General features: G+C 31.9%; 1 long non-coding RNA gene across 1 annotated transcript; it reads left to right on the forward strand.

Annotated features, from left to right (window-relative positions):
- The first annotated feature begins 25,782 nt into the window (after positions 1-25,782).
- On the forward strand, positions 25,783-36,525 carry LOC128200498 (uncharacterized). The gene is made up of 3 exons (XR_008252741.1): positions 25,783-26,089; positions 27,487-27,544; positions 33,039-36,525. It is a non-coding gene; the product is annotated as an uncharacterized LOC128200498 (long non-coding RNA).
- The last annotated feature ends 25,582 nt before the right edge of the window (positions 36,526-62,107 follow it).

The following is a 62,107-nucleotide window of genomic DNA, read 5'->3' on the forward strand; positions in this document are numbered from 1 at the left end:
GGTTTCAAAGATGTTTTCTCCCACGAACACTCAAGTTATGGAATGAGCTTCCTGCCGAGGTTTTCCAAGAGACTACAGCATGGGGTTCTTCAGAAGGGGGGTAAAGAGGTTTCTTCAGGGTCGGCAATGTGCGCGTAATACCTCTGGTATTGCAGGCGTTCACAGGCTACGATTACCGCTTACTATCAGGTGGGCCGTATGCTTGTTTGCCACCTCAGTGGTATAAAAAAAAGTGGGGCACGCGTCTCTCTGATAGTAACGAGTGTTAGATATTAATTACTAGCTTTTAGCGCGACTTTGTCCGCGTGACCGGGATATGTCACCGGTCAGTAAGACCAGAATAAAATGTAACCTATACTTATAATAATAATAAGTAAGTATAATAATGAAACTTATTTATAAATAATAAATAAGTTTCATAGTAATTGATTTAGCTGTGAAAGCGTTATAAGATAACAAACAAACTCACTTTCACATTTATAATATTAAAAAGATTACCTACATCTAACATAAGTGATTATTTACTAAGTACACGTATTTTCTACTGCTCTGTATAATAATTACCATTTTTTACCCGCGACTTCGTTCGCGTAACTAGGATATATTGATTAACCGTGATAAAAAATATCCTATGTCCTAAATAGTAGGCGTATGCCAAATTTCGTGACAATTAGTAGAACAATGAAAGCGCCAAGAAATCACAAACAAACATTTTGCTTACATTTTTACGTTTCAAATGTTAGCAAAATATACATATATTTTCCCCCTTTCCATAATAGTGACTATACAACGGGCGCATAGAAACATGTTTCACGTAATGCCCGCGACAGAAGTGAAGTTATGAAAATTGCTCTAAAAACCTTTATGCAACTCCAAATGGCAAGCAGTATGATCTAGATGTTTATAACAGAGTTGAAATAGTGAGAATGCACATAATAGCAGTAAATATGTCGTCCATAAAACACAGAACTGGCAGTTCACCTAATGGAAAGTGCCAATCGTCGCCCATAGATAAGAATTGCAACATGGGTTTGACAGAATATATACACTATGATGCCCATGTTACCCCCATGCATTACCATTCTCAGTAGTTCTGAGAAAGTATAGTTATGCCTCTTTAATTTTACTGCTATATTCAGCTTTTCAGTTCGAAATATGGCATGACAGACGAATTTTTTACTTACAATATTAACTATATATACTCTGCTGCATATAATCTATGAAAAAAAAAACAAATTTAAAAAAAGTAGTTATTGTTACTACTGGAAAAAAGCAAATCTATTAGTTACATGTAACTTTTCTTTTGCAAACTTGGTTTCTTTAAACAAAGATGCCTAGTAAATTTAATAAAGATTCGCTACAAGTTTGAGAGTCCCAGGCCTAACCAATCTAGTTTTAAAAGGTGAAACGAGAAGATCAAGGAAATAAATTCATGGAATACTTTTTAATAAAAGGTTTTATGAAATTTCCGCGTCCTTAGAATTGACAAATTACAATTGGTCACCTATAGATGTAATGTAATGTACTATATATTTTATAATATTTAAATTTCTAATTTTTTTCGTCATGTAAAATATCATAATGGCAACTGGTGATAAACTACCAATTCATTACCAAGGAGAAAGGTCTAGTAATCTAAGAGACAGGCAGCTCACTTCCCAGTTTAGATGCCAGTCTCCACATCTCGGCATGGGAAATACGAATACCGATCCGATATCTGTGTATTGGGTTCCTCTGGACACTGATAGCAGGAAAAAGGTCATCATCTGTTTCGATATCACCCATATCGGATATTAAAATATGTTAAAAGTTTGTTATTCAATATTATTATTTTGTAATAACAGATTTTTAACATATTTGTTATTGAACCACTATATATAGATATTGTAGCTAAAATATATAGATATTGCCACCCACAACACTGTTTTGTTTCATGTTATTGCTGTCAACTGAATATAGTTGCTGTGGAAAAATAAATATTATTCTGTTCTTAAAATCCAATCAAAATTCAAAATTCAAAATTCAAAAATCATTTATTCATGTAGGACATTTTAGCCGCTTATGAACGTCAAATTTTTACATTATATTTTTATTTTTTTTCCCTACCGTCCAGTTCGGTATATAGATCCAATTGAGAAGAACTGGCAAGAAACTCAATTGAATTACTTTTGGATCGAATTTTGGATAGAAATAATTCTTTTTTTTTACTATCAATTACAATAAGAAAATCAAAATCGATTAAAAATTGTCAAAATCATCGCCATACAAAACAAACATTGGCAAAAGAAGAACCTCTATTTTAGACAAAAATCTAATTTTTTGATTGAAACTCAATATTTAGCATATTTAACAATTTTAATATAAATTTTATATTGAGTTACAAAAAGATATAAAAATAGCCGTGAGAAGAGTTGATATTTTTAAAATATAGAAGAGTAAACAAATGATTTCAGATACTGTCTACACGCGCCAACGATTTCCTTTATTCATATTTATTTAAAATATTATATAATAATATTTTTTTACTTTATTTTAACTATTATCGTTCTACTATGTTCAAACTGTATCCCTTATGGAGTACACATAAATTATCGAATACCTAAATCGTCTAACCGTGCATACATCTGTTTGTTCATCCACTATCATAATACCTTTACTGAATTCAAACCAGTTTTGTAAACTCTTAACTCGTACCTCAGACGGCACACGGTCTACCTGTTGATCATATAGAATGCCGAACTTTGTTACAATGGAATTGGGATCAAATCGATATCTCGTCAAATAAACGTCAAATATCAATATTACCATTAGGCTATTTTGATGTCTATTCGATATTATTCCGATTTAACTCTAATTAGATTGCTTCAAAAGTCAGATTGCTGCGGGGTAATTCCCTATTTATATTACGCGTAGTGTTTGCGCGATAAACACTGTGCTAACATTTACTAATTGTCAAAAAAAAAATTAAACGATTGTCTCATAATCATTGGCTGTTAAATGCACTTTTCTTCGACAAATAGCACCATCTGTGATCAAATAGCATACAATACAGAAGTAGTTTATTCATCCCTCACTGGTGCCCCGCCAGTGTATACCGTTAACGAGGGTGATATAAACATTCCATTATCATCCATTAAAAAAAACTCCACCCAGTCATCACGCAATATTCTCATCAACAGTTATCATTTCACGTCTCCGAAGCATCAACATAACATGACCGTTCTAGAAATACACAATACATTTTCTAGGAAAGGTGTCCATTTTCAGCAAAACGTACGAAATGAATCAGACACCGGGGAGAAATCGAGAAACTAAACCCAGCAATCTATCATTGTTTGCAACTCAAATTAGTTTGAGTGCAAAGTTGAAATGGACTCGTCGTATTGCAAAATTGAACTAAATTCAGTAGCATTCATTTCATTTGCATTTGTTCCTTCAAATCTTGTTTTGTGTAAAACATTTCGTCTGTATTTTTTATAGATAATGTGAAACATGGGTAGTAATTATATAGATATTATTATTTATCTTATTTTATTAAACTTTACCCCAAATATATACATATTGAAATTTTCATGCTATATTCTGTACTAGTGAGCTCCCTGCCGAGGTTTTCCCAAGAGACTACAGCATGGGGTTCTTCAAAAGGGGAGTAAAGAGGTTTCTTCAGGGTCGGCAACGTGCGCGTAATACCTCTGGTATTGCAGACGTTCATAGGCTACGGTAACCGCTTACCATCAGGTGGGCCGTATGCTTGTTTGCCACCACAGTGGTATAAAAAAAAAATAGTAAATCATTGATTTTAAATGAATAAAAAAAGTTATTATAGGTAAATTGACATTCATTTCAATCATAACTGGTTTGCTGTCTCACTCAAATTGCTATCCTATCTTCGCAATCAACAATATTACTAATGGTAATTTCACATGTACCTACTCGTATCGTTACCGTCTCACCCATACACATACACAATTAAAATATCCTTCTCTCTGCCACGCGGCCGCGGCATACATGTACAATGGGCCCCTTCCTTTCTCATGGGTGTCATAAGAGGCAGCTAAGAGAACTTAATGATCGAGGGATGGGCAACAGCGCACCTCTTAAAACATAACCAAAGACTAACTGCGGTTGCTAATCTGCCTAACAAGCGTAGCAACTACTGGCAAAGCCCCCCAATAGAGGAAAACTTATGAAAGATCTAGAAACAAATGAAGTGCGTCCAAAACCCGCCAACGCGAGCAAAATATCACTAACAAAATACTAATAATAAAAACTATATAATCCATGTTAAGCTTTCAATTAGTAATTGTTTGTGAATCGTAAGTGAAGTACATATAAAAATATTTAAACCAACTTGGAGAACAATTTAAAACAGCACCTCATAGGAGTTCCTCGAGGTATGACCTACAGAATGTTCGTCGAGTTTTCTTTAAAGCCCTCCACTAATAGAGTGAAACTATGTTTCATTAGCAGCGTGTGTTTTATGGCTATATTTTCTCCTATGTTCATTTTATGTTAAATATAACATAGGGTGAACACGGGAGAAAATAGGGCCACATATACAATAAATTTAATTGAAGAAAAAGAAAATTCACCATATTGCATTGTCTCTGGAAAAATTAAAAATATACAACACCTATTGATACAATATGATAAGACCCGAAGTTAAAAAAAATACCATTGATTTTATGTGGGTATTGTTTAGAGCATAACGCATGCCTCTACTGCCGAAGTTACATTGTGTTAAGTCGAATTAGTAAGTTGAAATGTTTAGTTTTAATTGAAATATTATGTTTTATATATTATGTTAGATATTATGGGATTGGCATGTTAAAAAACAAAAATCTCAAATTAAATGTAGACAAAATAAACTTTATTGAGTCTACCATTTTTATAAAGCATTTACTTATTTAGTAACAAAATTCACATGTAAATAACGACTCTGCGTTATAAATTCTAGTATTTTCAATCCAATGTGTCTACAAAACATCTTCTCATTTATCATCAAAATATACTCATTTATAATTCATACCTGATTCTTGTTTTTTTTACACCCTTTAAATGGCAATAAAGAAACACTAGGTGTCATGTTGTATAGGGAGGTCAAGGATATGGCCTGGGATAGAAGTGGCTGGAAGAAGATGCATGAATTAGTTGCACCGACAAGAGAAAACACTTAAATGAAAAGAGAGAGAAATGGCAAACAAGCTGACGGTCCAATAGCAGATCATATATTTATACATTATATAAATAAATTACTCTGTGTACGCTATTAAATAGAAAATCATTATAATTATTGTAACGTTGAATTCAAGCCATCTTTAATGAATCATCTCTATGAAGAAAAATCTTTATTTTTCAAACATAGCAACCAAATAATTGTCGAAAGGACGTAGCATTCTCATTTCCTTTGTTGGATTCCTTTTCATCTATAAGTACCGCGCAAACGAAGTTTACAATAAAAGATAAATGGATCATAAGCCAAAAATATAACGTTTCATGTCGCAATCACGTTATGTGAAAGATTTCCGAAGTTGTAAATAACTTGTAACTTAATTCAGATAGTAAGCGGCATCTCAGCAAGGTCAAAGTTATCGATTGTCGTATGGCTTCCAATAATATTAGTTTAGCAAGGTTTTCTATTAAGATTTATAGTGAAACAAAATTATGATATAGACAGCAGTACATCTATAATTATATCGTGTGGTTCCGTATTCGGCATAGAATGGGCTACCCCTTTTTCCTCTGTGTGTGTCGTAAGAGGCGAATAAGGTAACTTAATGTTTAAAAGATAGGCAGCAGCATCCCTCTTAAAACAGCAAAGCCTAACTGCGGTTGCCAACCCGTCTACCAAGCGTGACAACTACAGGTAAAACCCGCCTTATGTAAGAGATTTATGTTCGGTAGTAGACTGTAAACGTTTGACTATCCTTTAGACGCCACTTTCAACACCCACTGTAAAGAAAGGGGTAGCCTATTTTATGCTGGGACCATAGGGCAAACTCTTACTCTCTCTTACTATTACTACTAGATCGAATTAATTAAAAAAAGTCTTTTAAAGTTACTATTTTATTTCTTAACCTATTCAATTCCGATATAAAGCTTAATTAAAACGTTTTAGTTTACTTTTTACTTTACTTTCCATCGCGTAACAATGTTTGACACTTGAACAGGCTATTTCCATCTAACTTTAAAAGGAAGAAGGATAGTGATAAACTGAACTTTATTTTTTTATTCGAAATCTTTGTCGAATGAACCAAGACATGAACCGATTGACGATTCGAAATATAAAAATGTATAAACAATAATAATAATAATAAAATATGCCAAATTTTTCATCATCGTTATATCAGCATTTAACTGTTCACTATTGAACATAAGCTTTCCCTGGGGGTTTTGCTAGTAGTTGCCACGCTTGGCAAGCGAGTTGGCAACCGTAGTTAAGCTTTGGAGATGGTTTAAGAAAGACTCTGCTATCCATCCCTCGCCCTTCCTTGGTCATCTCTTATGATACCGACGGAAAAGGAAGTGTGGCCTAGTCTACGCCGGGACCACACGGCGAAATATGCCTGATTAAATTATTATAATTATAGAACATCAACCTAGTTGCATTAGTTCTTGTCAACTACGCCTCTTCTTTTTCAGCCCGCTGATTCTCTATGCCCATAATTTAGTGTTTCAATCGATTTCAAAAAATGTTTCTCAATTCTGCTGTATTTTTTTATATTTGTTACCCCGTAACTCCATCTTTTATATACTAATTTGGAAAAATCCTTTTTTATCTGAAATATACTTTTAGATTAGTCTCATAGAAATTTTATCAAAGTTAATTCAGAAGTTTAGTTTTTAAATAAAAATAAACTGGTTTAAGTCAGTTTATTTGTAAAACACAATCTTAAATTATTGATGAATATCTTTCACCGATTTTGTACTTTAAAGAGACATAACTCTTTGCATCTCGCTACGCTGAATTATTACTACTTACGCTAGGCATGTTTAACATTTTTTTTTCTTTTTTTTTATGTAACTTAGAATGAGAAACAAGCTGACGGCCCACCCGATGAAAAGTGATTACCGTCGCCTATAGACATGTGCAGTACCATGAACATAACAGAGTATACTGTTTCGCCCGTGATACCACTCATGCGTTCCCATTCCTGAGGACTCAGGTGTCATTCCTCTGTACCCTGTAAATTCACTGCCATATCCCACCTTTCAAACCGAAACACAACCATACAAACAGAACTCCTTCACAGTAGAAACACAAATGGGACAGAGATGGTAAAGCAATCGATTTTTGTACAAAGTCTCCCTCTGGTAAATATTTGATGGCGTTACAATGTTACTTTAGGAAAGAGAATGTGCAACAAAGACGTCAACATTACAATAGTTGGCGAACAGACAAAAAAGAAACGTGGGCAGAATGATATAAAAAAAACGTACAATATAATGTTGATTTACCTCTGAAAAGGATTTCTTCTCTTTTTTTATCAAAAGGTGTGTAGGCTTTGTCAATGTTAGAGATATCATTAAAATCGTTTCGCAATAAGTGAAATAATAAAGACTTTATTTTAATATTTTTATCCACATTATAAAATGTTTTGTATTTTAAAATAATCCTTAATAATATTGTATTATAAAGGTTTCTTTTTTTTATAACACAGGTAGCAAACGAGTATGCGGCTCACCTGATGGTAAGTGACTACCACCACCTGTGATCACTCGTAACACCAGAGGTATTGCAAATGTGCTGCAGGCCTTTTAAATGCTCTTTCCTATGCTCTTTTCTTGAAGGTTATGATGCAGTATTGGTTCGGAAATACTGCTGCTGGAAGTTGACTCCGAAGTATTGGTGTGCGTGGAATAAAGTGCCTTGAAAAACTCACGATGGAGAATCACCACTCATCCAGATGGTTGGGATGTCAAAATATTTATTTGTTACCTGTTAGCGTCTTAACGGCTCAATCATGAAATTTTGTATACACATATTACATGGCATATATCACAGTCAGTCGACAAATTTCGGTCACGCAATCGGAGGTAAAGGCAAGCAAAAGCTAGTATTTTAATATTACCTATTTAATATTTATCACAGAATATTTTAAAATACATTTAAATTTAATCAATAATTTTTAAAATAAGTTTAAACTCAATTAGTAATTGTTATTAAGCGTCTAATCATAATAAAGAAAAAGTTAATTTTCGATTAAAAAGTTCATCATCATCATATCAGCCACAAACTATCCACTGTTGAACATAGACCTCCCCTCATAAGGAGGGTTTTGCCAGTGGTTGCCACATAAAAAAAATATTATATCACGTATTTAAAATGTTCATAGATCAATTTAAAATCAGCATAATTAATGTGGTCCCAGCATAGAATAGGCCACTCCTTTCTTTTCCGTGGGTGCCGTAAGAGGCGACTAAGGGAGGGCGAGGGATGGACAATGTCCCTCTTAAAACATTTCTTAACTTCGGTTGCCAACCCGCCGGCCAAGCGTGGCAACTACCGGCAAAATCCCCCTAGAGGATACAGGGGGAGGCTACGTTCAGCAGTGGATAGTTAAAAACTGATATAATAATGATGATTAATAATTATTAAATATTTACTCAAAGAGATATCAGGTTTTAAAACTAAAAACCAGGTCACATTAAGCTGTAGGTATTTCCTACAGTTAGTGGCTCGACTGAGATCTACTCTAGCGTGTGTAAAGACCCGATGGGCTATGAAGCTAATGCAGTTGCTCGCTCGGAAACAAACTGAATTTGTCTAAGAACTCATGACGAATTTAATCAAAAAGAATAATAGAAGTTGAAAGTTAGCAAAGTGACTTCTTTGTGTATTAAAGTAGAACGTTGCTATCGGAATTTCCCGTCGTCCCTTCGCCCGCCATAGCAACCGGTCGCGACTCTCGATTTTTACAAACCGAATGAAACAAAACAGAAAAAAAATATAGATATTTAATACAAAGTATGAGAATAGTTTTAATTCTTATTACTTAACTAGCTCTTACGCGTGACTTTGTACATTTGTATTTTGAAAGCAAGAAAAAATATATTTCGATTCTTTATTAATTTTATTTTGAGCATTTCAAAATTTAAATAAAACTTAGTTAAAGTAAATAAGATAAAAATATTTTAATTCAAGCAAACTTAATTATAAGCATTTCTGAATAGTATTTTTTTTTTATTAATCTACCACCAATGTTCGGAATACTGTTTCAGCTAAGAAGAACAATCAAGAAACTCAGCTGTTGCTTTAATTCAAATTAATTAATAAAAAGCATTTAGTTCCATTAAAATCGATTATAATATAATAAAAAAATATATTGATCTTCATTACTTTTTTTATTATAATCATTTTATATATTTTAACAAAGTACAAATATTTAATAAAATAATCAAATATCTTTGATCGAATATTGTATGACTAAATTGAAGTCGCTGATACTTTTTTTCTGGATAAAAATGTACCTACGATTATATTTAAGATTTTATAAACATACTATCGTCAGTTAACACTTCCGAGCTCATAGAAAACAATGGTCATATTTAGGTATTAACCAATGAGACAATAAAATGCAAGCACAGCTACTGGTGATCACTTTATCGTTGTCTTGTCATTTTCACATTCAATTGTGAAATAATTTGCATATTAATTACCTTTTTTGTACATGTACTTGCAGGAAACCGAAATATTTAGTGATATTTTAAAGTAATTGTCTACCTAGCAGAATTTAAGGAATTTCTATTCTAGCACAGAAAATATTAGAAAAGAAATTTAGTAAGGCTAAAATTCAAAAATGTCAAATCAATCTCGTGTCTATAACAGTTGACCGCGTCGTATTTGGGAGGCAATATTTTTTTGGGGAAAATGTTCAATTCAGTGTGATGTTAACAATTTTGATTTTCCTTGTAGATCAAGGAAATACAACACAAATTATATAAATATTATAATAGTAAATTGTATTGTAATTAACTTTAAATAAAACAATAATAATAATCAATTATTTAATTTTCATTCTATTCTATATTAAATATAAGCTACGTTATACGTATGTCTGTATTAAATATAAAGGTAGCTGCTGTATATTTTCATTAAATCATTTATGACATTAAAAATATAATGTATTTACTGACAAAAATATCTATAAAATATTTTAAAAAGCATCTAACTGATAATATAAACCCATAATATAAAATATACAAAGATACAGGTTATCTTAAATATTTATATATATATATATATTATTTTATTGAAAAATAGTATTTTGATCAAGCTACATTATAGCTTCCCCAACACATAATATTTAAAATATTGATCATCACAGTATTAATAAGAAAAAAGGCCTCGCCTTTATGAAAATTAACCCCATCGTCTACAAAAAGAATTATTGAAACCAATTCGATATTAACGAACATATCTCGTCAAATATACACAAAGAAAAAACTCGAAAAGACGAATTTAGAACCTACTTTGAGAAGTCGCCTTTTTATTCATTTGAACTCAAGAGAAAGCTTTGAAACCTTTACATTACATAAACCAAATGACGATACATAAAACGCAGGAATCCGCTATCTAAATTGGCTGAGAAATGTTCTAGACGAGCGTACATTACCGGTTCGTGTGAATACCATTTGCTGAGTGCATTCAGGGCCTGTCAGACAACCTCGCAATATGTGAGGCTAAATTACAGTTTTCCACCGAGGTTTTTAGGAATCTGAAAATTTTTGTGTTCATATGCTATTTCATTATTTACTTTATTTTTTATAGCATTTGGAATGGTTAGCAAGCAGCAAGTTGGTTAGCATTCATCTAATGAAAAATGATAATGGTCGCCTATAGGCTAATAATAAGGTCCAATAAGGGCAGTGTAACAACCCCCCCCCCCCCCTACTAGATGATAAGACGACCTCAAATGCATTGTAGGGAGTCAGTGGATGCAAATAGCTCTGAATTGTCCCCTATGGCAATCTATGGGGGAAGGCTTATGTTCAGCCGTGGACAGATAATGGTTGAGATGATAACGATAGGCTAAACATAGGTAATATGTATACCAATCTTTTTTGTTACAACACGGGGCAAACGAGCATGCAGCTCACCTGATGGTAAGTGATTACCACTGCCCGTCAGCACCCGCAATACCAAAGGCATTGCAGGAGACTGCCGGCTGCAATAAAAAGTAATATGCTCTCTGATCCCTATGTACTGAGTTCCTTTGGACATTGACGGTGAAAAAAAGGTCCGCCCCGTTTTGATACCGTCCATACCGTTTGGATATAGTAATTTCCATCTGGTTTTTTATTTCTATGTTATGTATTGGATAACCAATATTTAATAAATGTATTATTGATCCAATATATAAATATTGTAACTAGAATATATGGATATATTACTCACAGAGGTGACTATAGACACCAATAGCATCATGGACATCACAAAATACAACGTGTCTCATATAAATAATTTGTCTTTTTTCACACAGTTTTACAATACACAGTTTTACAGTTTTTTCAATAGTTTTACTTCGCAAATATTTACCACTCCTTCGTTTCTGTTTATAACGCGAATCTCTATTTATATCGTTACTAATATTGGACACAATTAACTAAACCTCTGCAACACCCGGCTTACAGTAATGAATGTTTAAGGGTTAAAAGGTAGGTAACCAAGTTTGTATTAAGGTAAACTAAATATATGTGGATGAACCCAGAAAGTCAACCTTTCGGAGAGAAGTCCTCTAATCCAAGAGTTCTCAAACTTTTTAGGATTTTTTTATGCAACTTAGAATGGCAAACAAGCTGACGGCCCACTTGATGGAAAGTGATAACCATTACCTGTAGACATGAGCAGTACCATGGACATAACAGAGTATGCTGTTTCGCCCATGCGTTGCCATTCCTGGGGACTAAAGTGTTATTCCTCTGTACCCTTGTAAATTCACTGTCATATCCCACCCTTCAAACCGAAATACAGTCATGCAAGTATTTGCATGACTGTATTTCGGTTTGCTTCACGGTAGAAACACGAATGGGACAGAGGTGCCCAAGCAAATGACTTTTGTACAAAATCTCCCTCTGGTAAATATATATACAGGATATCAGTACACTTAAAGATTTAATATTTCGTCACAAAAATCTAATGTACAATTATATATAATAACTCAAAAGATAATAAATACTCTAAGTGACTGTAATATTTGTATTTGTGCTTAATTTAATTTATATTTTCATGTACTGTATGAATTTTTTGTACCTACTGTGACGTTTAAATACAAATTATTGTTTATGAATAAATAAAATATTTTTTTCTTCTTTAAACTTTCATGACATTGGAAAGTTTCTGTAGAAGATAATATAAGAATGCATCACAATGCCCACTTTGAAATCTCCTGCTATAATAATGCAAGAGTTCTCAAACTTTTACAGGATACCAACATACTTGAAGATTTAGTACTTCATCACGAAAATCTATTCTACATGTGTATATAATAACTAAATAGATTATAAATATTTTGTTACAGTTTTTATGACATTTGAATGTTTGTAGAGAAGAAAATATAACAGCGCATCGCAGCGCCCACTTTGGAAACTACTGCTCTAATTTATATCTGCAGTAAAGTACAAAGAAAAAACAAGGCGAATGGTGAAAGAAAACATACACGTTAGCAAATTTTAGTTAATTACACCGCAAAGTGGTGCAATCTACGTCGAAATGTTGGCAATGAAAAATAGATATGTATCACTTTGGGTTCGCTGGAAGAGAACTCTTTTCGAATTAAGCTCGCCTTTATACATTTACTTACCTCTATTATATTTTTATGTATTATCAACGTGTACAATAAAGTATAAAATAAATAAAATAGGTAGTATTTACTTGTAATCGTACATTGCGTTAGGACAGCAAATTTTACTAAAAAAAAAACATATTAATTTCTAAGTCCTACGAGAGACAACCCTGAGTGTAAATTTTAGTTTGAGTTATAATAAAATATATACAAGTATGTATTGCTGCGTAAATAGCCGTGACATCAATCGTGAATACATTCTGATAAACGCCGAGACATTTTGTAGGTTACACCTAAAAATTTAAATTTAGAACGTGACAACGCGTGTTTACATATAAATCATATTAACTGTTAACTGTCTATTACTAAACATAGGCCTCCCCCATAAATGGGTGGCCCTTTCTACGCCGGGACCACACGGATTGATTGAGATTGATGGGATTGATGAGAATAGATTGAGATTAAGAATTCATTGAGTCAAGAAGACTGCTCACGTCTATAGGCGACGGTTACCACTTCCCATCAGGTGGGCCGTCAGCTTGTTTGCCATTCTAAGTTGTATAAAAAAAAAGATTCTTGAATTCTCATTCTTTAATTCTATTCCCTTAAAAAGGCACAATATGTGCTTTCATAAACACATAATGGACCTTTTTAAGGGATTAGACAGCCCCCTCCCCCACTGAAAAATAATCTAAAATACGCCAATGCTTAAAGTGGCAAACAAGCTGATGGCCCACCTGGTGGAAAGTAGTAAACGTCGCCTATAGACGTGAAAAGTACAATAGACATTACAGAATACTAGGCCCATAATACCCCTCATGCGTTGCCAGTCTTGAGAACTATGGTGTTATGCCTCCATACCCTGTAATTTCACTGCCATATCCCTACCCTTCAGAGCAAAACACAAGCCATGTAAACACAAATGCTTCACAGCAGAAACACGGATGAAACAGAGATATCCACGCAGATGTCTTTTATATAAAGTCACTCTTTCGTAAAAATTACATTCCATAATGCATATATATTTTTTTTTTGTTTTTAGAACAAGTTTTTTCTTGTTTATATACGGTCTCATCCCCGCGGTCATAGCTGAAAATCTGTGTTTTGATCTTTGAGTAAAATTCCACTCTGAGCTTTGAGCCTTTTGCATTGCTGAGGCACCTACGTGCAGGTATAAATTAAGGTAAACTAAATTTTATACTCTAAAATAAATTAAGGACAGAAGGGAAAAAATGTTGGGACACTTGATACGACACGACGAACTTATGAACATTATAATATTATAGAAGGTAAGAGAGAAGGAAGGAGGGGAAGAGGGAGACCAAGGCCTAGTTACATCAGGCAGATCAAGAGTTGGTGTGAGATGCGAATAGATTTTTTATCTATCTATCTATACATTTTCTAAATATAAACTTTTTCTTTGCGTAAAGAGAAATTTTGTAAAGAGACCAAACGTCCGCCGTCTGCACAAGACGTAGCACGTGAACTTTATAACATGTACGCACAACCCTCAAGGGTTCAGTAACATCACCTTCACCATACAACCTTCAGTTAAAAGACACACCAGGGTCCATTATGTGTCGTATATTAACCAAGAGCGACGTCTCAGTTGTAACACTTGGGAAACGAAGCGAGATATAATTTTGTCTTTATTACAACTATAATTTCTTTTTGGCCTCGTCGAGTCTGCACAACGCAATTAGCTTTAATTAATTAATGCTTTCATCATGTTAATGTATACATAAACAAAATGGGAGCTTCCGAATTCCTCGCTAAAGTAATTTGATGATCATATCTGTTACATTATTTATAATATGGTCACGACATTACGAGTGTTACGATTCGTGTTAATATTATATTTACAAGTTAATTAAAGTATCATCTTCAAACTATAGATATCTAGTGATATGTAGGTATATTTATTTATTTTTATTTTATTTTATTGGCACATAAAACAGATCACAAGCATAAAAAACTTAATCCAATCACATTATGTGCACAGCTTGAGTAATTCATTAAAAGCAAACACATAAAATAAAGAAAATACTTAAAATGTTATATAAATATATAAAAGATAAAACTATATATAAAAAAACATATTTTCAATCATATTACATATAAAATAGAAAACAAGTTCTTCCTAAAGAGCATATTTAAAAAAAAATCATCATCATCATCATCATTTCGGCCATTATCCGTCCGTTGCCGGGTATAGGCCTCCCTAATAAACTACCATAAGGACGGGATATGCCATAGGAACGATCTTGTGCCACCTGCATCAACTGATTCCCTGAAATGCATTTAAGGTCGTCACTCCATCAAGTAGGGAGTCATCCTACATTGCGTTTGCCCGTACGAAGTCGCCACTCAAGAACCTTTCTCCCCCATCGGTTGTCGGTTCTTGGAGCTATGTGACCAACCTATTGCCAATTCAGCTTGCTTATCCTTCGAGCTATGTCGGTTACTTTGGTACTTTTGCGGATATCCTCGTTTCGGATTCTATCACGTATCCGAAATTATATAATGTATATAGAATATAGGTATACAATGTAGGTTATTAAGAGAGTGTATGTATGTATTCAAAGATGAACCAAAATGACTTATATAGTTCAAAGGAATTGACAAATGCAAAGCAAATCAAATACGAAGTTCTGCTTGAGACAGTTATGACAGATATGAAATGACATCCTGTAGGGAAGAAATATACATTGAGGTATTATAATATAACAAAGGAAGACAACAAAAACCGTTTGCATGGATTATACTTCTGCATAAAACAACTGTATTTATTTGGGGTTGTTTTTCGATTTGAAATACATATGCATGCATATGCATACATATAACTGATGCATGCATACTTAGAGTACACAATTATTTAATATATTACATATTTATTTTATAAGTGACTACCGCCGCCCATGATCATGTCTATATTAAAATACCTTAGCAGTACATACCTCAGCGCTCAAAAATGGCAACGCACGGGTGAGTAACATGAACGTCACAGTATATTCTGTGATGCCCATATTGCTGTTCATATCTGTAAGCAACAGTTACTGCATTTCATTTGATGAGCTGACTTACTATTTAAAGAAACAACAAAATATAATGAATATTTGTTTTTCATCAGTAATCGACTTGTTTGCATGCGGTTTGAAGGGTGAGCGAGATGGAGCAACCAAATTAATGGATTCCGTCTGTTATTGACAGGAGTAGATAAATAGATAGATAATTTATTTGCATAACTTACAGCACACAAATCACAACAGGCATAAATAGAAATAGACAAAAATACAGTTGATGTACTCGTATATATTTCTTATATAAACAGATAAATACAAATATCTAACTAAACATATGTATCTGTAAAAATACATTAAAACGGATATAGTATTTTTAGTAATGAACAAACAGACAGACAAGTATTGCAAACATTTTCCTTGACTTTTATATCCTATTTTTTCCTTTTTTAAGAGATATTAAATGTGTAAAACTCGTATTTTCCAAAACTTTATTAATATTTTTCTATAAAGAACAGCTGTTGTGTCAAATAAACTCTAAAAAAGAAATAGCATTTAAATTGCAAATTATTTTATATAATTTTTACAACGATCTTTCTTTATTTAATTGAATTCTTATTTCGAATAACAGAAAAATAAAACGTTCCGATAAAAAAGTTAATAGGAATGTATTTTATTAATTTTGTTAATAATTTAACAATTTGAAAATAGAATATTGGCAAACGGTCAATTCATCATTTCCGTCTCAAGAAATATTGAACTCGACTCATTTAACAACGAAATACGATTGTTAAGACATCATAGATTAGTTGAGATCGATTTGATCTCTACAAATTGGGATTCATATATGTATTTATGAGGGGTAAGAAATATTCTTGAGTGGCGACCCCATACGGGCAAACACAGTGTAGGACGACCCCCCACTAGATGAAGTGACGACCTGAAATGCATTGCAGGGAAGCAGGTGACTCAGGACTGTTCTTTATGCCAATCTATATGGGAAGCTTATGTCCAGCAGGGGACGAATAATGACTGAAATGACGATGATAATATGTATTTATACTATTTAAATAGCGCAACAAATATACAAATTAAACTTATAATTAATGCTACTACACATATTTTTTTAATGCCACACTATCACACAAGTTGCCTGCCCCTCGAGTTATGAGAAACTAGGCAACAAACATCTAAAACCACAACCCATAACACACAGGCACGAACCGATTCAGAAAATTTCTTTCAGCTTCTCAGAGGTTGACTGTAAGAGATCCCTTTATGTGATAAGTCCGCCATTGTATATTAAATCATTTACCAGTGTTTAATCTGAGTTATGTACAATAAAGATTTTACAATACAATACAATTTCATTTCCTAAATTGACCCGAACGTAAATCGAATCCTTTTTTATGCAAATCGACTTCCCCACGATTTATTAAAATGAATTAAATTTTTCGTTAATTTAAATAAACTCATATGAAATTGAAAAACTTAATTACGTATAGATAGATAGATAGATAGATAGATATATCGTTTATTTGTTTGTTACTAACGTACATACGTTACGTATGAATACTTCTGTATATATACTCCTTATAATATTTGCCGTATGTCCCGGTCATAGAATGGGCCACCTCTAACTTTTCCGTGGGTGTCGTAAGAGGCGACTAAGAAAACTATATGGTCGAAGGATAGACAGCAGCGTCCGTCTTAAAACATCATCAAAAACCAAATTGCGGATGTCTACCTGCCTTCCGAGCGCAGCAAGTACTGACAACCCCCCAAATAGGGGGATGTCCACGTTCAACAGTGGACAATTAACGGCTGATATGATATGGTTAACGTTACGTAACGTTTATATATTATTAATAACGTATATATGTTAATTTTAACGTTAACGTTACGTAACATACGTTAAAATTGACACGACCCAATCTGTTGACATCCCAATAATATATATATATATATATATATATATATATATATATATATATTCTTTATTGCAATAATACATAAAGTAAAAACAACAATAAGTTAATAAAAATGTTAGCAAAGGCGAACTTATCTCTAAAAGAGAATTCTTCCAGTCAATCTAACACAGTGACATAGGAAGTAGTGAGTGGGCAGTATTAGTGCTAAACAGAAGTTAAAATAAATATTTACATAAATTACAAATTATATATATATATATATATATATATGTATGTATTAATTACAACATATTAATATCAAATAAAAGAGAACACAATGATGACAGTGTCCTAATCAATTATATTTAAACAAAAATAGTACAAATAAAAAATCGATTATTAGGTTGAATTTCGATGTAACTGAATTAAAGAGATAATGATTTCATTAAAAGAATTTCTATGATAATTAAAAAAAAATTAACTTTTCTTTAAGTTGAAATGATACGAAGAGTTTATATCCTTGACTTCGTTCTCGTGACCAAGTATATTGATTGAGTGAAACAAAAAGTAACCTATCTCTCTCAAATACTAATTAATACGTCAAGTATTATGACAACTGATTGAAGAATAAAAACACTAAGATGTACTCGTAACAAACAAATATTTTCACATTTATAATTGTGTAAGGACTTCATCCTCTAATTGAGAAATATAATTCATAACTAATATTATAAATTCAAAAGTAAAAATTTTGTTTGCTTATTACGCTTTCACGTCTAAACCGCTGGATGGATTACGATGAATTTTGGTACCGATATAGATGTGGTCATGTAAACGGTTATACTACTACTTAGGCTACTTTTTCTCCTGGTCAGTGAATATATCTTAGTCACGCGGACGAAATCGCAGATAAAAGCTAGTATATGTATAAAATGAGAAAATAATTATGTGACTAATGAATGCATCCTTTACTTTTTCATATATATATAATATTAGTAGAGTCACTGAAGCAATGCGTGTCCTCAAAGGCTTAATGAATTTTAATAAATAGAACATCGTTAGATTCTTCTTAATTGGAGGGACAGCTATAAACGACATGATGCATAAACATAAAATAAATATGGCGGCCGTAAACTGTCAAAAACTTCGCAAAATGGCTTAACTTTCTGGGTTTCACTGTCGGATTTCTCTTCACTTTGTTAAATTCAACTTGTTTAATCAGAAGTACGTGAAATCGTTACATTTTCTTTGAAATTTGACAAGTAAACATTATTAATCTAACAGGGAACGTCTTGTCACGATACTTCTAAAGGGAGGAAATGCTCGATTTGCCAAAGCTAAATCTTAAATTATTAACCGCACAAGGCCACGGTACATTCAGGTAAACTGTCAGCTTATTTGCTATTACAAGTCTGCCATAACATAAAACAAAAAAGCAACATTAATAAATAGGAATAGGAAAGTAAATTATATCCTGGTATATTGAAAAAATAATTACAAAACAGGTTCCGAATTGACAAAAATATCGCGAATATTTTTAAAACCATTTCAACATATTTCAATACATATACCATTCGCTGATTAAAAATGAAATGATAAAAATTCCGTATTTTCGGACTCAATTTTGTATTTTTGTTCATATTGAAATCGGACTAGTAAATGGAGCTTAACATTTTGTTCGTCGTAAATCCTACCATATAGATTAAAATGAAAGATATTTTAACATTTTTAATATTTTTAAATTGTATGTATTATGTAATTTTAAAATCAAATTTGTATTTCGTTTAGTCCCAAAATTTCGAAATTATATATATATATATATATATATATATATATATGTCTAGCAAAATATCTCTAGAACTTTAAGGAGAATATTCTTAATAGAATTTCAAATTAGTTGCATGTAAACACATGTGAAAGTATATATATGTATTTACATAAAGTTAAACGTTGTAAGCATAGATTAACACTTATTCTTAACAAGCGTTGCATACTCGTATTCAACGCTATTGTTTTCACCAGTAATCAACATAGAAGATAACTGTAATTTAAAAACTTTCTAGTCCACTCAAGTGAAAAATTCGAACTTCCCACAGCTCGTTCAGATAGGATTCGAACATACATCACTCAGCTATTTTGGCCAAATTCATTCCCAATTATACTAAGAATACTATTAAGTGGCAAATTTCTTAATCTTTCTTTAAACGTTCTCTTTTTCTCTGACGAAACTAATAACGAGTAATTAAATTTTTCAACACTCAATATTTTTTAAGATCATTAATTCTTATTTATAACACAGGCGGCGAATGATCATGCGGCTCACCCGATGGTAAGTGACTACCGCCACCCATCAGCACCCGCAACACAGGAGGCGCTGTCGGCTTTTTAAAAAGGAATAAGCTTTTTTTTAAAGGTTACGATGTCGTATCAGTTCAGAAATATTGCTGCTGAAAGTTAATTTTGAATTTAAATTAAATATTTTTAAAACAGGTAACAAAGCCTGAAAATACGACAATGTCAAGCAGACAGTTTCATTGGATTCTCGTAGACCTTTGTCAGTTAAAATTATTTTTTCTTTCTAATGCAAATAATAGTCTATTGTTGTATTTAACAATACGTTTGCGTAACCTACTCTTTTATTATGTCTGTTCAAATTCAAAATTTATCACGAATTGTCCGTAAATGCGATGTGACAACCTTGTCTGCCAATTTCATCCTTGATTTTTTTATTTACTATTTTATTATATTTTGCTATTGTATTATCAACTTTATATCGAAGGGACAGGGTCTCAGGAAATTTACCCTTCACCAAAAATATGTTGTACTTTTTTCAAATATAATGTCGAGATAGGTACGTTCCTGTTACAGTTATTGTCGGTGTAGATTGGATCATCAATCAGCATGGCTGATCACTTCCAATCATTATCTGTGTTGCTGTTTTGTATTTATATCGTTATGGGGTTGGATTGTAATATAGACAGCGATAGTGATCTCGAAGTGGTAAGTTTTTTTTTTATTCATGACACCAGTATAGAATAAAGCAAAGAAAATATAAATAAAGATTATAAGTGTTTTTTTTTTATATAACTTTGAATGGCAAACAAGCTGACGGCCCACCTGATGGAAAGTGGTAACCGTTGCCTATAGACATGAGCAGTACCATGGACATAACAGAGAGAACATACTGTTTCACCCATGATACCTCCCATGCGTTGCCATTCCTGAGGACTCAGGTGTTATTCCTCTGTACCCAGTAAATTCACGCCAAAGTGTATAAATGTAAAAATAAAAATATATGTTTATGTGATTTTAGAATTATTTGTTACAGTCAGTAATATTAAAAAAAACAAGTCTGAACATAAGTAATAATTATTAGAATATAATTATCATATTTTAATTTGTTTTTGTTAATTTTTACTTGAATATTTTATTTATTTATTTATCTTCACCTACACATTGACAAATTGTACTTGCACATAGCAGACATACTGGTGACGTTATAAGACGTTTTATACCTGTTTTTTTTTTATCTATAATTTCACTAGCTTATTCAAAGTTTAATACTAATAACGTAACTATAATTTTAAGATAATTTTAATTGACAAAATTAATTACATAAAACTAACGCTACAATAAGCGCTATCAATAGAAAAAATTTATCCACATTGCTGTAAAATTGACGATAAAGTCGGTTAACGTACACAAAAAAATAAAGCCATATTACAGATTTTTGAAAGTACATATAAAGTGACGCTGCCAATATGAGGAAAATGTCTTTGCTTTCCACATGGCCATATTTCTAAAGATTTCTAACAATACATTCACGGTTGGTTTTATTGTAATTTATATAAGGTAAAATCGTAAACAAGGCAGTATTCTATTAATACAATTTTACCTCAATTTTTTTTTTGTGAAATATATAATATTTTTCTTTGCACATTTCTACATGCATCAATAATTTAAATTTAAGATTGTATTCCATAAAAAAAAACTCCCATCGTGGCAATATCAGTTATTTTGATTAAAAAAACAAGGCATTTTGATTAAAAGACTTAACTACTGAACCGACTTCAATTTTAATTGTAATTTCTACGAGACCAATCTGTGAGTCAATTTGGAATTTTTTTATCTTTTCAGATAAACAATTTCCAAATCGATTAATAACTATGATTTACGAATCGATTAATAACGGAGTTATAAATTGACCAAAAAAAAATATACCCTAATTAAGAACCGTCTCCTTTTTTAAAATCGATTAAAAAACTATAATCAATTTTAATCCTCTCATACTAACATTCTACTCATCGGCACGTTCAGCTATTTTATTATAGATATTATTGGTATGAAAGCATTAAAAAAAAACTCATTTTTCGACGCGTATTTCTTTAGGGGAAGTATTCATTTTCACTGGTCCACCACTCCCATGAAAGGAACTAATAATTTCAATCTCACCATATGTTTTTTATCTTTTTCTAGCCAACGTGGAGACTACACAATGACGGGTCACCGTCCCCTAAACTACGAATAATAAATTTGCCCCTAAAGTGATTTTTCCTCTGAATTGTAACTTTGACAGACCATTCCAGTTCATTGCCTTCTAGCATTACTGTGGGTGTGATTTAGATGAAATCTTACATTCATATAGCCTTCGCACTATGTACACCTTACTATTAAGAATTTTACTGCTACGCTAATATAAGCATTTAAATTTTTTTACTAGCAACAAAATTATAAGAATATATGTTTTAATTTAACAAGCAACAACGCCATCTAGTGTTATTATAAGAAAAAAATATTCTAGTAATGGTGGTCGTAGATATTAATTACACATAATAATTCAGCAATAACCCAGTGTAAGTATTTATCTATTACACAAAAAAATACACATTATGAATAAAAAAGAGCTCCTGTCCACCATCACCACCAAAAATATCAGTTGAAAGACCACGCCTCACCGACACGAGGGTAGTCGCCCCCGGAATTGAAGCCGGGGCAAAGGGGTCCGTCCCGAGGCCCCCACCTAACCCTTCTACCAGGAAGGTCAGAAGACTTGTCGTCGTCCGTACTCTAAATAAAACGATCTTACTTACTAGTTATATACAAATACACCAATTTCGTATAATGAAAGTGTATTTTTTACTTCACTAAGTAAGTTGAGAGCAACAAAATCAAGTAATTAATTTATTAATATTATATATTAATATTTTTTTAATTACACAATTATGCTCTGCTAATTTAGTTTAATTCCCTGTTTATCAACTATGGTACAATTGTTTTGCATGGCATCTATCAGTCTTATATTTCGTTTTGTTCTTGATAATTTCCGCCTACAGGTTTTATGTCTCTATTTTACAAATTACTAATTACTAAATAGTTTTTAAAAGATTCAGTAATTTGTAAAATACATTTTTAATAAATATAGTTTGGGGGGAAAGGGATTGTTAGTAATGGAGACTAAAAATCCCATTGCTAGCAATATACCTAACCAGGTCGACCTCCGCGTGGTTCCCCCTGGAAACTATCATGATTAATTCCTGATGAATTCGTCATGATAGGCTAAAGGACCTGTTTTCATTCTCATCTATCACCCTTCACTGGTGCTCCGCCAGCGTATCCCCTTAGCGCAGACGGAGTTACCAATCCATTTTCATCTAATAAAAAAAAAATAGTTTTTCAATTTACCATCACCAGTCATTTTTTTAGCTTTGTTTATTTAAAATTCACATGTAAATAGTACCTATATACCTGATTTTTTAATCTTTATTTTCGCAGTCGATAGGCTTTGTTACACTTGTTAACAAAGTTACACTCGTTGACTTTGTTAACAAAGAAATATATCTCATATCGGTTTCATATTAATTTTATTGTATTGATTACAGGCCTCTCCCATTGGGAACTTTTGTTCAAGCATTCACTTCATCCCTTTTTTCATTTATATTTTTTATATTGCTACGGTAGCAAACGAACATCCGGCCCATCAAATTGTGAACATTTATTATAGCCTACGGACTGTTACAGTATGAGTGATTTTAAGCACTCATTTCTGGCCCTTACGAAGCTTCATTACATCCTTTTTGAAGAACCCCAAACTGTAGTATCTAAGGAACAGGTCGACAGAAAGTTCATACCTGTAATTATTTCATACTATAGATTTAGATGTATCTCTAAAACTCAGACTATAAATATGAATCATTCTCTAAAGTCATCATCTCACAAGAATTAGAAACAAGCATGTATACCCCTGGCGTTGCAAGCGTTCAAGGCTGTGGTGGCCGCTTATCTATCATCAAGCAACCCATATACTTTATTGCTCATTTTATTGCCACCCTCGTCCTATAAAAAAAAACTACTACGCCATGACTGTCCCACATAACTCTCAAAATAATGCTGTCCTACTAATACGGGTATTACGCATTTAGTTTGTACTGGCGGCCCGTCTCGGCTTCGCACGGGTGGACATTTTTACATTTTAAAAAGTTGCCTTTAAGTCTGCACACGTGACGGAAGCTTAAAAATGGAGTAACTTCTCCCGTTTTCCCAACATTTCCCTTCACTGCTCTGCTCCTATTGATCGTAGCGTGATAAAGAGTATACTATAAACTGCCGAGGAGTATGAAGAATAAATTGTACCAAGTTTCGTTAAAATCCGTATCCGTCGAGTAGTTTTTGTTTCTATAACGAACTGTCTGTATGACAGACAAACAGACAAAAATTTTACTGATTGCATTTTTGGCATCAGTATCGATCACTAATCACCCCTTGATAGTTATTTTGGAAATACATTTCATATATAAAATTGACCTCTCTATAGATTTATTATAAGTATAGAAGATACATTATTTGGAAATGCGAATTTTCAATTACTATGACTAAATGACTTCATAGGTACACATTTGATATACACATTGATATTTTTACTTACTAACATTACAAATGTGAAAGTGTGTTTGTCTATTTATTTGTTGTCTTTTAGCGCCTTAACGACATCACCGATCACTATGCAATTTAGTATACAAGTACTTTATGAGTTGGAAAAAAAGATAGGCTATTTTTACCATATCCAGTGAACATATCCCAATCACCGGTAAAAGCTAATTTCCTATATTTTTGTCAATTAGATTCCATGTAGACAGTGTTATATATATGATCCCCGCGTACCGAGTTTCTTTCAAACCCATTCAGCCGTTTAAGAAACGTCCAAACGATTTTTGACCTTTCACATTTATAATAGTAGTGAAATAGTCATAAATAACATTAAGCAAGTATATCAAAATTAATAGAGTACAAGTGGGGATAATAGAACAATTTCACCTTTGTTAAATTTCCAATATTAATCACCCACATAGGTCGAATTGTTCGGGCGTAACGCGAATCGTTACCAGTATAAATGTGACCTCGTGTGTATATCGACAAACCAGAGAATAGGTAACAGTAATGCGTATAGAATTTCTATAGGGAGCTCTAATTGAACTGGTAACGTATTTCGACATATTAAACAGTGCAGTCTAATTAGGAAACTTGATGGATAACTTTATTATGTTATGTTATAACATAAGAGAATTTTGTTACTCATCTAGCTTCTTACTACGATATTAAAAGGAAACGTCACGGCCCAATGGTATGCTACCCTCGCTAACTTATTGGCTGTTATTAATTTGGCTGATACAAAGTTATTGGCTTCTTGTGTAATTGTCATATGTATTGTTAAAGCTGTAATAAATAAATAAACCTCAAACTTCTTGAATGTCTCTGATACCAAAAAATTTTATTACAAAAAATTAATAATATAATAAATTCAATTAATCCGAGTGAAGACTTCTTCCGTATTGGATTTGCTTGACAAAATATGGGCATTACATTCACCACAATCTATGTATTACGTTTTTTTAAATACTAAATTTTATGAAAATCTTCCACTTTCGTCAAACGTGTTCTATAATTGTGATAGTACATCTATATTTTGTTCTTCGACAATCGGGTAAAAATATTTCAAAAAATGCTATTCTTATTAAATATACATGTCACGTATTTACACCTGTAACTAAATGAACACGAAAGTCTATATGAATACGTAACAGTCACATGGATTCAGCTGAGTTAACTCGGTCACAGCCGTCGAGGTCGGCTGCGCGCGCGCATAGTGCTCGTTCATAGATTAATACACAATTACCTTAAATTATGTTTCAATAAATCAAATTATTTTTCTCAATACCTACATGTTAACTTTTTTAGTTATGTGATGATAAAGTAAAGCAAAATTTATAAAAAACGTTTTTTTAATATATCAATGGAGACATCGATATTCATAATATTAATTTATTCATGTTTATTATTAGTTTCGAACGCGCAAGATTGCAAAGTTGGAGGTAAAAGGGTAAATTTGCTTTATTGTTTTTTTTTTTATATATATTATTATGCTGGCCAGTATTTTCTGTAATAAAAGAGACGGCATTAGTTTTTAGGAGTAACTACAAGTTATATTTAAATAGATGTCACATTCGATGATGCATGCACAATTTACAATTTGTAACATAAATTTTTAACCCTGTACTTAATATGGAAGAAAATAACAAAAAAAATTACAAACAATGAAACCAAAGGAACGTTTCTATCTAAAGAGCCGTAACTTTAAATTTATCTCTAAAATTTAAATTTTAATTTGATATCACAGCGAAATCTTTATTCTAAGGACCTTTTTCTTTTCTTTTATATTTCCTCTTATAGGTGGAACTAATTCATGCATTTTCTTCCAGTCAGCTCTTTCCCAGTCCATATCTTTAACCTCCCTATACGACATGATACCTTGTTTTTCCTTTATCTATCCCATGTAGTTATTCCTCGGTCTTCCCCTTTCTCTTTTGCACTCTATTTTTTCTTCTACTATGCTCTTCGTTAAAAATCGTCATGTTATATAAGGTGGTAGTATTTTGCCTCTTCTATTCTCTACTGTTTTTATTAATGTTCTTTACTCACTCACCCTTTTCAAGACTTTCTTATTTGTCACTTTTTCTGTCCAGCTTATCCTTTATATATCCATTTTCCTCCATGTCCACATTTTGAATGCTTCAAGTACCTTTCTTTCCTTTTGCGTTATTATCCATTTTTCACACCCACATACCTAATACACATGTAAATTTTTATATATTTCTAAGAACTATGACCACTACTGCCTATATCAACTAATTTTCTAGAAAGAAAAAAGGAAATATTTTATTTAAGTAAACTTACATTTAAGATTTTCGTATAGTCATTTTTTCATTCAGAATTATTATAATTTTAGTTTATGACGGTCTATAAAACGGTAATTTCGCGAAATTATCAAATTAAAATATTGAGTTAATAGATAATTTTAACAAAATGGCGCTTCAGAATTGGCCCCATTATGAGCATATTTGAAAAAAATTAGAATATCGTTAATTTTTACAGGCAACCGGTAGCACTTACCATCAAATAAGCTATATTATTTGCTATTTAAACTTCGTTAAAAAAACCTTGCTTTATTTATTTATTCTTTATTAATCGCAATACAACCCGCCTGCCAAGCATGGCAACTACTGACAAAACCCCCCAAGGGGGTGGCTTATGTTCAGCAGTGGACAGTTAAAGGCTGATACTCGTATGATAATGACGATGAATCGCATTATAAAAAAAAAATTGGTGCAAAAGCCTTTCATTTGTATATATTTAGATATAGTATTTATTTAATATTAGCGCATAAAAAACTTAATAATATTTTGTTTTTTAAATTAAAATTCATTTGTCTTCTTACAGTGTGTCGACCATGAGCAATGCTGTGGCGGATGCTGCTTCTATGGAGAATGCATAGACAGTAATGTATTTTTTTTTTATTTACTATAATAAAATAACTATATGTACAGTCATATATTATATTATGGATGCAAGTAACTCACAACATTTCTTATATCGGTCTATGGGAAAGGCTATATTCTATATAATATATTCTATATATAAAGCTATATTCAGTAGTAGGCTATTAATAGCTGAAATAATGACAATCACGATGACTTGTCATGCTTACAAGACGCTAGGATCTAATATCAAAAATCATTTGCACATAGATCTCTCTCCTATTCGTGTTTTTATCGCCAGCTATACTGATATGGCTGTATTATGGTTTGAAGGGTTGAATATGACAGTGAAATTATAGGGTACAACAGAAGCATAACACCTTAGTCATCATGAAAGAGACCCATTTTTTATAACACAGGGAGCAAACGAGCATGCGGCACACCTGATGGTAAGTACCTACCGCCGCCCATGATCACCCGCAACACCAGAAACATTGCAGGTGTGCTGCTGGCCAATGAAAATATAGTATATTATTTGTGACATGCGTATCACAAAGATTTATATGATGCTTTTCATACTTACAAGTAACAGTTAGCACTTTCCATTACATCATCAGCCTGTTTATTCGAAATTCCATAAAAATATATTTGTGTACAATCATCATCGTCAAATCAGGCGATAATATTGAAGATAGACCTTCTCCATACTAGGAGTTTTGCCAGTAGGTACTATGCTTGACAGGTGAAATAGCAACCGCAGTTAGGCTTTAATGATGTTTTAAGAGAAACGCGTCTGTCCTTCCCTCGGTCATTAAGTTTCCTTAGTCGCCTCTTAACACCCACGAGAAAAGAAGAAGTGGCACATTCTATGCCGGAACCACACGGTAGTATGTAAAATTTGTGTAAAATATCTTAATAATTGAAGATTGGGTCCCACATCTAAAAACTATTTCATATAAACTAAATTCTTAAACCGATTTTGATAAAGTTTCTTCGGGACTAATCTGTAAGGACATATATCCTTTCAGATAAAAAAGAATTATTCAAATCGGTTTAGCACTGACGGAATTATAAGATAAAAAAACATAAGAAAAAAATATTTTGAATTGAGAACCTTTTTCTTTTTGTAGTCGATTGAAAATAAATACCATTTAGTTTTTACGTTTTTCTTTTTTAGACGAGAAATATATTTTGTGTGAGTACACAAAACAATGTTTATTCAACAGGTCTGGACAGGCGTCCTGACCGATTTTACCTCCCTAAAATTCCGGGAAAGAAATACCTTTGGCTAAAAAGTCACCTTTAAGGAAAATGTCTAGACATTTCGCGGTGACCTAGAGGTTTTACCAGCAAACATTCTTTTTTTTATTCTCGTGGACATACGAGTATGTTAACTATGTCTTGACTAAAACTATTGTATACAAGTATAAATCGAAATAATTAGCTTAATTCATGTTAGTAAAACTAAACATATTTCCAAAAAAATTTATCAAATATATACCTGCAAAAAGTTTAGAAACACGGTCATTCAACTACCCATATTAACTTCATTACAGGGCTCTCCGTTGTAATTAGGGCACTCAACATTTTTTGTGTTTTATATGACCCATGTTTTTTTAGGAGTCTTCAGTTTCCTTAGTATACATACTAACAATTTTAGATTTAACACAGTATCAAGAGTAGCTTTAACCACAGAGAAAATTTACTGTAAATTAACAACTAAATACTATACCACCTCTGGGCATAAGTCTGTCCTCATAAAAGGATAAGTACTCGTACTATTGCAGTGGTTTGATATAAATCAAAATAAATCAAAGAACTTTATCTAAGTAGACTTTTTTATGTAATTTAGAATGGCCAGCATGCTGATAGCCCACCTAATGAAAAGTGGTAACCGTCTATAGACATGAGCAGTACCATGAACATAACGGAGTATACTGTTTTGCCCATGATACCCCCCATGCGTTGCCAATCCTGAGGATTCAGGTGTTATTCCTCTGTACCCTGTAAATTTACTGTATTGTGTAAGCCTACTTTAAATATAGTTCCTTTGGGTCGTACGTATAATCCCTTTTAAACTATCATTTTTTGTTATTCTGCTGTAGTTTTACAAAGTTATCGTTCATTTTCAAATTTTGAAAGTTCAACCTTAATATGTCATAGGCACAGCAACTCAAATATATTTTCTTTTAAAGTTTTTTACATATTCTTATTTTTCACTTATAGAGATTCAGTTTTTCTTGTTTAAAGAAATATAAAAGTTCAGATTTATCTTCATCACTTAAATTCTTCACAATACGTACTTGTCAACTTGACTAATAGATTTGACTAATAGACCACCACTATACATTTGAACATTCTAAAAGAATAGAATACAATAGCAAGAACGTCGATTAATTTATTACATTGTTAGACTATGTGTGCGTTAATTCCACAAAGTTTTTAAATTATCACAAATAAATAGCTAATAAATAGTTGAATGCACTATTCTTTAGAGAGAATACTTATATTTTATTTATTTTTAATTTATTTTTTATTTCAAACAACAGGTTTGCAAACAGGCAACTACATAAGATAACTTAATATGTATGTTCGTTAGATAAATACCCTAACGAGCATACATATTAGGAATACGAGTATATAAAAATTATATAATATTATGCACACCTTATTTAAATACACTATCGGGTCTTAACGCAATGAAAAATCTGGGAACCTACCATGAAATGAAATTCCGAAGTTTCGGACTCAATTTCGTGTTTTCGTTCATACCTAATACGGCCCACTAAATAGAGCTTAACATTACGTTCGGCATAAATCCTACCATAAAGGTCCAAAGGAATAATATTTTAATATTTTTAAATAGTAAGTATTATGTAATTTTAACATCAAATTTATGTTTCGTTCGGCTCCGAAATTTCGGAAAACATTTCATGATAGGCCCTCTGCTCCTATCGTAACGATGACGTGGTGTATAATCCATGTCGAAACGTCAGCAGTAAAGAAAAAGGTATGTAGGTACTATTTACCTGCAAAATTTTTCATATATTGGCGATGTGTGATGCGCTATGTCAGAAGGCTGTCCCCGAAATAACACATTTCGGCCAAAATTCTTCAATCATGACGTATATACCAAACCTCATAACAAGTGGTTCAGAAAAATTAAGATGAATTTAAAACATTCTTCTTTTAAAAGTTGTTTAAAAATAAAACCCTTTATTTTATATATACATAAAATACTAAAACTAAAATTACAATAGTAATTGTGGGCCACAAAATACCGAATATTCTACAGATTTCTTGGCCGAATAGCAGAATATAATTAGTTCTTAAATATAAGTTATTAAGTTGTATATAAGTAAATATAAGTTACGAGTTACTTCTAGTATTTGCCTAACATGATGCGGGAAACTTAAATCTGATGAATTTTCGCTCGTTTATTCAAATATATTTACTTCCCTCCTACGCGCTCTATTTCTGACGCAAATAAAAAAAAATTGTCTTTCTACACCAAAACATCTCATTTTTTAATTTTAATTACAATAACTATAACGCATAAATATTTATATTATACTTTTTTGTTAATTTTTGTAACAGAGAATTTTATTATGTACCTATATAAGTACTTTATACTTAATGGCCAAAAGATGACCAGCAGCGACCTTCTTTAAAAATCACCAAAGTCTACTACCAAACCCTTCACTAGAGGAAACCTATATTCAACAGTGGACAGTTAACAGCTTATATGATAATAATTTTATGATAAATATTTGAATTCAAAATTTAAATGATTATTAGAAAAAATTTAATATAATTTTACCAAAAATATCTGTCTACTACATACGATGGATGAACAGTAGCGTTCCTCTTAAAACATCTCTAAAGCCTAACTGCGGTTACCAATCCGCCTGTTAAGCATGGCAACTACTGGTAAAACCTCCAAAGAGGGAGGAGGTTCAGCAGTGGACAGTTAAAGGCTGGTATGATGATGGTGATATATCTACAACAATTATATAAATGTACCAAATAGTGTGAAGATACTTGACATTCGACCAAATAGGATAAAAATATTGAATACCCAAAAATTACCAAATATTCCTTGCAAATCTAGTAAAAACAAAACATTCATTTTTTATTAATCTTTTAAAAAAACAGCCACTTTCTTATCATTGTCGCCTTGGCCTTTACGGCTTTATTTGATGTTAAAGTCTACGAAGGACGCTTGTTATTATCTGCTAAGATGTACAGCGTACCCCTTTCTAAATTTAGCATCAGTACTCTTGGAGATCTGTGTAAACCGAGATAATAACAATGTAGCGACCTCTATCTACAATTATGTTGCAAATTATTTAACGCCACGCTGAATAGAATTCTGAAACAATGGAAAAAGACAATAGTTTGGTTAACACTTTAAGTCTGCGAGATGAACATTTTGTCCATTTTCTAAATTTATATATATATATTCTTTGTATAAACCGTGTACTTGAAGAACATTTCTGCGATATCGCATGCAATTTTTCACATTATTGCAACTATGAATAACAAATCAGACAAATATTTCACCAGAGGGAGACTTTGTACAAAAGCCGTCTGCTTGAGTATCTCTTTTCCATTTGCATTCCTGCCTTGAAGCAGTTGTGTTTGCATGGTTGTGTTTCGATTTGAAGGGTGAGATATAGTAATAAAATTACAGGGCAAAAAGAGAGAGAAAACCTTAGTCCTCGGAAATAGCAACGCATGATGGATATCATGGATGACAGAGTATACTCTGTTATGTCCATGATACTGTTCTAGACAACAGTTACCACTTTCCATCAGATGGGCTATTAGTTTGTTTGACATTTAAGTTGCTAAAAAACAATTTTGAGAATTATGTAAATACCTTGCCATATCTTTTTAAATGCCGTGTTGTCCCGGCATAGAATAGGCCCCCCTTTCCTTTCCCGTGGGTGTCGTAAGAGGCAACTGTGGGAGAGCGAGAAATAGACAGCAGCGTCATCTTCAAAGCCCGACTCCGTTTGCCAATCCGCCTGCCAAGCGTGGCAACTACTGTCAAAATTCCCCAAGAGGGATACTTATGTTTAGCAGTAGTAACGGCTAATATGATGATGTGGTACCTTCAAATGAACATTGTAATATTATATGTTAAATATTTTTTTATATTAAAATGATATTTAAATTTATACTAAGTACTAAAATAATTGTAATTATTAAAAGAATAAATTGTAAAGAGTGAGTACGATAAAATAAATTTTATTGTACTATATAACCTTCTCCAAAAATGGAACGGTCCTGGACCACCATCGTCTACTGACTCCCATACAACACATTTAAATTCGTTGCACCAAACTCTAGAGGATCGTTATGAAAGGAATGATTACCTTTAATCGTTGTGGCGTACTCCTGTATTTTATCATTTTATAATAATTATGTAGGAGCAAATAAAGAGGTCTTAATTTAAATAAAAATACTATCCACATTATACTAAACTGATTACAACTATATTGTCCACAGCATACAGATCGTGCCTGTCTCCGTACGACGTTTGCCACGAGCACTCATGCCGAGGCGAAGAGAACTGCGTAGTCTACGTACCGCCTCAGTGCCCCGGCTGCGATCCCTTACCGCTGTGTATGATTACAGAAGATTAACCCCCATATAGCTTCGTTAGACTACTCTATCTCATATCAGACCCCCTAAATAAATGGCAACTCAATGCATTGATGGAATGGTGATCGCTAGCGAATCCGTAAGATTGAATAAGATAGTAATCTTCGTTGTCTCGTTCCAACTCCTGGAGCAGCCACCCTAGACAAATTACAAACGAATCTATCAATAGAATCATTATCGCTAGCAATTCCATGAGATTGAAAGAGATGGCGACTTGCGCTGTCGCTGTCTTATTCTTTCTCGTGAACCCAACCGAAGAGGCTGGCATCTAAATATCTTACTAGACAAGTAGCAAAGTATTCTATCGATAATCCACAAGATAAAATGAGTCGGCGACATAAGTTTGTCGTGCGATCTCTAACCGAAACGATTCTATCGACGATTAATGATGAGGAGAAGGACCTTCTAGACAAGTGATTAACTAATCTAACGATAGACACGTTAACGCTACCACAAGTATGAGATAGGACGAAATAGCGGCGTATTATAAGAACACACAAGAAACTATGCTGACGAATATAATGCGCAAGATAATTGCCAAATATTTTTATAAAAATTTTCGTATAAAACAAAAGATGTTAATTGTTAACATCCCCTTTTTAGAATGTAATTATCTATACGATTGTAAAAAAATATAGTTAAATTTACCTTTTTATTTGAAAATTATCATTTAGAAAGGTTCATCATTTTTCAATAGAATTTCGATCTTGCAATTAAATTAATTAAAGTAATTCATAGTTAAAGATATACTACGTACAAATGTAATGAAACGACATATTTGTAAACTTAATTTGTTAGGTTTTATTAAGCGTAATTTATTGTTAACAACTTCATAAGTACACATTACATTTACAACAACCGTTTTGTTCTCATACCCTGTATTAAGAAAAACTCAGCAATGAACATCGAACAATCCAGAACACCCAAACCCTTGCCACTTTAGAAAGGTTCGTTTCCTAAATTGGCCCGATCGAGAATTGAACCCAGGACCTCATTACGTAAATCAATATGTCTAACGTTACTCTGCGAAAATCGTCAACAACAATATCAAGTATACTCGACAATGAAGTTGGTAAAAAATATACGTGAATATATATATATTAGTGATTGCTACTTTTGCAATAAAATATTATGAATATTATTCCTCTAAGTCTGTAAATAACCATGAAAACTTAGTACTATCTCTTAGAATAAACATTGTTTTTTGTTACGAGAACAAAAAACAATGTTTATTCTTAGAGATATCCTTTATTTTATATAAGACACGTAAGGACCTAATGTAGTTATTGCCCTAAACAGCCATACAAAAAAAAAAAAAATCAATAATAACTTTAAACTACCTAACTAAACAAGTGAAACGTTAAAGACAGAATATTAACATTTTATATTTTACTCGTAATAAAAGGTAACAGCCAGCGCTGTAGTATCATTTACATATATATATGTATATATAAAGCAATGTAAAACGACCTCCCACTAGATGTAGTGACGATCTCAAATGCATTGCAGGGAGTCAGTGGGCGCAGATGGCTGAGGACCGTGTGTTATAGCAGTCTATGGGGGAGGCCTATGTTCAGTAGTAAACAGACAATGGCTAAGATGAAGATATATATATATAAGCATAAAAATAAATAGAATGGGTAAAAACAACACTCATTTACTTTGCTTGGTGAAAATAGAAAGACTTACCAAAATATACACTTCTTCCCTTCAAACCCCACATTGGTTGGGAGGGTTGTCAAAAATGTATTCGCATTTATCAAATATTTTTACAACATGTATGTGCGAGTGAGCGACACGTATGCTCTTACTGCGATGTCAGTTGCTTGCGAACCCTGAATTATTAGGACGCAAGGTGGACGTGAACTGTCAGCTTACCAATATAATTATTATTATAACGAGAATGTCAGTTCTGCTTAAATATTTATTCTTATTATTTTAGTTTATTATTCTTAATTTCATTAATAGACCTATACCTTTTATATATCCATACTTTTAAACGATTACTAACACTTGAAAAAGTTTAAATGTATTTTAAAAATGTGTCTGGGCTGGTAGAAACTATTTGTACGTAAGTAGTAAAATTGTATTTATGTTATGAAGTATCCATTTGTTTGTGTACATATTGTTAATCTTTATAATCTGTATCATTTTTTAAAGTAACAATAAAAAGTTTTCATTCATTTATTATAAATACTAGCGGCCCGTCCCAACTTCGCACGGGTGGACATTTTTACATTTTAAACAGTGGCCATTAAGGCTGCACAAGTGACGGAAGCTTAAAATGGAGTAACTTCTCCCGTTTTCCTAACATTTCCATTTACTGCTCTGCTCCTATTGATCGTAGCATAATGAAAAGTATACTATAACCTGCCCAGGAGTATGAAGAATAATTGTACCAAGTTTCGTTAAAATCCTTCTAGTAGTTTTTGTTTCTATAACGAACATACAGACAGACAGACAAAAATTTTACTGATTGCATTTTTGGCATCAGTATCGAACACTAATCACCCCCTGATAGTTATTTCTGAAATATATTTCATGTACAGAATTGACCTCTCTACAGATTTATTACAAGTATAGATTACAATGAGCCAAAACCAAAACTGTTTAAATTATAGTTTTATTAATATTTACCTATTATTAATTACTTTGATCCACGAATAGTTTAGTTTTTAAAATGTGACATAGTTTAAGATTTCATAAATATATGTATTACATATGTTATAGGATTAAGACTGGAAAATAAAACAATTGACAAATACATTAATTTATTGTAGTATTACTAAATAAATAAGAAATAAAATGGGAAAAATACATGAACAATTTCTCACTTTAATTGTTGTTTTTTTCTACAGGATATGTTGAAAATTACTTGATCAAGTCAATGTCATTGAGTCATTGGTTTATGATAGCAAAAAAACTTATATTGTTATTTAAATTAGGTTACACTTTTTAATTACTAGATAACTTTATTTAAATTCAGTACATAATAGTTTTAAATATGCACGACAGAAAAAACGAAACCTGTACAAACGTTTTAAAAAATAGACAAATATGAATAATAACGCAGTACGAGTAGTAATGTACTACTCGTGTAAGAGAAAGTCGCCCTTGGATGTTAAGAGTTTCGAGGCCACCTTCAATATATATAAAGGTCTCTGATTGTCCTCCAAAACAAGCAGTGATAATAAAAGTATCCAAATAGAATGTGGCATGGTGAGCTGGATTATTGAGTTTCGTAAAATATGGTTGAGCGCCGTGATGGATGTCTTATCCATCATATTCGTGAACGGATGCTGCCTGTAGAGGCTGATCTGTTCTGGACACTGTAACTAATTTAATTTATAAATTTATTCTAATGCTATTTATATGTTAATATCTTAATCTTTACAATGATACTTTTAGACCTTATTAGTAACAATACAATTCCACCAGGCTGGTTGGTTCATTTATTTTTTTATACATACATACATATATGTGTACATGGCGGACTTAACGCTAAGAGCATTCTCTCCCTGTCAACCATAGAGAAGTGTCAGAATACTCGAATGTGATACTAGTAATTATTGATATACATACATTCTAAAATTACATATATAAACAAATAAATATACATAAATAACAAATATAATTACACATATATAAAATATACTTTATCAATATAGTGTATTGGTATATTAATAAAGTCTCTTTAGAAACATGTTTGCACATTTACAAGAGCTTACATGCGGGGCTGTGTCCGGTACACTAATTAAAATATGCACACGGAAGTTTGCGGCATACTAAAGTAGGTAAACCACAGGCTACATATATAATATCTATGAATTTATCTTATACTCGTATCTACACGAAAATAACAAAATACGATGAAAATGATGATGAAGGTAGGTATTTCCTGGAATTATCGATATAGGCCCGGAATAAATACTATATTCATTTATGTATTATTATTATGAAGATAATTAAGTAAGTATATGGTATTATTTATTTATTTATATTTATTATAATCAATACTGATACAGAAATACAACCCTGATTAAGAATAAATAAGTACAATAATTTTGAGTCAAGTCTGAGGTAAGGTTTGACATTTTTAAGTAACATGCAATGACAAACTAATAATAATAACGTAAAATCTTTTATTTATTTATTTAAGAGACCTTAATTGAATTAATGATTTTACTATATTAAAACGCAATATTTAACTTTAAAGTTATTCCCACATACGAGTATGTATCCATTTTGTAAACTTTTTAGTAATAATGTTGTATGCACGTAAATACAGAATTTTAACATCACATTATTTTCAGTGAAAGAACAGCTTACGAGCTTTAGGTACTCAAATGTTGAGTTTTGTGTGAATTTTAACCGTCGTTCCTTTGTTTATTGCCTCTAAGCCAGAGACACAATGAGCCGAACGAAACACCAACCGCGTTCTTAAGTTCACATAGGATTTACACTCTATGTATACAGTAGATGATATACATACATACATACATATTTGTCACGCTTGTCTCCCAATAGGTTTGGCAGAAACAATGGAACGCCAAATGCTTCAATTCAAACAAACCTCTTTCGCTTCCACATTCATTAATCTTTTCATACACGCTCACCTGTTACGGGTATTTTTAATTTGGCTCTTCTTCAGCATGTCTCCTATTTAGTCAATATACGTCCGTCTAGGGCGGCCCTTACCGCCATCTCCATTCACTCTTGCTCGATAAATCTCTTTCGTAATTATTCTTTCATCCATCCTCTCCAAATGGCCAAACCAACGTAACATTTCTTCTTCGATTTTTATCACTACATCGTCTTTCAGTCCACACTTCTCTCTAATCACACTGTTTCTTACTCTATCTTTTAATGTAATAGAGTTTAATGTAATAGAGTAGAATGTACTAAGAGCAAGAACTATCAAGATTGGTTCCTAATTAGAAAAAATATCGCATAAAATATATACAAGTAAGAAATATACGCAAATTTGAGAAGCAAATACTTAATCTGTGGAAATATAAAAAACTTATTAGAAAATTGTCCAACCATGAATATATATAATGTTATTTTCAATCGGATTTAATCAAATAAACATTTTTCACACGTATGTGTTTGCAACCCTTATTCTTTTTAAACGTTAAAATAACATATACCAAAATCCATTTATCAGTCAGATTAAAAGACACTTCGGTCTAAAGCTTGGAGTGTATTTGTTAGGTTTATTCTGAAGTGTACTTATGAAAAACAAAAAAAAAATGTATATCATATTACCCAATCCATTAAATCCTATCACATTAGATAATTGTATGGTTTCATAATATTTAGAAATTTTATTTAATATATATGAATACAAAATATGAAATATATATCTGAAACCTAACTGTTAGGTTTTTTTTCTATAATAATCAACATGGTAATTCTTTATTTTTAGCAAATCTGAACTTTGAAAAAAGTACCATATATATGACACATACATTAAATATTTAAAAAACACTATGTTATATATATTAAATGTAGCGACATTAAACAAAATAATTCGAATAAAATAATCATAAAACCCTGTCTAAATTAGACCTAAAAAACTCTCTCTTAATAACATCTACATTGTATACCTATAGAAAAAATTCTATATATATTATATAATTTGAGAAGCAAATATACGTGATAGAATCCGATTTAACGAGGATATCCGCAAAAGAACCAAAGTAGAGACAAAAGGTATTCTGAACACGTTAAAGCCTATATCATATTACCCAAACCTTAAATCCTATCACAGATAATTGTATGGTTTCATTAAATATGCACTCTATCTGAAACCTCTACTTCATGGTAACTTTAAGCAAATCTATAGTACCATAGATATACACATACATTAAATATTTCTATGTTAATATCTTAAATGTACCCGACATAGCCACTACCTACTCTCTCTTAATAACCTACATTGTATACCTATATTCTATATACATTATATAATTTCGGATACGTGATAGAAGAAAAGGATATCGCAAAAGAACCAAAGCGACATAGCGAAGGATAAGCAACTAAAGTGGCAAAGCGCTCGCCACATAGCTCCAAGAACCGACAACCGATAGGGAAGAAAGGTTCTTAAGTGGCGACCGCGTACGGGTAGCACATGTAGGACGACCCCCCACTAGATGCAGTGACTACCTGAAATGCATTGCAGGGAGTCAATGGATGCAGGTGGACTTTGTACAAAAGTCGTTTGCTCCGGTACTTCTGTCCCATACGTGTTTCTACCGTGAAGAAGTTGTGTTTGCATGGCTGTTTAGGTATGAAGGGTGGGATATAGCAGTGAATGTACAGGGTCCAGAGGAATAACACCTGAGTCTTCAAGAATGGCAACGCATGGGGGGTATCATGGGCAGAACAGTATACTCTGTTATGTCCATGGTACTGCTCATGTCTATAGGCGACGGTTACCACTTTATATATATTCTTTATTGCACTTGTAAGTTACATATAAAATAATCTATTTATAAATGTTGTGAGCAAGGGTGGACTTATCTCTGACAGAGATCTCTTCCAGTCAACCCAGTACAGTAAGAAAGCATTTCGTTAGCGGGCAGCTGAAGTGCTACAACTATTAATACATAAACAAATATACAGTTAAATAAAATATTAAAATATATAATAAAATATTACATAAATACATACACTATAAATATATACAATACCTACCTACTTATATAATATATGTTAAAATAAATTAACTTTTCGTCAGGTGGGCCGTCAGCTTGTTTGCCATTCTAAGTTGCATAAAAGAAAATTCACATGTAATATTTGTTCTGTAAACCGCAATTTTTTTTCCGCAAAAAAACAATTTCAATCGACAAATCATCTATACGTATATAAAACCAATACGGAAGCGAACTCAATATAATTTTTTCAAAGGGTTTCCTTATTCATTTCGTTTACAGATACTAGAATGAGATTTCCGGCAATTTGCTCAGGAGCACGAAATAATGGATTCCGCGTGGGCGAAGCAGCGTGAAACAATTAGTTTCCTCTAAAAATATGTAAGGGTGTAGTTATATAGTTACGTGGTACCAAATACGTGAATTTATTGGGTACAGAGGAATAACACCTGAGTCCTCAGGAATGGCAACGCATGGGGGGTATCATGGGCGAATCAGTATACTCTGTTATGTCCATGGTACTGCTCATGTCTATAGGCGACGGTTACTACTTTCCATTAGGTGGGCCGTCAGTATGTTTGCCATCCTAAGTTGTATAAAAAAAAACCAAAGAAAATAATTGCAGTGTAGTTTCAGATTTACAATATTAATAAGGATATGTAGGAATTGCCACGTGGTCCCGGCATAGAATGGGACAACCCCTTCTTTTGCCTTAGATATCGTAATAGGCGTCTAAAGGAATTAAATGGTCGAGGTATGGACAGCAGCATTCCTTCTAAAACTTCACCGAAACCTAACTGCGGTTGGCAATCCGCCTACCAAGCATGGCTACTACTAGCAAACCCCCCCCCCCTTTATCAGGAGGACTATGTTCAGCAGTGGACAGTTAACAGCTGATATGATGATGGTGATGATGATAAACACAGGGTGTCTCTATCTTGTAATTAAAATGATATATCTCATATTAACACGAATCCTAATGATAAGTAATGAAAAACAACCAGAACATAAACCAAACCAGTTTATATTTATATGACAGCCATATATATACATATACATATACATATACATATACATATACATATACATATACATATACATATACATATACATATACATATACATATACATATACATATACATATACATATACATATACATATACATATACATATACATATACATATACACTGTCCTATAAATCTCAGAACAAATTTTATCACTAAGTCAGTGGAAAATATACAAATAATTATTACTTTCTCTTCAAAGCAAAGCTAGCGACAGTAATTATATGGAAAGGCTAATGAAGCAATAGAAATAACAGCTAAATATGTGCAGCTCGACTGCTATCTACTGGACCCTCTAATTATTGAATATGTACCAATAAACTAGAATAGTATGTATCTACTTGTAGTATGATAGTATCTATGAAATAGATGTACACATGTACACAAATCTATTGGCAACGCCGGCGTCACTTTGAACAGGAAAATGTTTGTGTGAAATCTATGCAACCAGTTCATTGAATTTGAAAATTTTGCGCTATAAAATAGCTAAGTCTTTAATGATACTGATCAATATATTTTGGATAATTTAACAAATTTATAAATTTTATTGTGTTAATATTTCTAGGTAGTTGAAAAGATTCATATTCCAGTTAGATCGGTATCAGGAACTTTTAAATTATTATTACTTTGTAGATTAATCAAGATAAAAAATAGTATTACACCATTCTTGTTATAAAAAACCACGAGTATGTGTGCCATATTCAGAATTTTTTATTAGCAAATTAACTTTCTACTATTTTAAATCTAAACCGAAGACTATACAATACCTACAGTTCAAGTGCTATCAAAATTAACTTTTTTGTATTATAATATCTTAATGAGACAATATCTCTAATGTGTCTATAAAAATGGTGTTGCAACATTCAAATGTTTCAAACACCCTAAAACAGATTTTTAGTCAGCAACTCTATAAGAATATACATATAAAAGGCAATAGAAAATAGCGCTGAATAAAAGTCGACGTCACACACGATCCATCGCACTCAGACGTGAATAGGAAGGATGGTAAGATAACGATTCTCCATTACAACTGACTTCGAACTACAGAAAAATAGTCTAGCAGTGTATACACGAACAACGACGATACGTTTCATAAAAATAATGTTCATGTTCAGGAGTGGACAGTTAAAGGCTGATATGGTGATGAAGAAGAAGTTACTTTCGGTCCTTAAAATAATTACATTTGGAAATATTTGAATTTAGAACGCAAAATCTATCTACAGGTAACAAATGTTTTTCCGCAAAGAAAAACGCAACTTCAATCGTCACAAAATCAATATGGGGCTAATTCAGAAATAAATCCTATTGCAAAAAGAATTATCGAAGTTTTGAATAATTGACGTAATCACGTGACTCGAAAAAAATATAATCACTGACTGACTCGTTTTTTTTTTATCAGTGTTCTTACGCATATATTTTGACGTATCTATATTTAATTATTTAATAAATTAAATGGTTTATATGGAATAAAAAAGATGCAAAAATTGTAAAACAAAATAAATATAAAAGTTATAAAGGAAACATAACTATTTATCATAAAAAAATGTATGAAAAAGTTTGCCTACTTTTCTCGAAGCATTTGTATGGAGACACTCTATCTATATAACTTATGATACTATACTAGTATCTATCGCCGATAGTAATAGTGATCTAACATCCTCTCCTAGCCGTAAGAAATTAAAGCCCAGCAGTATGATATACATAAGTTGCTATATTAAAAGAAATCTAATTACAAAACAAAATGTAGGATTACATTTTGAAAAAGTGAAGAACATAAGCCAAGGGGGTTCCACGAAACATTTAAGACTGAGGAAGCATTACAAATGAGCACATTAATTAAATGAGCAAACATAATCACTCTCGTAGCTTGTGAAAATTTGAATGTGGAAATTAATTTTGCTCTGAGTGAGAGTTTCACGTCTACAGATAAATCAAACGCAAATATATTCAAATACAAGATGTAATTTTATTTCAGTCAAGTGCAATATAAGCAAAATGTAATTATAATTAGTCGTTGCCAACCCGCCTGCCATGCATAGTACCATCGTCATCATCATATCAACCTTTGTCAGTCCACTGCTGAACATAAACCTTCCCCTTGGGGGGGTTTTCCAGTAGTTGCCATGCTTGGCAGGCGGGTTGTAGTGCGATTAATAAAGAATAAATAAATAAAGCAAGGTTTTTTTAACGAAGTTTAAATAGCAAATAAAATGGTAGGTAGATTGACAAACGCAATTAGTCTTTAGAGATGTTTAAGAGGAACACTGTTTTCTTGAAACTTTGAAAATCTCAAGCAGTATTTCCGAACGGATTTGACATCAGAATCTTAACCTGCAATGCCTATGCTTATGCATATTTATTTATTTTATTTTGTTGATACTTCTAGATAGATAGTTGCAGAGATTCAATTTCCAATTTCGTCGATATAAGGACGGCGCCGACTCTTAAATAACATAGTAATTACTTGCTCAGTGGCTTAAAACTGATGAATAATACTGGTCCCGTTCAATTTCCGAACAGCCTACGTGAAACGTACAGTTGGAAAGTTCGTCCCTTGAATCAGAGTTTACGATCTCCTTATAATAGAGTATAAAATGTGAAGTGAAAGTTCCTACTCCACGAACCACTACCACGAAGATTACGTAATTCTAACAATTTCCCTCCAATCTGCACCTTATTAACTTTTTTTCTACAAGGCACGTTGTATATACATTTTGTTTCTCTATGCTTTATTATTTTTCATTTCTTTTTTTTATAATCTACAAATATGTATGTTACTATAAAATCAGAATCGAATTTAAAATTATGTGTACCGCATATTTTTTTTTATTTATTGAATTGTCAAAGTTTATTTCGACACTAATAAGTGGAATAACAAAAAAAAATAAGTGCAAAAAAATAGGATCAGGATAAAATAGTCACAAACATAAGTCAAAGAACGACAAAAAAATGTATAGTCCTTCATACTAACTTAAAAATGGACACGACGTGATTAAAAAAAAATACGCTTAAATTTATTTTTCCCATTCCAATGTAACTGTCATATTCTTAAATAAGCTCTACCATATTATTATTCACAGTATATAACCTACTGGAAATAAAGGGATCATCATTTTAAGGGACTTCCTTAAAAAACATAATCTGTAAATCGCAATAATTACTAAATAATTGCCATATTATCCTAATGTTACAAATATAAAATATTTAATTGTTTATGATTATTATTGTATAGATTGTATAGATATTGAGAATAGGACAAAGCCTAATTAAGAATATGACAGTTAGACAGTTTGATATTGCAAATATTATTCTATTTACGTAATGAACTATTTCTCCCTAACGAAGTACTATCTAGTATTAAATAAATATTGGTTACCTACTAGCTGGCTGAATTCCGCAACTTTGCGTAATATTATAAACGTATTATTATAAAAAACATCCTATGTGACAATCCAAGAAACGTTCTGTTTACGAGTATGTGTGTACCTGCGTGCGTGGGTGCGTGCATGCGTGCATGCGTACGTGCGTGGATATGTGTGTGTTTGTTTGTGTGTACATTCTGAGATGTCTATAGTGCTGTTTATATCTATAGGTGACGGTTACCACTTTTTATCAGGCAAGCCAACAACTTGTTTGCTATTCTAAGTATCGTAATAAATTACATTCAAATATATTAAGTATTTTCAAAGTATTTTTACAAGCGTTCAATAATCCTTACAAACTTTCACAACTTTCTAATTTTTTTAATACTTTTTATTCGTAAATTCACAATCTGCATTTTTTAATTAAATAGAAGTTTCATACAATTTCATTTCTTTCAAATATTAGTTAAAATGCGCACTATATTTCTTAATAATATAATAAGATCGTAACTAGATGATGTTTTTACGTATATATATGCATGAATGTATTGTGATATCCGTACTATTAATATTAGAAATATTAATGTAAATGTAAAATATTTGTACATTTGTTACTCAAACATACTTAAATTGCTAAACGGATTTGAATGAAAATTGACGCACGGATAGGTTATATCCTAACTTAACACGCCGTATTTTTTATATACTAATATACGCGAGCAAAGCTGTAGGAAACAACAAGTGTAATATAGAACAATTTTCGTCTTCTAAAAAAATATACCATCTGGCCCATACGCGTGAAGGGGCTGTAGCCTGTAATGCAGTCGTTAAGGAGTCATTTCAAGCTTGCAATAACCCTTAGGGCATTGTGACTAGCGTGTAATTCCATAGGACCATATACCATTATGGGGTCTCGCTCTCTATACGAATAAAAGTGACGTAAAACATTTATGTGACAATTTAGTTTTTTAGAGTTACGACCTTTGGCAGCAAAAAAACTTATTGGACAAAAATATGGGTTAGATCCTTCATATAATATGGGTACTGACTGTTACCCGCCGTTACGTCTTCGAAAACTGCGGTTATCTATGGCACAAATAACGTTATTTTTAAAACTCATGTTCATTTATGTTTATTTTTATAACGTTGAGACGTAAGTCAATCACTCTGAAAAAGTTTTCCAAATTAAGTCGAAATAATTTTCGGAAACGACAAGCATAGCAAATACACTAAATTGCCGCTGTATATTTATTCAAGATTCAAGATTATATATTTGTAAAACATGCGTATACATAAATACGTGCAGATGTTAATAATACAATCTCGATCGATATGTTTAGCCTGTACGCCATACAAAAATATGTAGTTACACAGACAGTTCAAATTATACATACAAATCAATTTCATACAATTAATCGTCATCACATTCTGATTTTAAATACATTTCAATAAATAATAATAATAATTGTCAGGCAAGAATAAAATAACGATGTTACAATGTTAATAAATATAAATAAATACTCGTTTGGTCAAATTTTGTCATAAAATTTATATTTTGCAACATTGTCTATGACGTCGAATACTTACATAGATATTTCACTATGTATGTTAAATAATGAAATACTATTACAGTAGGGCTACTAGTCCCCATCAATAACAAACAAAAAATACTATATTATTACACGAGAACCCTCCCCCACTACCTTCCTTGTCTAAAAACAATATTTTCCTCTCAATTGGCATTGAAAAACAATTATGACTCTTTCAAAAATGATTATCTACTATTTGCCATGGTATTGGCAGTTACCATATTTGCTTTTCCAGCCCCTCTATGCTTAAAAGCAGTTTATTTGCTCCTGATCTAGAACGTTGGGGGGAGAAAATGGATTGTTAGTAATAAGATTTAACAGCCCATTGCTAGCAATACACCCTATCAGGTCGATCTCCACACGGTTCCCTCTAGAAACCATAGTAGTTAATTCTTGTGCAATTGGTCACTATACGCCAACTGACCTGCCTTCATCCTCACCTGTCTCCCTTTACAGGTACGTCACCAGCGTATACCGATAGCGCAGGTGGGGTTGCCATTCTATCTTAACCCATTAAAAAAAGAAGTCTAGAACGTTACTATGATGCATGAAATAGAAAGAGACAACAGCATTGTTTTTTTGTTGTCGTGAAAATATCAACACAATACTTTATACAAAAAAAACTGCCTATTAAAGTGGGTTAAAAATATTAGTAAAAACTTTATAATATATTTTGAACTCTATCCAGAAAACAGATTCATTATACTTGGAACTTTCGGTTAATTAATTCAATTACAATTACCTAAAAGGGACAACTGCGTCAAACCGTTAGTTATACATGAACGGATACAATTTAAAATTGTTTCTCAGAAAATCATCTTGTACTTTCAACTTGGTAATAGGTCGTCATTTAAAATTCTATCAAAAATTAATGAACGAAACGTCTCCGAAACGTGTGCGGGATAGAGCTTACAGCATTTATTATTAATGTATCTACACGTTGATTTTGTACTGATTCTGACTCTTGTTGAGCGACTTCCAGGAGAAATCGAGATTCAAAAAGGAGGTTCTGAATTCGTTTGAATTTTATGCTTCCGGATTCTAAATTCAAATATTAATATATGGTATTGTTTAAAATAGTATTTTCAAATATAATGAATCTACGAAACATCCCTTTGTTTATTGATGAATGTGTGTAGGTGTGTGTGTGAATATGTGTGTGTGTGCATGTAAATGTATGCGTGTATCAGTGTGTTAAAAAAACACCAACTTCAACTATCACAACCGATTTTAAATTTTCGCTTTTTTTACACATAAATATTTAATTTATTCGATCGCTATTTCAGGTAAATAGTAGCTACATACCTGATTTTATTACTGATGATGCTGAAACGTGTAGCGTTGCTTTCCGAAAATAAATTTAAAAGAGGGTAATATTGTTTGGAACGCGCATGTATGTATTTTATATATGCATGTTTGGATGTTTGGCACAACGCGTAAGCTGAAGGGCTTGATGGATTTTCATAAATGGATGTCGTTACTATCACATGCCTATTACCTATATAAGAATAAAAAATAAAGACAAGTGTTATACAAAACAGAATTGTCATGACTTAAAAAAAAATTTGAAAGTAAAATGTACCTAATTTTAAAATCTGATCAAAATGAGTTGTGTTAAAAATGTAAAAATAAAAACAATAAAGACACCTCAAAGTACATAAGCACAAATTGTGAAGCCGATGACAATAACAAACTAGGGTGAAATTAATTAAGAAAGGCTAAACTGAGCCCGCCTGAAGGTTCAGGGATTTCCTTTGATCCTGTACAGTTTGTGTTTCGTCCCAACAACGAATTTCGGGGAAGTTTTGGACCGCGCAGAAAATAAATATTGATGGGTACCGTATTAGGCAAGTAACAATATGTCATGCTGCTTACAAATATTACAATGCATATTAAATGTGGTATGTCCTTATTTAAAGAGAATAAGTAAACTGAAATGACAATGGACTGGTCGTATAGCTCGAAGAACCAACAACAAATAGGAAAGAAAGATTCTTAAGTTACGACCCCGTACAGGAAAACGCAGTGTAAAATCAACCCCCTACTAGATGGAGACAACTTCAAACGGTACTAGATGGAGTGAAAACCTCAGGGAATCAGTGGATAAAGATAGCTTAGAACTGTTTCTTGTGCCAGTCTATAGGAAAGACCTATAATATCATCTCTATATTTAACCTACGTAATCATTTAAATGTGTCTTACTCTACTTAGTATGCGTAAGATCCCCCGGATGAAATATGTACTACCTATCCTAATTTACGTCGCTATTCCTAAACACTAAAGTTACGCCTACGTACCCAGAAATTTCTTCACTATAATTATCTCCATCTTCACACGTAAACAAAGTCACTGAGCATGACTTCTTGGCAACAGAAACGAAAATGAAACAGAATTACTTCTTCCGTAAATCTTACAGTATATCCAATGTTAAAACAAAACAACAAGACCATTATAGACATGGTGTCATAATTCGCTTTAAAATACTTTCATGGCATACCTTATGGCAGTTTAAGAGGGAGGCCTATATTTAGCAGTGGACAGATTATTTGTTGATACTGAGAATTATTTGCCAATTTACAAAATAAACAGTTTTTAATATTTCTGGATGAAATACTAAATTATGATATTTAAAAAGTGCTCTGACATCGAATAAAAATAATAATCATAGAATAAGTTATGTTGTTATTTTGGAATGTATTGTGAGTTATACTAGGATTTAACTAGATAAAATTTTATTATAAAAATACAACGCACTTGAAATGTCACAGACAGAGCATAGACCAGAGGGAGACTTTGTACAAAAGTCGATTGCTTGGGTACCTCTGTCCTATTCGTGTTTCAACCGTGAAACAGTTGTGTCTGCATGGCTGTGTTTCGGTTTGAAGGATGGGATATGGCGTGAATTTACTGGGTACAGAGAAATAACACCTGAGTCCTCAGGAATGGCATCGCATGGGGGGTATCATGGGCGAGACAGTATACTCTGTTATGTCCATGGTACTGCTCATGTCTATAGGCGGCGGTTACTACTTTCCATCGGATGGACCGTTAGCTTGTTTGCCATTCTAAGTTGTATAAAATAAAAAATAGAGTATAGACATTTTTTTTAATATGGATTCCAGATCCATCTAAGTTCTAACTCTAATAAGTTACATATGAACCTACCATTGAAAATGTTTGAATTGCTACTTAATTTATTACTTTACTATTAAAGTTTCAAATATTTTTATTCAAATTCTCATTTTTACTAATCTTTTAATAAGAATCTTATTGCATAATTAACATTTTAATTTGTTATATAAGGACTTCAATAATAGATAGATAGATACTCTTTATTGTTTCCTCCAAAAGATTACAATAGTAAACTTATTATCAATATAAATAATTACAAGAAATAATCACAATGAGAAAACAATGGGTGACCTTATCGCTAAGAGCGATCTCTTCCAGGCAACCTTTAGATGTAGAGGAGTAATATAATCATTGAGAAAAATATTTTTCAACGTAAAACAATCTCTTTTTAGCTAAATAAAACTTAGACGTTTATTTCCAACCTTGTCCTTACTTCCCGAGACATCTTTCCGGTCATCTGGCAAACTGCAGAGTAGCGCGTGTAAGTAAATACCCGACCGTTTCCGGACGTTGCGCGCTGTCGCATATTACCGTCGTCCGGACACCGGATGCTCGTATAGATGTTGATATAATAGAACAATATATTTAGGGTGATCAATCTTGTCACACTACTTCCTACCCATATAATAAACTAGCTTTATCCCGTTGTTTTGGTTTTGAAAATTAATATACGGATAACTCTAAAACGATAGTGGCTTATCATCAACTCCCATTTTATATATTTATATTATTTATGTAAATATATAAAATGATAATTATAATTATTATTTTCTATTATTACAATTTTTATGTCACATTGATAAAGTATATGTATTATTATTTTACTTATTCTAATAATGGTTCATGATTGACTTTTCATTCCTAAGGTTGTTTAGTACAGAATGCTACTAGCATTAAATTTGCATTTTGTACCATATTTTCATTTGTCCAATAAAATTATTCATATAAATAAATATAATCTTCCCTATATGTATATATGTTTTGCCCTTACACACGTAAGTTGTCGCCTAGGCTGCCCTCTGAAGTTTTCCTCTAAAACTTTGGGGGCTTTTAAAAAAATTTACAAATATTTAAAAATGCCAGAAATGCACTGGCAACTCTTTTAGTGTTACAAATGTAACACGAGATAATAAGCGAAAGTAGCCGCTTGCCTGCGGGTTTTTTTTTTTTATGGGATAATAATATAATGGTTACCCCGACTGTGCTTTCGGTATACGTACAGCTCGTTTGCCTCCCTAACAAAAACAAATATGTGAGTACTAAATTTTATTCAAATATGATAGCAAATGAGCTATTTGAGGTTTAAGCGTAATTAAGTCACAAATGTAAAGTTATTTGTAGGTAGTACCTTTTCTCATGCAAAACAAATAAAATATATCTTAAAATTTTTCTTATATTAATAAAAAAATCCTTAATAAATTAATTCGAAATATAGTCTACTCGATCAGTGCATCAAATTCATAGAGTAACAAATAAACTTAATTTATCCACAATGCGAATATAAGTAGCAGATATTTCCCATATACAGAGCTTTCCCATAAGGGGAGTTTTGCTAGTAGTTGCCATACTTGGCAGGCGGGTTGGCAACCGCAGTTAGGCTTTTAGAGATGTTTTAAGAAGGACGCTACTGCACATCCCTCGCCCTCCCTTAGTCACCTCTTACGACACCCACGGGAAAGGAAAGGACAACCCATTCTATGCCGGGGCGCACATGGCGAAGTAGTAGATAAGTACTATAATATAAAAATATAAAATTAAAATTTTGGAGATTTAAGGTTCTTTTTTTAATGGGTATTAATGGAATGGTGACCCCGCCTGCGTTATTGGTATACGCTGGCGGGGCACCAGTGAGAAATGATAACAGCAGGTCAGTTAATCTATCAAAACCAATTCTACTAGAATTATCTATGATAGTTTCCACTGGAAATCGCGTGGAGATCGACCTGATAGAGTGTATTGCTAATAATGGAAATATTTGATACCATTACTACTCGTAACAATCCCTTTTCCCCGAGATTTAAGGTTAAACCTTAAACATTTATAAATAGATAATTATCAAAGAATCATCTAAGTTTCTCTCATTTTTCATGATACTGCCCGTTTTAGGAAAACGCAAAAATAATGTAAGCAATAAGTATTCCAGGAGCGAACACCGCGCATTACTATTAGTCACGTTTGTGGCGCACATATCATGTGGTGCTTATGTTATCATGTTGAAAAAATAAGCTTCTTCAGAATTTTCCTTCGGCTTGAGAAAAAAATATATATTGTCCATTCCGGAATAGTTTTAGATAAGGCAAAGGAAATGTTTACTATAAAACACGTCTTAAAACATAGACAACCCTGTATCCACACAATTTTGTTCTCGGACATATCTTCCAGCCCCAGAGACTTGCCTAGTATGTAAGTATAAACGTATTGGATTGCTTATTGAACAATCTATTGAATACAATTGACATATGCCTATCTTTTAATGCAGATAATACAACCAATAAATCACTTGTTTTATAGCTACGATATTTCAATTTGTAAAGATTTCAAAACGACCTACGTTGCCCTCATATTCGACTATTATTCATTACTTGTTATTTATTGTTCAGGATTATTTATTCTATTTACCTACTATTCATCAAAACGCACCATAGAAATATAGAGCACACCGACACGTGTAAATTAATCAAATAGGTACTTGTAACTAAATATTATGATTTTCCTAGAACTCTTAGTTTCTAAGCCAAAAAATAAACACATAATTCTATTAAAAAGCTTAGATAAACAGCTTTTCCCATAAAATGGCTAAAATTAACAATCTACCTACTCGTCTGTATGTGGTACTCATATGGTTTGACAACCAGATGATTAACATCTAGAAGAAACCAATAAAAATATCTAATACCTTTATACAGCAAAAGCCATCAAGTCTTTTTTTTTATACAACTTAGAATGGCAAACAAGCTAACGGCCCACCTGATGGAAAGTGGTAACCGTCGCCTATAGACATGAGCCGTACCCTGGACAACAAAGTATACTGTTTCGCCCATGCGTTGCCATTTCTGAGGACTCAGGTGTTATTCCTCCGTACCCAGTAAATTCACGCCATATCCCATCTTTCAAACCGAAACACAATCATGCAAACACAACTACTTTACAGTTGAAACACGAATGGGACAGAGGTACCCAAGCAATCGACTTTTGTACAAAGTCTCCCTCTGGTAAATAGTATATTTATAATTAAAATCGGTAGATAAATATAAATCCACGGAAGTAATGGAAGCGATCTCATTTATATACATGGATCTAAATAATCTTCTGATAAGAATAAACTATTTTAAAATTGACGTGCTTTAAAAATTATATTAATTTTGAAATTGGCAACTTTTATTTTTCACTTTATTTTATTTACGAGTACACCACGTGTACTATATAATCAATTTTATATTTTCAGACTTGATTATAATAACACCATGGTAAAAGATGAAACATTTCAGTACTCGATTTGATGAAAATGACACGACTATAAATTGCTTGATTGTTTGTGGATCTTTTACAGTCTACGCTCTATCTAAATGTATATAATAAAATTTACAAACATTTAAATGGGTCCAATTTTGGCCCAATTTTACAAAAGCTTGTAAATAAATAACGCAAACTGATAAAAAATACATCGAGTCCAAATTCAAAAATTCCAGTGAAAGCCATTTATTAAAATTCTTAACGAGCGACATCGCTTATTGACAGTGCTTGAAAATGGAGTGAATTTCTGTTTACAAAAGACAATTTTCACGCTGAAAAACGAGATTCAGTATAATTAAGTGAAATAAAATTGACAAACGGGAATATGACCGCACCTCGTGAAGTTCAATATTGAACAAGCTTTTTTGGGGTTTCACATTAAATGTATATTACACAAATTTCGCAACGGTGTTTGTTTTTTTATGAAATTGAGTCTAAAATGGACTAATTTAAGATTTAATTTCACATAAACCTATAATAAGACCCCGATAATATTAGTATGCGACCAGCATGAACAAAAATTTGTTAATTGCAAAGGGAACCATCGAAATCGGTTATAAAAATTCACTCTAATTGGGAATCCCCTCGATTTGTGCGCCGTTCTTTTTACGCGATTACATGGCCATCACCGAGCCGATTTTGATAATACTTTTGCAATTGTTAATTTACCCCTGCGTTGGTCTTATGTCACTTTTATGGGTATTAAAACTGCCGTTTTCATTGCTCAGTAAAATTTTGCTTGTTGACAATCGAAATTTGCATTGAAATATTAAGAAATCTACAAAAGTATTCGTCAACCACTGATGCGTTTTATTTTATTTTAAAATTAAAAAATAAGAATAATATAGAAATGCAAGACATTTCTCTTATAAATAAGTTTACATTTACTATTATTGTCCATAATCATAATTATTAGTATATTTCTTAGTGAAATCTAATCTAATATATTAAAATTATAACTAGACGACATCAATATATGGAAAATTAAAAAAAAAATAATATGAAACATGTTAATATTTATATTAACATTTTTTTATAGAAATTTTGTCTATCTATCTATCTTTCAAATTACATTTATACGATTTTTACTAAATTACGGTTGTAACAGATGTCCCTATTGTTGAAGTTCTAATTTAAATCTAAATGTAGGTGTATGTTTTATCATGATACGCCATCTAAAATGGTATATTTTATTGACTTTTGAAATTCACGTTTACGAAGTAGTAAACAAAAACTAGTGAAGAAGAACAATTGAAATTACTGTTATTTTTCGCGGGTCAAAATATACAATTGTTAAGGAACCAAACAGTGTTCCACACAGCGTAATGGGAAAACAATATAAAAGTCGCGAACAGATGAAAACAGATGGAAAACAATATATTTTAATAAAATCCGTGTCCGACCGCCAATTTGCATTTCGGATGGTGTCACTTCGACCCGCTGTGTGGCGCCCTAAATGCTTTATTCATGAGCCACTTCTTATCGATATTGTCATAATGATAGTCATTGATGACTCACATGGGGAGGTTTGATTTGAAAATGATTACAAACAAATTATAATAAACTGTCACTTTGTAAAAAATTTTGGAATTTTGTATGTAGTGTTTTAGGTATTTTAATACGTGCATACATGGCTGTGATTAAGTTTTTAGTATAAAACATGTTAGTAAAATTACAGGGTACTGAGTTATAACGTCTTAGTCCTCAAAAATTGTAACATACAGGCGTCGCAGTATATTCTGTGATGTCTATAGTGCTGTTCATTTATATAACCAACGGTTGCCATTTTTCATCCTGGTGAACAGTCAGCTTGATTACCATTTTCAGATGCATAAAAAATGAGTGGCTGTTGCTAGAAATATTTAAATCGACCTTCATACGTTTTCCGTCTTCATATTCCATCTTCAACTATCGTGTTTAATTTCTGGTGAATGCGCCACAATAGAACAACTGACCTGATTTCCTTTTTAAGGTTCTATACCAAACAAATACTGTCTGTCACAGCATTATATCTGGGCAACTATTAATACTATCGATTTCAAATTTGGAATAGTTTTATATATCACTGGCCAGCACATATTGCAATGTCAATAAAAAAATATTTTATAATAAGTGCCCTGATATATACATACACAGTGATATAGGTGCATAAACCATCTTCATACACAAAAAAATACCTTAAAATGTCCTATATTTTGATATCTAACGATACCGCAACCATTCTATAGTTGAGCAAAAATAAAAGAGATAGGGCAATCTTAATAAACATGCAAATGAAGAACCAAGAAGTTTGTTTACTTTATTAAAACCTCAATTAAAAATTTTATACGGCAGATTGCTTACTTTGAAACTCTCAGGCTTTAATCAAGAAACATTTTAAATGCCTACCTAGCTGTAGTCAATGAACAAGTTAAATCTAATTATTCCAGTTGTTACAAACACTTCACTTGTAAACTCAATACTTCACTAATATAAATTCATATAATAATATAAAGAATATTATTGTACACAAATGCACAATAATAATAACAATTAAAAATTATGTAAGCAAAGGTGAACTTGTTTCTAAAAATGAGCAGCAGTGATATAAAACAAAAAATGTAAGCTAATTAATGTGAAAGTTATGACCTCTAGTCTCTTTAACAGTCTAATATAAAGCAAATTAGAGAGATAAGTAAGATATCACCTAGTGTACTCAATTTCATTCAATTCCTCCCAGTAGTTTTTGCGTGAAAGAATAATAAACATCCACATTCATCCTTACAAATTTTAGCATTTATAATATTAATAAAATGACAGTAGTACACAATTATTTCCAAACCAATTTTAGAATTTTTTTGCCGTAAAGTCAATAAGAATTTCTCTCGTGTATTAACTTTGTTTAGGTGACACTTAATTGATATATTTAGATCGATTTCTTATAGTTTATTACTGGTATTATTAGTTCCCCTAATAATATTATTAATATTATTATTAAAGGGAGAAAGGGATAGTCAGTAATGGGGTCTAATGAACCCATTGCCAGCAATACATCCTATCACGTCGACCTCCACGTCCCCCTGACTGGTTCCCCCTGAGAACCATCGTGATTAACTCTGTGGAATTCGTCACAATGGGCTAACCTTCATCGTCACCTATCATCCCTCACTGGTGCCCTGCCAGCGTATACCGTTAGCGAAGGCGTTGTTACCATTTATTTATTTATTTACACAGACACTGAACAAACTTTTCATTTAAGTAATATTATTCATTAGATACGCACTCTTTTTAAGAAAAAAGATATTAAAAAAAAAGATATATTTCTACATCTTAATATGACAAAACAACATAAAAATTAAAATTAAATAATGACATCATTATTTTATCTTAAAATTATAATAAAAGAAGAAGAAAAAAACAAAATGAATGTAACAGTGTTTGTACAAAGGACCTAACTCAGCATATGTCGCAGTTTCTTATCTGAAGCTACGACACAGATTTTCAGTAGGCCCTAAATACGTAACTCGCGGACACATGTGTACTCAAGATGTTGTGTATAAATATATATAAGTAAAATACATAAGACAGTGATAAATATATATAGAGGATAGACAGGCTAATGAAAATAAGAAATATAGAATAGAAATAGATCCAATGATGGCTTACACGAGAAGGATACAAGTAGTGACTTATATACTAATTTATTCAATACACATTTGATAAATATAATAGATAGCCTAAAGGCATTTAATAACACGTAAAAATAAACTTATACAAAATATATTTATATATAGTTCTCGTTATATATTATTATATAAGTATATTAGACCTAAATACATATTTATATATATTTGACTATCACACGCAGTGCATCTAATAAAATGCGCTCAAACTTTATATGTGTTAAAATACAATTATTTATATGCGAAATACAAAAAGAAAACCCGATGTTAACCATTAGCATTGAAATTTTCAAATACCCTTATATAATTAAAAAAAAAAGTAGTGCCTTATAGTGTACAGCACTTATCCCTGTAAGCTGTAAGTCATATGTCGTTAAAAATGACAAAGTTTCGCCCGTAAAAAGTAAATGATTATCACCCATTAAAAAAATATATTAAAACGCTTCTTAAAAATCCAATAATATAAATGTAAAAATTTGTAAAGATATTTATTAAAACTATGCTTATATTATATTAGCTGTATTATTTTATAACAAATTATAATCTGCGAACGATTAAGCGAAAAACAATTTTCGCTTTGCTGCCTATCCACCTATAGTAGGTATATTAAACATTTTATCGACTTTCGTAAAGATGTTGTTACACATCACTGCTTCACCTCAAACGTGAGACTTTCTTACAAGTGCCCAAGATGTGTTTTCCTTTCTCAACTTAAAATAAATTTTGATTTCTTACCTCTTACTTCCTAACTTCCTTTTATAATATAAAAGTATAAAATTATTTAGAAAAGATGTAAGTATTACGAAGAACATATTGAAAATCCGTGTATTTTCATACAACATTCTTTCTCTAATATTACGTACTAACTTCACTAGGGTTGACTTTAAATAAACCGTGGAAAACTCTTTATAAATATTTTAATCCTTTAAGTAATAACAGAGAAAACACAAGTGACGACACTATGTTACAACGTAAATAACAAATAAAAAGTAGTTCTTTATACTATGGTAATTACAAATCTAGTGACAAATATTGATTTAAAAAGCTGTAATGGTGGTAAAATAATTTTAAATACTTTATTTTCCCACCTTTCACAACAGACTAAAGCAAAGATGAAATTTGTTTATGTCGCCACAATGGCGCCGCCCCCAGCAAAATAAATTGGCTATAAGCTTTCCTATATAATAGTTTTGATAAAAAAAAAGTTAACTTTGAACATTTGTTTATGGTAATAGACTGATGGTTTACTAGTCAAAGTCTTAATATATAAAAAAAAATATAGTAATAAAAACAAATATAAAAATTTAAACTAAAAACAAGTCTGCGTCACTTTCGATAAAAAGAAAATTGTAAGATGCTACTAATTCGTTAAATTTTTAAGTTTGACAATATAAAGTGGCTAAGTTATTTATGATATCTATCAATATTATTAATTATAATTAAGGAACTCTATAAAATTGATTTATTTTATTTTGTTGATGCCTCTAGGTAAAAGCATAAATTTACTTATTTATTAATATTAGTGATGCCTCTTTAAATATAACGTAGTAATTACTTAATCTATGAAAAAACACAAAAAAAGTGTCCCACATTAAGGATTTTCGTAAAAAACAAACAATTAAATACGAGTAATGTACAAGTATCAATCAGATTAGAATACCATTACAAATCAAATAGCCAATCCAATTCAATCTTTAGCTGCACTCGGGTTGTAATGTTGCAGTACATGCTTATAATATTGCAATTTACAAACCACCACTAGTTAGTACTCTGGAACTTTACAGAACAGGCACTAGTTTATAGTTTCCTAATTTAATCTACCTGACAATCGAACTGCAACGTACTTCGACTAAGTAAATGAGGTACAACCACATTTAGTTTATGAAATGTTGCAAACTAGAACTCCGGTTTTGTTACATAATTAACAACTATAAAATCACAGAGAAGCAGATGCAGGCTGAAAACACTTTATAGCTAAACAGGCTAATACTAAGCCTAACAGTAATATCTGTCTAGTCATTATTATAGTTTCGTCGAACTAGTGTAGAAGGCAATAAATACAACAAACAAGTCAATTTTGCTTTGTAATCAAAATTTTCTATAGTAACAAAACATTTACGGACCACGGCATATTTCGTAGTTCGTAGACACATTAGGTTGTAAATATTTAAATTTAGAAAGGAATCGTGTATTTACAAGAACCGAGATTTGTTCCAAAATAACCAAGTTTTACACCACAAAAACAGCAGCTAGAATCGTCAGAAAATGGCATAGATTAAGGAAAATACCTGGCATCAAAGTATCATTATGAATCATTTTGTACTCTTTATCCTTTTATTTCAAATATATTCGTAAATTTCTATCATTTATTTTAACATTACAGTAAACCTTAGATTATAGGTATAGATAGTGTCTCCATACTAATGCTTCGAGAAAAGCGGGTCAACCTTTTCATACAATTTTGCGTGATAAATAATTATGAGTGATTGCTTTATAACTTCTTTATTTATTTTATCTTATAATTTCCGCATTTTTGAATGCGTAAATACTCATTTTATTTATCAAATAATACGTCAAGGTACATTGTATGCGTAAGTATATAGAACACTAATAAAAAAACGAGTCAGCTAATTTGACAATTAGCTAACAAAAAATTTACTCGTTTTGGACACTCGATGCTCTATCTATATAATCTAAGCAGTAAACATGTCTCCCACATATTGAATAATAGCTGTACATTATGTTACGCCTAATCACGCACACAAGTTGACCTGTTTTTGGTAAAGCATTTATACTCTGTCTATTAATGTAATAAATTGATGAAAATGATTCTGATTATTCCTCTATTGTGTCTATTGAATATTAATTCATCATTCCATTTACCGAACCATGTACAATTCTGGAACTGTATAATAAAAATTAATTAATTTAGCAAAATTTCAAATAAGTATATAAAATAATATAGAAAACGGCAATTTCAATCTTGGCAAAATTAATATAATATAAAACCTGCGCAGTAAGTCTTGGACTGTAAATAATCCTATCAATCGGAAAATAAATTAAAAATCAAAATTAGATCAGATCAATTTTACCGAAGATATCATATAACAGCAAAAAATAAAACCGGTCAAGTGCGAGTTGAACTTGCATTCTGCAGGGTCCGTACATAAATAAAATAAAATAACCTTTTTACATTTCTTATGAGAAATAAACACCTAAGAGTTATTATTATTGATATTGTAATTCGTAATTTTTTATTTTAAGTCATTATTATAATTAAAAACACACATGACTTTGTTTTTGGAAATTTTTAGAGTATTTCAAAAATGGAATTAGAACGCTTTGTTTTTCATCTATTTACTCATTCTTACTTATATTATCAATGTTGGAGTAAGTTTGTTGAGTTTGTTTGTTTATTACCTTATAGTCTAATGTCTTAATGGCTCTAACCAAATTGGTTTACATTTGCTATTCACGTACTATATAGGATAGAGAAGGATATAAGCTGCTTTACCCCCCGATCAGTAAACATATCCTAACCACACGGACGAAGTCGCGGGTAAAAAGTATCTTAATAAATTGTAATTATTTCAGATTTTTCGCTTCAAAAATTATGAAGATAAGGGAAAAGGTGATTTTTTTTTACATTTTTAACCATAAGTAAAAAATTACCCAGTATAAACATAAAATAAGTTTTAAAATGTACACATATAGCCTTTACATTTAAGATCCTACTTGTCGTACCTCTTTTGGACCCGCAAGCAAACTTCCCTCCTATTGAAATAGGTTAAAAGGTTTAAATATCTGCAACAAAGTTCTTTTTACTTACATATACATAACACCTTTAAATCATCTCTAAACATATATTGTTCATCATCATCATCATCATCATATCAGCCGTCAACCATCCACTGCTGAATGTAGACCTCCCCCTATTATGAGGTTTTGCCAGTAGTTACCACGCTAGACAAACAAATGTTATTGCTTAATATAATTTCACTAAATAGTCTTGCTTTTGTTCTTAAACCGCATTCTTGTTCTATTCAAAGAAATTACATAACGTCGCTCCGTATAAATTCCCAGCTAAACATTTCAGACACCTGTTAACACGTCGCACTACAATGTATCTGTCGTAGCGACTTGCGCTTGTACATTGTATGTACTTATGTATTTATTTATTTTTATTTATTTTATTTTATGGGTTGTTTTCGCACGAAGTACAATCCTGAACATGGATCTACTCTTATACTATATATATTATGGAATTTCGTCATACTAGGTACTTCACATTCGTCTGGGGAAAGGATAACCTGCTTTCATCATCATCTATCATTACTCATTAATGTCCTGCTATCATATACCGATAGCACAGACGGTCACTATTTCATTTTCACCAATTGAAAAAATGTTAAGTAAATATATATATCTATTTCTCTTGCAAAATAACAACATAATAAAACTTACAGCTACATAGGTTACAATTTAAAATAAACTTTGTAAAAGACTGGTTTCGGTGCTAGGATAACCAGTCTTACAGATCACCAGGCTCCCAACTCAAGGACATCTATTTTACCTGATTTGTTAAGGTAAGAGTATACAAGTATATACATATAATAGAAAATAGAATTGAATGAATAAATGAATCAATGAATGGTTTATTTTCTCTTCACAAAAGGTAGTATAAAGTGACAACTTGAGGTACAATTTGATGTGAAGACCAATTTTATGAGAGACTGGTGCTTGCGGTAGGTTTTGAAGAACCTGTGTTACAAGTCACCAGTGCCCCATCTCCATGGACTGCGCAAATACAAGGCAACCAATTAGTGTTTAAATACACAGATAAAAATAATAAGATATAAAGTGCAAGAATAAACTTAACATTAAAACTTATTTCTAATAATTATTACTTATAGATAACTTAGGTTAATTGTATCGTTATTGCTTTTAAGGGACTTCTAAAAAAAGAAGGTTCTAAATTCGTCTGAATTTTCTTGTTGCTATATTATCCAATTACTTCGCCAATTTGAAACTGATTTTCATAATTGTTTTTGCAATCAATAAGGCTTCCTTCCGTGCTGATCCCATATTGAGGTCATTTGCAAAACAAAAACTGTTTAATGCGAAGGAAAATCTGCCTGTGAATACAGAAGTGAAGTCGTTGCATTATAAATACAAATATTTTCAATCTAATGCATCTATTGTTTTTTTTTTCTTTCTTTATCATCCCTATTATGTTGTATGATACAAATAAAAATAAGCTCATTTTCACTACATTGTGACTCTGAAAACTCGCATCTGTATGTACGTGTTCATAATTAAAGTCGCTCTGTTGCGGAGAGAAATGCACTTGTAAAATGTAATTTATATTTATAGTTCTGTCACGAATGGGTGTAAGTTGCAATCATTTCTATTAGAATAGAATAAAAATAATCTTTATACAAATATACTTGTTTACAGACTCTTTTAAATCGTCATTTTTTATGATTATACAGCTGGGTTTAAGATGTTGTTAAACTAAGAAACCCGCAAGAAACTCAACAGTTACTCTTTTTAAATTATTATGTACAAGATAATTTTACAATTGCATGGCTACTGTGACTAAATGGAATTAAATGAAATGTGTATTAAATGGAAATATTCTACTTAATATGTATATAACTATGCCAATTGACGGTTTCTTAACATCATTACCTATATGTAATGACGCATTTAAACAAATATTGTAGTAAGGACTCGACAGTAGCACGAGTACCATATTGTACATAGACAATGGCAAAAATCTAAAAAATTTCATTTTATATTCTACCTAGCGACCCGCCCAGGCTTCGCACGGGTGCAATACTGAAACTGAATAGCGCCGCTGACCCCATATTACATTACATTATATATTTTTTATACCACTGAGGTGGTAACCCAGCATACGGCCCACCTG

This window comes from Galleria mellonella, unplaced genomic scaffold (genome assembly GCF_026898425.1).
Source record: "Galleria mellonella isolate WM207_F2 unplaced genomic scaffold, CSIRO_AGI_GalMel_v1 utg19, whole genome shotgun sequence".
NCBI lineage: Eukaryota > Metazoa > Arthropoda > Insecta > Lepidoptera > Pyralidae > Galleria > Galleria mellonella.